The sequence below is a fragment of the Pseudopipra pipra genome, chromosome 1 (genome assembly GCF_036250125.1).
Source record: "Pseudopipra pipra isolate bDixPip1 chromosome 1, bDixPip1.hap1, whole genome shotgun sequence".
NCBI lineage: Eukaryota > Metazoa > Chordata > Aves > Passeriformes > Pipridae > Pseudopipra > Pseudopipra pipra.
In genome coordinates this window covers 85,360,752-85,432,840 of record NC_087549.1, presented here as the reverse complement: position 1 = coordinate 85,432,840, position 72,089 = coordinate 85,360,752, and the positions used below count along the sequence as shown (strand labels likewise).

The 72,089-nt window shown below is 44.1% G+C and overlaps 2 protein-coding genes across 2 annotated transcripts; both read left to right on the top strand.

The window, feature by feature from the left end:
• The first annotated feature begins 27,420 nt into the window (after positions 1-27,420).
• FOXQ1 (forkhead box Q1) lies at positions 27,421-30,385 on the top strand. Its single transcript, XM_064663015.1, has one exon. It carries the CDS (start codon positions 28,250-28,252, stop codon positions 29,462-29,464), a length of 1,215 nt encoding a protein of 404 aa, XP_064519085.1. The 5' UTR covers positions 27,421-28,249; the 3' UTR covers positions 29,465-30,385.
• A 34,465-nt stretch (positions 30,386-64,850) lies between these two features.
• On the top strand, positions 64,851-71,013 carry FOXF2 (forkhead box F2). Its single transcript, XM_064663000.1, has 2 exons — positions 64,851-66,137; positions 70,063-71,013. The coding sequence occupies exons 1-2, from the start codon at positions 65,126-65,128 to the stop codon at positions 70,227-70,229; spliced, it is 1,179 nt and encodes a 392-aa protein (XP_064519070.1). The 5' UTR covers positions 64,851-65,125; the 3' UTR covers positions 70,230-71,013.
• Positions 71,014-72,089: the final 1,076 nt, after the last annotated feature.

Sequence of the window (72,089 nt, the reverse complement as noted above, 5' to 3'; positions counted from 1 at the left end):
CAGGCTTCTCTGTCATATTTGTCATTTGAGCATCTAAATGCTTCCATACAAAAAAACCCACAACAACCTTTACAATTTTAACAGGGAGTTATGGATAACTGATAGCTGGTTGCTGCCCTCAGTATGGGCTGCTCTAGGCATCTCTCTGCAGGCACATTATACAGCTACTGAAGGACAACAGATGACTATTACAAGTTCAGCAGAGTCTAATTTTTAAGAACTTTTCTTTCCATTTCTTTCTCTTCAGGCTCTCTAACCTTAGCGTCCAACTGCAGATTGTCTTAATAACTTTTCATCTATCTAGTCTTCTTACAAGGTCAGTTAAAGGTATATATCTCAGCTCAGGCCAGCTTCCGAAATTAAGATTCAAGCCTTTGCTCAAAATCAGTGTATTTTCCTCCTTACTTCATTCTCAGAAAGAGTTGAATAATTTTTTAATAAACGTTCCTCAAAAATTACAACAAAAATTTCTCTTGGCCAAATAGCTGTCCGAGAAAATCTGAGTCCAAGTGGCTTAGACTTTGGCTGTGTTATCAGCAACCGCAACAAAAATCATATAATGAAAAAAGTTAGTCAGTCTTAATTGTCTGTGTCATTACCATGTCTGCCTGTAATAACATGGTAGCTCAGCCTCTTCTAGATGACACTTGACTTACAATTCTGTGGGAATTTTTAATGTGTTACTATATGTTTATGCATATCTGTCATCATTTCATTATGAGATTAAAATTATATCCCCATTTATATTTCCATCAAAAATAATGGTCTAAGAATACCCATTGTTATTGCTGCAAATTTTAAATCATACAATGAAAAGAAGGCCAATTATCAAACTTAAATTGCTCTAAAAGAAGGATCCCATTTTGTCACACAGGTGAGTAGAGTCTTTAAATATTTCCACTGTTTTGATATCTTTGTGCAATGCAGCAGATTCGGGGGACAAGTGAGATTTTCTAGTCATCACCCCTTGAAACACTCAGGTAATGATGATTGTGAGGCAACAAAGCTGTTATCCAATCTACAGATGGAGCACAGAGGCATGGGAAAATTAAATTTCCTGACAAGGCTCTCAGGTGAAGCCTGTGGCAGAGCAGAGGCTCTGCTTTGAGGCTGTGAAGTCCTATGCTTGCTCCTTAAGCATCCACTAGCCTTTTTTCCCCTCTACATGTAGGTCTCAGATTTTATTGAAAGATGTCCTATTTTGTAATTGATTTTCAAAAACTCTAGACAAAAGCTAATACATGCTGCACCTTCACAGAAAGGTTAGGAGAAGAAATGAAAGAAAAAAACACTTGAAATGCTCTGGTGTTTTACTGAAACCTCTCTTTTGGGGAAAATGTGGCTGTTTCTGCTGATTTTTGGCAAAATATGATAAACTGGTTCATGTCAGCCCAGTAATGAAGTTACTTTAGAGAGGCCAAAACAGGAACAAAACAGTAAATCCTTATATTTAGCACAATAATGCCTAATTATAGAGAATAACATTATGATATTGCTGGTGTTTGAGGCTGAGTACACCTCCATTCTGTCATTCGAGTGGAAACATTTACACATCACTTTTCCTGGAATGATTTTACTTCTCCTTGGACAATTGTATTTCATAATGTTCAGAGATAAAGCAATTTGAAAAGCTAGCAGTGTTGCTAGAGAAACTGAAGTTAAAACTAAGCTCCTTTCTCCTTTTACACAAAGACAATTGAAAGACAAATTGTTTCATTATTTAAAAAGAAAAAATCTCTGTATTTTAAAAAGTTATTCTAATCTCTGAAGAAAATAAGAGTGTTTCAATATCAATATCATTTCTCAGTTGTTTATTTAAAGGACAAGTGCTGCAGCAGGTTTTCTTTTGACTGCCATTTCATCACATTTAGAGCTTCCTGCAAATGAATTTTGTATACACAACTCTATGTGTAGATTTTTAGCATGCATTCAAGGCCTCTCCACTGACATCTTGTCAAAAAAAAAAAAAAAGAAAAGAAAAAGAAAGAGATAAAATTAAAAAGTATCAAACAACTGAAACAGTGATGCAAAGGAGCTATATAGACACAGAATCAGTGCCTCTTCTTACATTCTGGCTGGGATGGAGTCAACTTTCTTCACAGCTGCTCTCGTGGTGCCATGCTTTTGCATCTACACCAGCGTTTTGGCTGTGCTGGCACAGCATCAAAGCTTTTTCTCTTCCACACAAAGCAAGAAGGCTGGGGGCGGGCATAAGATTGGGAAGGGATCAAGACAGGACAGCTGACACCAAGTGAACAAAGGGATATTCCCTACACATGACATCGTGGTCAGCATATAAAAGCTCAGGGGAAAGGAGGAGGAAAGGGGTCATTCACTATTATGGTATTTGCCTTCTCAAGCAACTGTTACTCATGCTGAGGCCCTGCTTCCCAGGAAAATACCGGATGGGAAGTAGTGAATGAATTCCTTTCTCCTTTGACTACACACTCAGCTTTTGCTTTCCTTATCAAGCTGTCATTATCTCAATGTACAAGTCTTTTCACCTTCTTTCTTTTTTCTTCCTACAATACAGGAGAGAGGAGTGAGCAAGAGGCAGGGTGACTGTTGGGCTGCTGGCCAGGGTCGACCCACCACAGGATCCCATGTCATAGGTGTGATCCATCTAACATTTTCTCTTAGGCTAGTCAAATGCATCTCTTTAGGACAGCAAAGTAGACACCTAAAGGTGATATCTAGTTATTTCCCACTATCAGTAGTGCATGATACAGAATGAGTTAAAAACTTGAAAGAATTGAACAGCTCGCTCTCACCTCTGCATGGTTTTCAAGATAAACAAACCAGTGGAAAACTCTTGTGCAGCACTGTGTCCATTTTACTGTCTCCCAAAGAAAACTGGAGTTGGTTAGACATGTAGGAGGAGCCTTTTCTCCTACAAACCACTTTTTCTTTTCAAGTAGAGCTGATCAGAAAAATGTTTTCCTTAAAGGAAATAAGGTCTTTCAAAAACTTTCCAACTTGTGTCTGAATACTGAAGATTTTTACTTATTGACATTGATCTTTATGGCTATACTGCCTGTTACTTGTATGTGTTTCCCTTTATCAACCAGACTGTCTGGCCAGCCTCCCTCTCTTGTAACACCTGATGGTCTCACTTGCTGTTGAGCTACAGTAATTCATCATAGGAGAGAAACATTTGTCCAGAAACTTCAACTCTGATGTATAATAGGGCACATTGAGGTACCTGTCCTCACATTTCTTGAGGACTGTGACATAATATTTCCCATGTTCAGTCAATCTGCTGTTATTATCTGAAAATGAAAACTAATAGATTCCTAGTGATTTTTTTGAAACATTTTTTTTCTGAAATTTTTCAACTCTTTCTGTTTCAGTTAAAACCTAACTTTTATCACCTTCTTCTTCCTCGTTCTTGCAACAAAAAAGAAGAGAAGTTTCCAAATGACAATCTTAGCTAAATGCTGTCTGCCAAGAAGGCTGCTTAGTTTCAAGTTCTGCCTTTCCCTTATTTGCTGGCACTAAGCATTAAATTGATGGCTTCTATGTATTTAACACAAGTTCCCAGTAGCACTTACAAGTAGCATCTTAGGCACAACATAGGGCCACTATCTAGTCAATCTCTTCTCTACCAGTTTCACTTGAATCCTTATCTATTTTCTTACATGGAAAAAGTAAATCCCTTGAGTTATACCACATGGAGATGCTCTAGACAAAACTGGTTGAGCTACAACATTCTGTGATTAACCTAAACCACATCTTCTGTGCTGTGCCAGGTACCACCCTGCGATACTCCTCTTTACCCCATACAGACAGCTGGGTATATCAAGGAGATAGGTCTATGTGGACGGCCATTCATGATGATGAAGCTGTCTGTATACGTGGCACTGCATTAGAATTGCACCTTAACATTTGCACAAATCACTGCCTTTGGCAGTCTTGTTCTCTGTTTTTTCACTTTCCCATAAAATAACAGAAAAAATAGCAATAAAAACAACCTAATAAACTTCATTTTGGTGCCCCAAGGCAAAAGCATCTGCTCCTACATTCTTCTTCAAAGATATTTACCTACCTTTTCTAAAATAACTCCTTGCACTTATAGAAAAAGTCTGCTACTTCTCCAGGCAATCACTATTCTTATTACTACAAAGTATTCCTGAATATCTACTCAGTTGTTTAACATACTGCAATTAGAGACAGTTAGCCTGATATGAACAATAACAGTGTAGGATTATACTAGACATAATTATATTCTGATTAGTCCCCTCTTTGCCAGAGCTTTTTATGTATTTGAGGACCCTTATTAAACTCTCTCTCCCCTTGAAATCCTCCATTCTTTGGGCCAATCAATTAATTCAATCTCTTCTTACCATTAGGTTTTGCAGATTTTTGATCATTCCCTTGTTTACTTTGGATTCTCTCCAATAAGCTCACATCCTATTAATTAGGAAGGCACAGCCCAAAATCAGTTCCAGCGCTCCAGCTGATGCCTTATCAGCATTGAGTGAAGTAAGATTACTTCATGTGTCTTGTCAGCTGCATTCCTGTTTGTATGTCCCAGGTTGGCAATTATTTTTATTTTTCCTTTTTAAACAACATTCCCAACTCATGTTCACACATGTGATCCTCTGCAGGGCTTTTTTCTGAGGAAGTATTTCCCAGATACTTATTCACACCAGCTGATGATTTGATGATGTTCTTCATCAATCACTGACAAACACTACTAAAGTGACATAACTAAAGGGCAAACTAACCCTGGTCAAAACCTTGATGCAGAGATCTAACATGTTACTTCTGTATGTTCTGGGAAGTTTCTTTGCTTAGTTTTGTTTGTGCTTTGTTTTAGTTTTATTGGCTTTTTTGTTTGTTTGTTTTAAACAAGGCTGGTGGGCAGGGAGAAGATACATACAGAAGAGGAATCATGCCATTCAGTAAGTGTTCTTGCTGACTACAACATACCTGCATAGCTACTGTGTGGTCAGTCATTAATAATTTCATGAGGCCATGAGGACTGTGTCCCTCAGCTCGTCTTCAGTGGCAATGTGCCCTGTGCTCTGACAGAGCCATTCTTTGCTGACCATTTGCATACAAATTGCTCATCCTTTGTACAATTCATGTACTTGCACTGGGCATGACCATATGACTCAACAGAGTTATCATACATGGTTTTAAAGTAATAGTCCTGTGGTGACCAGCTTCCTAAATCTGAAGAGAAAGTCCTTTTTATTTAGACTGATCAACATAGTTTAGACTGACCAATGTGATCTGAAGTGATAGTCCCCCTCATTTATACTGACCAACATAGCTACTGTATATTTAGTACTACCACTAACAGACTCATTGTTTAAGAACTCCAGGGGTTGATGACCCAGAGATTTAAGATCAAATTTGGTTTCCATGGACATTCCTGAATTTCAATGCACAGGTCCACTGTGCAGGAGAGACAGAAGCCTAGGAGAGAGGCCTTATGCTTGCAAGCAGAAAGACATAACTACTTTAGAGAGCCAGATGTCATTCATAACCAAAGCTGCTGGACTGACTGAAGTTAACACACCATTCCACTCAAATCTGTAAGTTTCAGGCTGAGCCTCTGCTTGCTAAATGCACCTTCAGGGCTTCAGTTCTTCCTGTGGCTTTGACTCCTCTATAAGCCTTGCACTTCTTACTGGACACTTTAAACACCTGGGTCTTAGGTGGAGTCTTCGCAGCACTTTTCAGTTAGAGAAGTTTAAGATCTCTAGGATTTATGACACTGGTATTTGCACAGTGGATGCCTTTGGATGTTATTGAAGAGGCTTGAGACACAACAAATGGCTTCAAGAAATTTTCAGTGGCCCTGCTCCATAGCTGAGTTACAGAAGATGAAAGTACAGTTTATAAACATGAAGATGAGGGGAAAAAAGAACCTTTTTCATAACAGGAAAATCTTCTTAGTCTTAGGTGGCCTTCCTGGGTCAGAATGAATACCAAGAAGTTTTTTCTTTCCAAGAGAATTGTGCCATGAAACCAAAAGAATCCTCCCTGTTTATCAAGCAGCAAAAAATAACCAATGACTTCAAATAGTTCTTTAATCTCTACCATCCCTACAGAAGACTTTTCTTTTTACACATTTCAGCTGGTTTATTGCATAAATATTATGTTAGCAGTCATTCTTCAGCATGTAGGTGGGATCGCCAGTAGGCAGAGACAGTGATAAATGAGTCTCCAGGTGTTGCTGCTCTTTTTAGAAAATCCTTTAACAAGCATTTATGAAGATTGAGGTCATTTTGCAAACTTATAAGAGTTACAGTAAGTTGTTTCACACACAATTCTTTTTTTAAGAAGTGCTGTCAAAGTTGGCGAACGCAAAGTGGGTTGTATCTTTCTACTTAGCTCTGTTTACAAAACCTAGATAATTATTTATACACATTTAGTTTTGAGGATGCATTAAAGAGGTCAGAGATGGTGATTATTAGAGCAATGTTTTCATTAATTTCTTTCCTTACTGCAAGAAAGCAAATCTTGCAGTCCTGAATTTTCCAACGACCATTTTGCACACTTGATGACATCAAGCAGATGATGGACAATGGTTTCATAAAGGTAATTATTGTAAACACCAAGAAGCCAGGAGAGAAGCCAGGAGAGAAGCTGCAGAGCTCAAAAGATAAGAGTCTAAAGCCTTTCACCTTCAGACTGCAGGTCCTACCACCAACCAGGCTAAACAGGTTCATTCGAGTATCCAGCCTACACTAAAGTGTCCTCACCATCATCAGCATCCATCAAATCTAGTAACTGGTAACTGGCTCACTGACTGACAAGGCTCCACAGGGAAGTGGAGGACTAAGCCTAATCACCACACAGGGAAGGAGCAGTGGGATCCATCAGTACAGTAGGCACTGGGAACTGTACTGAACCGCAGCTCTTGCTGTGATGGTTCTTCAGACAAGATTGCTGGCAGCTTTCCTGCATATCAAATGGATGCAAACTATTTTGTGAAGCATACCAAAGAAAAAGGAAGAAAACTATTTCAAAGCCTGTTCAAAGCAACATGCCACTGTCCTTATCAACACAATCCCTTGGCATGGGGAAAGGCACTCAGATCAGGTAATTCCAGCCACACACCACCCAAAATACCATTCTGAATGCTCCTCTGGCAGCACTTGAAATTAGGTAGCAAAGAGAGGTGTGTTGCAGTCAGGATCAGCACTGAAGGCCTCAGCTCTCAGGATGGAATAAACACCATATTGAAGGCGCAGAGCTGTGGAAAACCGTTTGGCATTTCATAACCAAGTCCCTCACCTTCACACTTAAGTAATATTTTATCGTCTAGCATCGTGTCTTGGCACAGAATTCCACAGGCTGAGACTCTTTTGTAATTCTGTGCTCTACAATGTTGTCCCCCCCACCAGTAAGAGACCTCTGTCCAAAGGTGGAACACAAACAAGTTCCATTCTGAGTCATAAAAACATAACACATGAGTAAGTACATGCAATAATCTTGGTATAATTTGCCCCTTAGTCATTGTCTAGTCCTATTATGTAAATCTGAAACATGCATTTTTGAAAATAAAGGGCTTCAGTAAAATAATTACTGTTGTAATCCTGGAACCACACCCAATAAACAGTTTAGCAATCAACTGGCTCCAAATATTTGAAAGCTATAAACAGATTTGTATGAAATTAAACCAGTAAGGCCCAAAATCTCAGCTGCTGGTGTAAATTAGTACAGTTTGACTAAATCAAATTAGCAGGTTGATTGACTTCAATTAAGCTACACTAATTTACAGTAAGCCATCATCTTTTCTTTCTTTATGCATATTCATCTCAGAGTATGTGTACGTGTGTGTGATTTCTTTTGTATTCTATGGAGACAGTGATCTTTTGCACAATAATCTAATTTCTCTCTCTGCATATGTAGATTCATGAAATTTAGGTACAGTTTCAGGCACTGTGGGAGAGGAATTGAAGGACTACCAGAAAAGAAAGAACTGATGACTCCAATCTAATAATTTCAGTAAACCCCTATTCATTTTCCCAATAAGAAATTTGCTTGACAACAGAAGACAGCATGAGACTGCCCTTAGCAAGCTTCATTCCAAGGAAACCTAGAAATTATTATCTCTTTACAGTTTTTGGACAATTTGGAATAATAGCCAGGTTTTTCAAATAACAATTTTGCGAACTGCACAATATTCCAGGGCAACAACTCCACCTGATTTTTCATTTTCCCTACAATTCATGATGTGACTTTGGTCTCACAGTAAAAATCAACCTTATTTTAATAGTTTTTCAAGGCATAAGATTGGCCATTAGAAAGATCAGATGATTGGGACCTCGTTTTCATCTGGAAAAGGAGCCACCTATATTGTACTTCCATTCTAAGTCTTTTGAGACATGTGAATCCTTACCATTATCCTCAGGTTGCATGTTGGATAAATGGGGCACAGGGTTAAACGATGTGCTCAGCTCAAGGGCTGGGAGAAACAAGTCAGATTTGGGAAACAAATTTTTGGCCCTAGCCATGTTCTGAAGTCATGCTTTTCCCTTGTGTCATTTGTACTCCATCACATTGTCAAACTAAAAATAGTCCCTCCACTACAACTACTTTGTGGCGTTCTGTTAGGACAAATCTTTTATCACAGGGGCAGGAACACAAGGGGAGAGTGGAACTGTGGAAGAAGGTTGCGGTGTCTGAAACATATACTGGATCTGGGTGGCAGGAACGAGATCGTCCTTCAAAATATCTTTTAATCAAAAAGCAACAATATTGCTAATGGAGAAAACACATAAGGAGGAAAAACAAATCCCACGTGGCTTAAAAAAAGCAGAATGGAGGAGTGAGGAAATGAAACCTTAATCTAATTTACTTCTGAACCATTCAGAAAAAATACTTAAACAGATATAAGTTACAGGGAAAGAATGCAATGATATGTGGAGGAATTTTGGTATTGAGTGGACCCAAAAGGATGAAGGGGGACCTCCCCTCCAGGGCTTAGAACAAGGAGAACAGGGGGAGAAGTGGTAAAGCAGTCAATAAAACTGCCAGCATGGCCAGACCCTAACTGCTACTCTTCTATCAGACACAGCGTAAAATATCTGTCATTCTGCATTCCCGCTGCACGATCCCCTCTGGAACACACAGGAACATCATAGACAGAAGTAAAGGGAAACAGGGAAAGCAGCTGCTCTGAAGAGCAAACAGCCATCCTAGTGAAGAGATCCAGGCTTTCCCCTGCTCCCACTCTGGAGGCTGGTGCCTGTGGCCAGACAGATCCTGACAAGTGCTGTCTCTCAGGGATCCATATGGGGACCAGTACTGTTTAATATCCTGATTAATTACATAGACAGAGGGACTGAGTGCACCCTCAGCAAGTTTGCAGGTGACACCAAGCTGATGGTGTGGGGCTGCCATCCACAGGGACCTCGACAAGCTCAAGAAGTGGCCCACCGGAATCCCATGAGGTTTAACAAGACCAAGTGCAAGGTGCTGCAACTGGGCCAGGGCAATCCCCAGTAGAGGCTGGGGGATGAACTGATTGAGAGGAGGCCTGACGAGAAGGACCTGGGGGTGCTGGTGGATGAGAAACTGCATAAGCCAGCAATGTGCGCTTGCAGCCCAGAAAGCCAAATCCTAGGCTGCATTGAAGTGTGGCCAGCAGGTCTAGGAAGGTGATTCTGCCCCTCTGCTCTGGTGAGACCCCACCTGGAGTACTGCATCTAGGTCTGGGGTCCCCAGCATAGGAAGGACACCAACCTGTTGGAGTGAGTCCAGAGGAGGGCCACAAAGAAGATCAGAGGAATGGAGTACCTATCCTCTGAGAAAAGCCTGAGAGAACTGGGATTGTTCAACCTGAAGAAGAGAAGGTTTAGGGGTGACCTAATTGCAGCCTTCCAGTACTTGAAGGGACCCTACAAGACAGATGGAGAATGACTTTTTACAAGGGCATGTAGTGACAGGGTGAGGGGGAACAGCTCCAAAGTGAGAGTAGGTTTAGATTAGATATTAGGGGAAAAAATCTTTACTGAGAGGGTGGTGAGGCACTGAAACAGGTTGCCCAGAGAAGTGTGGATGCCCTGTCCCTAGAAGTGTTCAAGTACCGATTGGATGGGGCTTTGAGCAACCTGGTCTAGTGGAAGCTATTCCTGGGGGGGTTGGAACTAGGTGGTCCCTTCCAACCCTATGGTTCTATTATTCTTAACAAGATTCACAAGGCAGAAAGAAACAACCCCTCATATACTGACTAGTACCTGGAAACAGAAACTGAGTACAACAGCTACCATGTTGCTGCATTAGTATCGATCACACATTGCCGAGTACAAAGCCTGATAACATATGCAGCTAACATGCCAGCAGCAGGTAGGAATTTGGTCTAGCAGCCTTCATCTCTATGGCTCATTTCACCTCTTTGATCTGCTGTAAACACACTTGTTTGACCACAATGCCCCAATAATATCTGACACCTTGAAGCATGGGGAGGAACATGACTCTCATATTTTTTTTCTTTACAGAAATAAGCCTAAGGAGGGGTTTTCCTTACAATGTCTGTCATTTTCCAATTGAAGTTGAGTAACAAGTAACAAAAGGGAGAAGTTTTATTTAGGAGCACAGCATAAGGCTTGCACCCAGAGAGAGGATTATTCTGTATGTTCTTATTACTGCAATATTTCTTATATACCGAGATATTCCTGGCTGGGAAGGCAGGAAAAAGAAGCACATATTTAGCAGCATGTGGAAGGATAGCAAAGAAAATGCTGTCTGTGCTACTTTCCGTAAGCTTATCTTTCAAAGCTTGAGCTATACTACACTATTGACTAGCAGGCCCAAGTAAATGTGAACATTAAAATAAATTAAAATATTTTTATAAAAGCCTGGTTTTTATATGCTTTTACTCTTGTTTTATTCTATCTGACACAAATACTAACAAGTTGAAGGGCAGGAACATTTGCAGAAACAAGTAGTTCTTATGTAAAGCATAATAAATGTTCAAGGAATGAAAACTCCGAATTAATACACGACAACATGTTCCTGAATCTGTGAAGGGTTATTTCCATCTTTCAAGGAACACAGCTGAACCATAAGGCTACACATAACTGGTCAAACTGTGACTAGGTATGTTACATTTAGGTGACACTACAAAGCTATAGTAAAGGATTTCTATGATCCTTCAGCTTGAGGTTAAGATTTTTTCCTTCCTTTTCCTTTTTATTTCTCCACAGAACTTCAGGTTTTAAAAAGCAATATAAAAAACATGTTGCTGAATTTTGGAGTTTTCAGGAAAAGCTCAACCCACGTGTCTATCTAAGTTTTAACTCCCACATAGCACTGAAGTGTAGGGATAGGTTTTTAAAGTCATCTGGATGTCTCAATAGACTGAGAAATATATGTTGAGACTGCCAAAATAAGTGGCTACTTCTTCCAAACATCAATAGGTGATGCTTCCTTGCAAATATCTGACAAATCTCATAATTGTATAATCAATATTTTCAAACTCTTAAATTATTTTCCTAGAAAACAGAGCCCCCAAGAATCCAAGAGTCACCCCTGGGACTCGCTCACTGGGCGCTGAGCAAATCTCATCATTTTTGGTGCTTGTTTGTCCCCTATAGCCACAGTGAGGGTGCTGACTCCCAGGGCAGGTTTGCTTTTCATCAACCAATCTCAAAGGGTACCATACCAACGAGGTAATATTAGGAAGCTGGATTTTGCAGGGTAATTCAATAAGGCAGCAAGGGGAACCTTTGAGGTTCATTTCCCTTGGCTCCAGTGGATGCCAAATCAAGTCTAAAAAGTTGATAGACTTGTTGGACCTTGAAACAATATGTGCCTTTGAAATACCTATATATAAATATGCACAGGGACATAACTAGCCCATCTGTGTCTCAGTTTGCTCATCTCTGAAATATGGATAACGACAGCTATTTACCCATCTTTATAGAAGGCTGATAATATTTAAAGCAATTGGTGTGATGACTAATTAGCTAATATTTGAAATTTTAAAGCACCACATAACTGCTAAGTACTATTACTAAATTAAGCCAACTGTCAGTAAAGGCAGACAGCCTGATCTTCGCTGCTTGTTGACACAAGACTAATTATAAATAATGAGTTCCATAAAGTAGAAAATATGTCATATATGGAGAAATTAATGAAAATTAGGATGAATAAAATGGTACATCATCATCATAATTACCATTCAATATTATTTATTGGATTGCAGAATTTTAATCAGTAATGTCTACAGTAATTTCCCTTTCTATAGGCACTATATAGCTAAATAAAGCACACCTGCCTTTTTGATTGGAAATAAGGACTGAGTTAGCTTTGTGTCATTAGACTATCCCTTGATACTATTAACTTCCACATCCGGAGCCCTGTTCATTAGTTCATGAAGTTCCAGTTAGATTTGCTGCTCTTCCTACTCACACTGGAAGGTTATTAGAGAATCTCATTTTTAATAACCTTGCAAGTGCAAACCTAATCCATTAATGACCATTCTGTTTCCATTTGGCTTTTCCCATATTGCACCACAAGCTCACAGTTATTCTGTAGTCAATTATCACATCCAAATCTTTCTCTACCACTTTCTTTCCCACCTTGTGCTGCTTGTCTTCTAGGGACCAATAACTTCCATTAACAGGCAGAAGCCCTCAGCTACTAAACATTTAGTCTTTTTTCAACGTTCCTGCCCACACACTCCCAGTATGGGAAGAACTGGACATCATCTCTACCTTGATAAAGCCTCCTTGTCTTGGGTCAGCAGAGAATTTCATTAGTCAGTTCCAACCTTCGACACCCAAGGCATTAAGGAAAATGTTAAGTAAGATCAGTCACAGGCTGGTCTGTTAGGATTTCCACTAATAACCTTCCACCAAACTAGCAGAACCTGTGCCATCTCTCTGGTCCCTGCCCACCTTCCTACCACCTTCCTCGGTTTAAGAAGGAAGGTGAGTCTATCTTTGCTATCGTAGCATTTCACTCCTGCCAAAGCAGTTTTGCAGATGAAATCTGAACACGTAAAGTTAGCCTACTTTACGCAGACATTCTTTTTCATGATCAGGGAAAAAATCTAGTTTTTCAGATTCCAGAATCATATAAAACAAGTACAGTACTCTACACACAGTTTCAGAAATGCAGAGGTAAGTATAGGTTCTTCATACACATTCAGCCAAATCATTATCCACAGGGTTTTCAAAAATTGTGGAGAATTATTCCTTTTCAACTGACTAAACAATTACTGGTATTTATTATCTCTATTTTGACAGAACTAGTTTAACACATTCTTAAAAAAATACACAACTTATTCTTTTTGATCATCACAAGTGTCATCAGCCTACCACAAATATTGTAATAAATAACTCCGCACCACAAAGAAACACGATCCTCTAAATGCTGAATCAACGTGTTTGCTAAGGAGGTGTGTATCAAGTCAAGTCATCTCAACATATAACTGATCCCCCAGTGGGAAGCAAATAAACAAACAAGAAAACAGAATATCTAACCTTTGAAATGCCAGTTAATACAGCTCCATATTCTTCTCTAGCATATACTCCCCATGAGGCAGCTGATGGAGTCACAGAGCTGCTCTATCAAATAGCCTGGTCTACAGCTCTCAGCAAGGATGTTTGCTGGTCACACAGTGACCAGGGACCCTGCAACTCTCCCTATCAAGATAGGAACAACCAGGCACTTCCTTCTCCCCATTTCCTTCTTGGTTACAAGGCCACACACAACCCCTTTCTCTCCCTCTGGGAAGCTGGATTGTTTTGTGATGGCAACTGGTCATTCAGCCCCAGATCCCCCATGACATCAACAGCACACAGACTTCTGACTCCTGTGTCTCAGATGAACGCAGGTAAAATGCTCTGTTGGGGCTAATTCTCTCCCTTGTAATAAAAATATCTTCCCTTAAGAGAAAGAATGTCCCCCTCTACATATTTTGCCTGAAGGCAAAAATCAGCAACCTATTTTTCTAAGTCTTATCCTTTCCTTCCTAGAAGAACATTAAATCAGCCAAATGGCTCTTGCTGCCCCTCCACTGATAAGAAGGGGAGTAACAACTAGACGATAAAATACAGAAAGAAAATCATGACTGGCAAAAAAGAAGTGGTAGCACTGACCTCTTGGCTCAAGAGCAGTGTGGAAAGGAAAGCAGCTCAGAGTGGGAGGGAAGTGGCAGAGGAAAAATCGTATGCATATATGTGGACACACATGCAGATACAGATTTACCAAAGCCTAGTGAGGAGGCGTCAGCCTCCCTATCAGCACTAGGTTGTGTAGCATGTCTTCCTGCACTTTGTGGTAGAGCCACACAGCAGCAGAGCTCAGCAGCCTCCCACCCGACTCAGGAAAGGGCATCGCCAGTCCTGAACAAATCCATTGGCATCTACAGCTTCACATAGGAAGGGGTCAGTACTATTGGAGAACATTGTATTACATGTGCTATTTTCGATGAACATGAAACACTATTTATAAACTTATATAAGGAACACGATCTGATCTTGCATTAGTACCACGTCTGTAGTTCCTAGAGGCATGCATGCAGACCGATTTTAAAGCTGTAAGCCTGTTTTCTCTGCAGATAGGAAAAACAATTAGAAAACCTTTGTATTCTTTGCACTTACAAGGGTAGATCCCCTTACACCAGATACTGCTCTTTCAGCAGATCTTTGTGGGTGGAGATTTCATATCAGCATGTCTGCCAATTCCTGCCGGAGTTTCATCCAAGCCACAACATATAGAGTCAACATTAATTAGCATTAATTATTATTTATAAGAAGCAATATTATCTGCATTGCTATCATTCATACTTATTTTTATGCCTTGAATAGGACTCATATGCATGGTACCTCACTGCCCAAGCAGACAGGACAAGGTCCCGTGGAATCTGCAGACTAACACACAATATTGCCCTCCTTAAACCATTTTGAACAGGTCATTGTAAAAGCTAGGAGATCCCCTTTTCTGTGCTCCCATGAACGTGCCTTGTACTTTCTGTTTATAGCAAGGTCAGGATATTTCTTCTCTTTATTTTTTTTCCCCCTCACAGCCAGGAAAGAATAAAAAAAACCCCATTCTTATAGATCATAAAGTAATTTTCTAACTAGAAAAAACAGAAAAGAACCAACACAAGAGCAGCATTCCCCCACACTATTTGTAACCATCTAAACACAGTGTTTCCAACACAAAACTCTCAAGCGAGGCTTTTGCACTTGACTAGAATGAATTGGTTTCATACAAACAGAGAAAACATGCTCAATGTATTTATGTTGCATTTATTTCTCTATCAATTTTATTGGCACAAGCAGAAACTTTCCTCACCACCACCACTTCAGTCATTTCATTCTGCTTCAAATCTTGTCTCCAAAACCAGAATAGTTTTGTATGAGACAGAGTTTTATGTTAAGCAATGGGGCTGATTTTATTTAGTTCCCATAAAACTGAGAAAATTTGCAAATATTACAAAATTCTATTTAAAACAGTTAATTAGTCCAGATTGCTATTATTAGTACTATTGAAGTTATTAGTATTGTTGATAATAATTGCTCATAAATAATCATTTGCATACATTAAATTTAGCTGGAAGAACTTGTGAGCATTAGCAAATCCTATAATGAGCATGGTCCATATTCTCCTTTTAATGAATTCTGCCTCACTTCCAGTTTAAATAATATCTTTTACCACTTTGTTTCTTGCTTATTTTGTTGCTTGGTGCAATACACAGTATCGCAGGCACCAAGCTTAGTGCAGTGAATCCAATTTAGAAAGCCACTTTTGCATAGGCCAAGGTTAATGAAAACACTTCAACATGTTAAAGTGAATTCCCTTAGTCAATCCAGGCTAGTTGGAGAAACTGTTAATAAACAGCTTGATCTGCTGAGCCAAAATTATGAATGAGATGGAAACACCAAATACATTTTATGCTCCCATTGCTTGAATCCTATTTGAGATTGTTGCAATCACAAATTATGCATAGCTCTGAAATATTACATACTTTGACCAGTATGAATTGCAACATTTTGCTGAGGAGTGACAACATGTTGTGTCACACTGAATACACCTTTCAGTGAGAAGTGTGAACTAAATAGAGTAGGAAAACTTTGGATTACCATTTGCTGCTGAAAGCCAACTTCCATCTGAAAACATTTGTGAACAGTTTGATTTCTATCAATAAAAACATTTTATTTGCTTTGCTAAGAAATCAGACTAGACTTATTTAAATTTGCAGATACATAAGAAATGCAACTTTAAAACTAGATATTGTTGGCATATTTACAATTTTTCATATTATTCATATACATACCAGATTAATTTATTCCATAAGTTATCTAATCAGAAAAAAGAAATCATACCATTTTTCTTACACAAATAGCAAGTATGAGCATTGCAGGCATTATGAAGGGGTTCTCTTAGTTGATGTTGTGTTTTTGGCCAAAATATGTATGATTAATTTGTGTAATATGACACCAGAGAACACTGTTCACAGCTCATAGGCAATTAATACACACAAAAATACTTGCAGAAATAAATCATTACAACTTCTTTCACTCCGTTTTCTAACTCTGAAATGTCATATTCATTCTTTATGTGAAAAGATAGGGAGCATGCTTCCAGGATAATAAAAGTATTCTGAACTAAAAAAAAAAATTTGATCTTTATTGTATCTATAACCAGTAATTACCATGCCATTATATTTATAACAACAGTCAAGCACTTCACAGGCATAAACAGACACACCTCTTTCAGCAGCAGGGTTGCAATCAGTTATGCTGGTAGCTATCTTCATCCAAAATGCACAGACAGTTAAATATGAAGAATGTATAAATTATTGTCCAGATCTTTAGCTGGTTCATCACACAACACTTCACTGAAGTTAATAATTCCATACCATCTGATAACACATCCTATTATTCACAGCTTAATTAAATTGTACATGGAAAGTTAACAGAAAGAGGTAACCAACCAATGCAACGCAAACAACACAAAACTCAGTGTGGCAAGCTTAAGCTGGCTCTGTTAAGCAACATACCACTAACAGTGGAAAGAACACTTTTGGAAAGCACTCAGTGTCAATAAAGACATCCTTTCCAGTATTGATTAAGCAAGGCAACTATCAGGACTCACAAAACCACATATTAACTCATCTTTTCCTGGAGCAAGCACTAATGTTCTAGGATTTCACAGAAAGATGTTACAAAACAGCCTAATGTGAAATGTCCTTCTGCTCAAGTCATATCAGAAGGATGATAAACAAGCTGTAGCCAGGTAAAGGAAGACAGTAACTACAATGCTCAAGATAGAACACAGTGTGAAGCTTTTAACAGTAAATAAATTTTGGAGAGGCAATCCCTCTTACCTTACACAATGTTTTGGTCTAGCTCACTATGTTAACTTCAGGATGAAGTTTGATTAATGATGAAAGCAGGTTTTCTTTACACAATCAATTATCTTACATAACTAATCTCTTCATAAATAATCAAAGTGTCTTGAACACTAAAAACTGGGGCAACTGCATTTTAGGTGCTTCCTAAGAGAAGACAGTTGAATTCACCTTACTTTTAGAGCTCTATAATACATTCCAGGTGATCACCTAGGAAGCCTTAGGCTTATTTTCAGCTAACAGAAATGAACACTGCAAGGTGAAAACCACTTCACGTACTACAGGCATCTGTTTTGGGATGAGATTATAACAATTCCCTGGTGTGACAACATGTGCAGGCATTTAAAATTTCAGGCAGCAGCTCTCAGAACTCACTATCTGCAAAGCAGAATCTACATACTTTGCAATTTTTAAAGACAGAAGTTTTCAGTTCAAACTCCTTATTATGCCTTTGGTTCATACGTTTTATTTTCTTCTTGCTTTTGAAATTTTCAGTCTCCACTATTCAAAATAAAACCACTCTCCTTAGTGCTATACCTTTCCAATCCTTCAATGCCCTAGCCAATAGTTTCCTTGTGACAAATTGAAATGGTACTTATTAAAAAAAATATTATTTAGGCTGCATCAAATCTTACCTCTGAAAGGGAAGACTCACAACACACTGAGAAAGATAGATTCCCTGCAATATTCTTGGGCAAAACTCTTCAGCGTTAATGGGACAGAAATCCAGCCAACACATCCCCAGAAGTACACTGCTGAAGAGAACAACAGTGTTGCTCTTTCCTGTAAAGAACAGATGAGAGCAGTAATACCTTATTAAAGCTTCCAGATGTGAAATGAACACAAATATTCATGTAAGTTACATTTTGCACTTGTAAATTCAAAAGAGCCAGGACATGGACTCAGGCATGTGATTGTCCACAATGTTTAACTACCAACAAGCTTCCCAACATGGGCTTTCCCCTGTACCTAGTACTTTTTCATGCAACACAGATGCCTATATTCAGAATATAACATAGACAAGGGACAGTTGCCTCTAGACAGTACAGGTGAGGCCACTTCTTTCTAAGTAAGAGAATTTGGCCATGTGGACACAAGCCCTCAGGGGCAAGTACTGGGTGCTGGTCTGTTTTTACTAGGGCTAAGGTAGCCATAAAGACCGGATGGGACGTTGTGGGCATCTTTAAGTGTAAGGTCAAGATTGTATCTAGAACACATCACAATGTGATGTTTCAAATACTAATGAATACATTCATGCACAAGAGTAATTTTCTCAAATTAATTAGGATTACTCCTATGTATAAAAGAATGCCAGCGTAGGTGTGTGCAGAAGAGGTTTTGGAATGTCAGTCATCATATACACATCAGTTAAAGTACACTCATAAATGTTTTTGTTTGAAAGATTGTATTAACCTTAATATAAAAGACATGTTTTCTGGGTCTGATGACTCAGGAAGAACTTGCAAGTCTATACCTTAACTCATTCATCTTATATAAATAAACTCTCCCCTTGTGAAAGGGAGTCCCATGGCATTAATAAATAGGGATCTTTCTCAACCATAATCAGATCCTGTAAGAAATAATTTAGAAACATTCAGATTAATTATTTGTTGCGAATTATTCACTTAACTCCGTCTCTTCAATCAAGAAGCGTGGCTCTATTTCTTTCAGCAACACGAGCTAGTATAATAGAACACAGTTTCCACATTTAATGCTCATATCCAACACCATTTAATTAAAGTCTCAACTGGGAATAGTCATGAGTCTGGCCAAAGTTTTGAAGGTTTGAATGCAGGCCCACTGGAGTGAAAGCCCCACCTATTCAGTTTGCCTCTGCATCTGACTACACCTATCTTCCTCAAGGGGCCAACCTTTAATGACAGTACATTTAAAGGCTAAAGTAGGGGTAAGAGAGTACAAGGTGTCACATCCTGCCTTCAAAATAAAATCTGTCCAAATCACCAAGATTTACTTACAGAGAGATTACTGTTTTTTAAAGTAGAACTGAGGGAAGCCTTTTTTCCCACAACACTTTGATAACTCTTAAAAAAGCATTAATATATGTTGGGCTTTGCTAAGTTTCTCAGCATTGATTCCATGACAGCTAGAGAAATTAAAAATGGACTGTCTTTCAAAGCCTTATGGCATAAATAAATCAAGTTATGAATAAGGACTCTTCGTAAGCAATAAGTAAATATCTCTATTGTCTGATCCATCATTGTCAAGTGCCAGAGCTCACAATTCACAGAAACGGATACTGAAGTCTGCAAATCTTTGAATCCCTTTGTGCATAGTCATGCTCTGTTTCTGTTTCATAGTCTTCTATTCTTCACAGTTGCTAGAGATTTTCATTAGGAAAAAAAAATTATAGAAGGAAATATTTTGTACAGAAATTGCAAGGAGAAAGAGATATCAAACTGATGCACCCAGCCCCTTTCAGGAATTACACACAGATGTACAACCTTCACTTTTGCATTTTTTATAATTTTTATTCAATTTAAAACAAAACAAAAAACCACCACAAAAAAAACTCCCACTCCTCAACCACCCCTAGCCATGAAAGACAGGAAAAGTATACTCAAAGAGAGAAAATGCAGATGAAAGACAATTGCTTCCAAAAGAACCTGTGAAATGAAGAGCCAGAGAACTCCCTAGCCTGAGGAAAGCTGTAGAGGTGAGCAGTCCAAAAAATTCTACCAGTAGAAGCAGTCGAATTGGAGATCGTTGGGCATCCTGAAAATATTCTACAGTCTAAAAGGAACTGCTCTGTAATGTGTTCTCAGTTGGAGCTATTTACTTCAACTTTCTCCATATCTCCATCTCTTCATCTCAGCTTTGCTCCAGTCCTCTTTTCCGCTGCTACCTTTGCCCTGCTTGATTCCCTTCCCCATAGGCTTCCATGCAATTATTTTTTAACAGTAAAAAGGTTCTGAAATGTCATTACCACCACAAAAAGATGTCAAAAGATGTTTTTAAAAAGGAAAATGATCCATGTAAAAACAAACCCAAACAAGCAGCTGTGTGTCACAGCAGCAATTACAATCCCAGAGAAGTCAAGATACTGTTTGTGTTAGACTCCCTATGTACATGCATACTTACTCCCTCCTCACGGTCCTGACTGACTTAGAGGTAAGTAGCAATTGCATTAAAGCAGATTTGGAGATGTTTAGTAAGACCTGGTCATAAGCAAACAAATCAGGACTAGTGACAGGTTTACAGGGCAGAAGGTACTGGGTGTGACACACCAGAAAATCACTTACAGACATTAAACTGGCGCAAGTCTGTGGATTATGTTTTACTTACCAGTCTTGGGCTAACACCTAGGACTTTTCTTTCCTTGCAAAGGTATGATGTCAGGCACATGGCAGTTCTTGAGATTCTGTACAAGCCAGCATTGCCAGAGGCTCTGTGCAGGTGTGGTTAACAGTTATTTAATGATTCCTCACAATTGCATGTATCTGTCTGAACATAAACACAGTCTGATCATAATCTTTCTTTTCACACCATGAATTTGCCCTAGTGTTTCCACTCTTGCAGGTTCTCAAATGCCCAATGTCTGTTACTACAGACATGAGATTCACTGCATCATTTCAAACCATTCACGAGAACTTTGCTGTCCTGTTGGCTTGGTAAGGTGAAGAGACCGAAGGCAGTATATTTAATATAAATGCTCCAGCTCTTCACTTAAATTCTTTAAGTTTGGCTCCCTCATGACTCACAGGACTCTCCTCCCTTCCCCATGTTTACACAATGATGACAAGTACTGTTAAGTTTCTAAAAGCAAAATTATCAAAAAAACCACCAAAACAACAGCAATTTCTGGGAAAAGCTCTCTGTATTTCTCCTTTCCCAGCAGTTGCAAGAGCCTTTATTCAGCACAAATACTAGTACTGTTCAATTAGTTAAAATAATTTTGAGTGATAGTTCAACTGTTTCTTTTCCAAAAGGTAATAGTTTTCCTAATTAGTCACTTGCTTTGATAAGGCACTGACTTTTACTCTAATCTAAATTAACAAGACTTTATCTACCTGCATCATTTAAACACACCCTACTTGCAAATCTGGTATGACTAAAAACCATGACAAGTGTTTGGTTTCATTTTACATTTGCCTCAAAGTGCCCCACTTGGAGGTTAATTATTAATCTACTAAAGTATATGTAAAGGTTCAGAGAAAAAAACAGGGTTAGTGGGTAGAACAGTAGTGGAGGAATTTGGAAACCCATGTCCTATTCCCATCTTAGATCATTTAAGTTTGGCCAAGACATTCGGAACCTGCAAACCTTTACTTACAGAACCAAAATAGCAACACTGCACAAAGCACTTTGACATCTTTAGGGAAGAAATTTCATGGGTGTGAGGCAACAGGATGTTTATTCACACCTCCAAGAGATTGAAACTCGGCTAATCCCTTAAGAACTCACCTAGGAGCTGGAAATCAAATACACAATGCATGCAACTCCACAAACTAATGAATTTGTTAGATCTGCAGCAACTGAAGAATCAGCTCCCCCAGCTTTTACTGCATTTCTTTGCCATCCAAAAAATGGTGAAAACATATCCAATTTCTGGAACACAGTTTGGAGAATATAAATCCTCATCCCCCACCAGCTGAGGTATACTGTAGTGGATGTACCCTGTAACTATGTTACATTTTCCAGGAGCAAGCAAGCAGCAGCAGGGACCAGATTTTCAAACACACTAGTAGTGTTCTGGAGCTGTCCAGGGCGTCGCAGGGAAGGAAGACGGAACGCAGAAAATAGGGGACAGAAGACACACAAGAGAGATATAATTTGAAGGCAATACTGCAAAATCCTGCCTGCCACTGGAAGGTCTGCCTGTCAGCACCTTGCTCCCAAATAACTCCATTACAATGCAGTTGACTTGGTCTTGGGAAAAAAAAAATCAAGAAGATTTTAACACCATTATTTATTTATGGATTTGGCTAGTGCTTATATAAATCATGGGATTTCACCCATAAATAGCTTTTTGAAAACAAAGAAACAACAAAAGAAATCCAATCCAGAAGTAAGAACGGTAAATACTTATTGCTGTTGAACTGGAATATTATTGGCAATGTGATTAATTTGTTGATCCACAGTGCTAAAAATAGTTTTAGTTGAATTGAAACATATCCTTCATATCTCCAGTCACTGTTTACCCATGTAAAATATATGTGGTTTTTAGCTGGCTTAGGTGTACTCCAGGAAGGGCTAGCAAAGTTCAACGACTCTCCACCACATATTCAAAGCCCTTCATTTCTTGGTTAATTCTGCTGTTTCTCTTACGAAGTTGTTCACTCTACTCCATCGACGCATGGACTTGAAGGCAATAAGAGGCTATTGTAACAGCTCAGCTGGTGTTTCCTCATATCATGGGCCAGTGATAGCAAGCCTCTGGCATCAATACCAAGTTTGGCGCCAGCAGATATTTGGTCTGGCACCAACAATAACAAGCTATGATGGTTTCTTTTTAAGTTTGTTTGGCACCAGTAGCAAAAAATATTCACTATTCCTGGCAGAGAGCCACAGAGTTCACCAAATGGCTTCTGCATCATAACTTCACAACAAACATAACACAGCGTAACTTCTAATTGCAGAGGAGTCTGTCTCTTCACAAGCAATTCTGTCCTGACAATTACATCCAGACTCATCAATACATGTGCTGCCTTTCCAATACCGGTTCTTTCTTGCTGTAAGAAAAATCTCTTTGAAGAGATCCACAAGCCTGTAAGTCCAACACCATTTGGATTTCCTCTCTCTTGGTGCAGTTACATGAAAGTAGGCAATCAGCTATGAGAAGAGCCTACGGGGAAAGTTATTGAATTGTCATCACAAAATATGTTGTAAATACTATGTTAATTTAACCTCACCCTGCACTCTTTTATGTCATGTACTTTCTCAGACTGCAAATGAGCAATGTATTCCAGAGAGGTTCATCTTATGCTGGTGTGGAACTCCATTCAAGCTCCTGAGACTTAACATAGCACTAGTAAAAAGAGAGAATTAGCTATAAATTATCTGAGTCTCAGGACAGAACAATCTCCATTTTGACAGCTCCTTGCCAAATGGTACAATGCTTTCTGATGATGCCTTGTGATGGATACCTCAGTGGACATAGTGCAGGACAAGGGCTCCAAAGAGCTCAGTTCTACAGACGGGGTAGCAACCAACTTAGCAAATTACTTTCAACAGGACTCCCCTTCACTCTTCATTGCCTGTAAGATGGGAGAGCTCTGAGATCTCTGGATGAAAATGATGGTGTAGGAACCTGGAACTATTTCCCCAGCACTAAGCATTAGTAACAAGAGCAGTACTGTCACTGTCTTTACAGGAGAAAGTCTTCCCCTGCCCATTCTGTCACAATCCAGGACTCTGGTTAAAAAAAATTTGCTTAGATGCACTTTTTTATGGAACATGAAGTGTGCATAGGGAGGAAGTGATACTAAGCTCTCAGCATGGGAAAATTTTATTCTGAGCAACGGCTCCCAAGAAAATAAAGATTGCATGAAACAAAGTTGAAATGGAACTCCCCATTGTAAATTCAGCTCTTAGTACCTGCCAAAGACATGAGAAAATCTCTACCCACAGGGAATGGCTGTCCTTGTGAAAAAGTGCCAGTCTTTCCCAATGAGGGAATTCACACAGACATACATTCTGCTTCAGTGATCAAACTTTTCCTCACAAGGTCTAAAGGAATTTCCACTAACCTCCCTTCTTACAGCTCAGTCTCCAGCTGGATTTCCTTCAACTATAAAAATATACATAGTGCAATTAGCCAACCTTCACAGACTCTGTAGTTCATTTATGCATGCTAGGCACATCTCCTGCTGTGAGCAGCCCATCCAAAGCGAACTCTTTGAACTGGTCTATTGTTGCTCATGTAGAGTATTGCATTGTCCAATTTCATCATTCCTGGCAAGGCAGTGCCCTCCTGCAGCTTTGCCACAGGATGAGGAGAAGAGATGATGAAGCACTTTGTCCAGCTGGTGTGCCGGACATCTCAGATGCACAAATACGCACGCCTACCACTAACTATAGGACTTTCCCAGTCACCAGCACAACCTTATTTACCAGTTGTGCCCATAGGATCTTACTTGGAAAATCTCTCTAATCTAGTCAGTGGTCTGGAGAGACAGAAGGCAGAAAAGATGGTAAGAAAGGACTGCGTGAAAAGAATTAAAAGAAATAATTTTTAAAATATTTAAAAGCAAGACCATATTATGACACACCTTTGCATGATGTTTGCTGAACTGAAAAACCCATGTCTCCATGGTTTAAAATACCATGGAGACAACATAACTGGGTCAACCAAAAATATATCCACAACCACCAGAGAGTGTAGCATCTTGCTACATTTAGTAACAAACATTTTTATAATTTGTAGTTCAAACAAACTGCAAAGGACTACACTACCTTATCTCCAAATATCCATTGGAGTACTCTTACTGTTTCTGAAATAAATTAGTCAAATACTATAAAAATGGGAGGCAAAGCTGAGCACGTGATTTTCAAGCAACTATTTGCATTTTTTCATTTGTCTTTGAGTCGGTACTGTTTTGGGTAGGAAAAGAGGGGGTCATACATCAAAAAGTCCTGCTCTGCTGATCTAAAGAGGAAGAGACATTTCATTTTAGAACAAAGAATTAGATTTTTTTTTTTTTTTACATTGCTTCACTGGAGGTTTTTGGAGGTTTTTCGTGGGGTGATGGGGGTGGGGTGTTTGGCTTTGCTATAATACAGCACATCAAAGTGCTTTTGATGTGAAGTTTACTTAACAGAATCAGTTTTTCCGATGATTGTGTTAATCTTTATAAACCTGAAGGCGATACTGTGCCTTTTAAAAAACTATAGCAGGAAAAGGCTTGAGGTTACATATACTCTCAGTGGTGAGAGACAGGAGTAGTTGGACTATTTCACCACTTCTTACAACTTTTCTCTTTGTTTCATGGGCAGCAACAGCAATGAGCTTGACATCGCTCTCACTCGGGCCAAGAAGGCTCTACTTAAACCATGTATGGCCCTTTCGCAAGCACTTTTGTATGTTTTCTCAGCTAAGAGCCACCACAGATTTCAAGGTTCAGTTTACAGCATGCACTGGCTCGGAGATACCAAAGAGGCCTTGAGCCACAACAAGAAGCAATGCTGATCTTAGAAAGGTTCCCTCCTCTCAGCCATTAATAGCTATCTTAGTATTATTTTGAGTACAAGCTTCTGTCCCTTCTTAAATCTTGCAAAACCAGCTTTGCCATCCACTCCTAGTCTTGAAGTACGGCTGTGAAAAAGCTTCTGTTATGTCTGACGTGTTTACCTACAGCATTTGAATGACTTTTTAAGTTCTTTGAATAAAGATAAGAGACAATGTGTACATTTTCCACACAAATAGTGGAACGGTAATAAAATAAACATCAAAGGCAAGCTAGCAAATCATCACTACTTCAGTGCTATTTACAACAAAAGCAGGAAGAGGAAAAAAACCTACCCTTGCCATTGGCATCATCTTAGAAAATATGAGTTTTGGAAGGAATGATACCTTTTTCCCATACCCTTAAACACAAACATTGGCACCTACAGCTAAGGCAACACTTTACTGAAAGATTTTGGTTTACATTACATGGAGACAACAACAACAACAAGGAACCAAGAGAGGTCTCCCTCCTCTTATTTTTGTCTTTCAAATCACTGAATTGCCTGTTTTCCTGAACTGGTAGAGTTTTAGTGAGAACGGCAAGACATCAAATGTACTATTATTAATAAAGTTGTCAAAAGTGCAACCAGAAGGAGAGAAGAACCTGTCACTGTTCAATATTTACCATATAAGACTCATGCAGACTGAAAAAATGGCAACACTTTGAAACAAAATGCAGGTGTGTGTGGAAACATATATTCCATTCAAGAGAGATTGAGATAGAAAGTAGCACAGTTTGTTTCTCCTCTTAGTCTTCTAAATCTGCCTTTTTTCATCTTCAACTCCAACACTTCGTGAAAGCCAGACCACAACAGCATTGTCCTAACCAGAGTGACTCTGCATTATGTATTTAGGCTAAAATAAGGTTGGATTTGGAAAGACTGCTTTTGGAAAATATGGAGCAATCCAACTCTTACTCCAGGACACAAAATTCAAAGTGTACATACGAGAAATAAAACATAAGCACCACAGTAGATTTCTGCTGATGTTTTTGTTACTGTTTTGCAGATGCTAGTGCTACTGCCCTATGAACTCAAACGGCATTTTGCAATTGACTTTGAACAGTGAGCAGAACAGGGAGTTTTCAGAGGAGCTACTGCCATATAGCTCTCTTCATTGAGTTGTTTTCTCTAGCGTAATGTTGAGGGCAAGACCCTGACAACTTAAACCTAAAAACAAACACAAAACCAATAAATAATTTTTCTAGAAACAAAAGTGTCTGGGTCAAATTACAGAATACTTTTTCTCTCAGGTTTTACGGAAAATTTATAGATCCACCAGTGTTTAAAAAATTGTTAAAGTTATGGTTTTTTTAAAAAGAAAACCAACAAAAACAAAAAAACACACACACACAAAAGATTTTACTGGAGAGTGACAGTTGTAAGAGAGATGTTACAAACATATCATCCAGAAGAGATCAAGCAACACTACTATATGCAGAATAACACACCTAAAACTAAGGTTAAGGTTTTGACTAAATCCCTTGTAGCAAAATCCCAAATCATTGCCTACCTGTTCCCATTCTACCTCTGCACCAGGTGTGCTTATGACAGAAAGAAAGAGGGACCAGGACTGAAACTATTTTGTCAGACTACATAAATCATTAGGAATTCACAATTGCGAAGCCATGTATTATTTTCCAACAGGTTGTTGAGCTGTCATATTACAACTTGTTGCTTTATACGGCGCTATTAAAATAAATCACTGCACGTAACAGGTTCAGCTCTGCCACCTATAAGTCATTTTGCATTTTACACCTGGGAGGCGGGCCGGCTCTGAGAAGTCGCGCGGAACTGCGGCTTCGTTCGAAATACCCGGGAAGGGGAGGGACCTGGCAGGAGAAAATACAAACAAGTTGCGTAAAATAACTTTCCAACAAGACCGCGCTGTCATCTTGGCTAATTACGGCTCTGATACGGCTTATTAGGGCATACCCACCTTTGCTACCTTGCTTCTCCACCCACCACCCTTTCAGATCTTTGTCCTGGCTCCGCCTCTCGCCGGCGTTATAATGCGCTGGTCTGAAAGTGGTGGAGAGACACAGAACCACAGGGGAATGGAGAGATAATGACAATAACACTAATAACCCTAATAACCCGGCTGCTGCCCGCGTCGCAGCGAGGAGCCAGCCCGGCGTCCCGGCACTGACGGGAGTCGAAGCCGGAGAGAGCGGAGTAACGCCGACGGCCCGAGAGAGCTTCTCCCCGCGCCGGGGGAGCGCCGAACGGTAACAGCGGCAGCGCCCCCGAGAAGAACCGGGCTCGGGCGGACGCGGAGAAGAGCCGGCTCCAGCAGCCGCCCGCCCGTCGTCTCGCACCGGCTCCAGTGGGACCACCTCGCCCCTCTCCTTCAGCCCCATGGAGCAGCGAGAGTAAAGAGCGAGAAGGATAAAAAGGGGGGCGAAAAGAGAGCGAGCGCCCCAGTAGAGGAGAAGGAGGTGGAAGCCGGAGGAATCGGGCGGCAGGGCACCGCCGCCCGTCCTCGGGCGCCCTCCGAGCGGAAAGGGGCAGCCCCCTGCCAGCGACCCCGGGCCGGCTGGCTGAGGCGGGCGCAGAGCTCCGCTGCCCTGCCGTGCCCTGCCCGCCTTGCCAGCCGCCGCGGAGCTGTCCAAGCCGGCGCGGGGGCAGAAAGCCCCTGGGTCACCTCGCCGCCTCCCGTGAGGCCGCGCCGAGGGGCGGGGGTCGCGCCCACCCAGCGGAGCCGCGGGGTGCGGGGGGGCCGCCGGCGCCGCCGCCATGAAGCTGGAGGTGTTCTCGCAGCACTATGAGGACAAGCTGAGCGCCGGCAGCGACCAGGAAGGCAGCGGCTCGCTCTCCCCGGCTCCGGCTGACAGCGAGCTGGGCTCCGACGGTGACTGCGCGGCCAACAGCCCGGGCGGCGGGGCCGGGCGATCGGGGCACCCCCCGCCGCCGCCCCGGACCCCGCAGCCGCCACCACCGCCGGCCGAGAGCGCCAAGGGGAAACCCTACACGCGGCGGCCGAAGCCTCCCTACTCCTACATCGCGCTGATTGCTATGGCCATCCGCGACTCGGCCGGCGGCCGCCTGACCCTGGCCGAGATAAACGACTACCTGATGAGCCGCTTCCCCTTTTTCCGCGGCGCCTACACCGGCTGGCGCAACTCGGTGCGCCACAACCTCTCCCTCAATGACTGCTTCGTCAAGGTGCTGCGCGACCCGGCGCGGCCCTGGGGCAAGGACAACTACTGGATGCTCAACCCCAGCAGCGAGTACACCTTCGCCGACGGCGTCTTCCGCCGCCGCCGCAAGCGCCTCAGCCGCGCCGCCCCGCCGCCGCAGCCTGCCCGCTCCGCCGCCGCCTCCTCGCCGCAAGCGCCGCAGGAGGCGGCCAGAGCGGGAGCCGCGTCCCCCGGCGGTTCCCCGCGGTGCTGCTGCGCCTCCTCGCCCTGCAACTGCGCGCCGGGTGCCAAGGAGGCAGCGGTGGGGGGCGGCGGGGCGAGGGCGCCGGGCGGCAGCGCCAAGTTCTCCAGCTCCTTCGCCATCGAGAGCCTGCTCCAGCGGCCGGCAGGACCCCGCGCCGCCCCGCAGCCGCCACCGACACCGCACGCCCGCCTCCTCTGGCCGGCGCCGCCCGCGCCCCCGCACCTGCTGCCCGGCCACTACCCGCTGCTTCCCTACCCGCCTGCCGCGCAGCCCCCGCCCGCCACCGCCCTCTACGGCGGCGGCCTCCTGCAGCTCTGCGCCTACGGGCTGGGGGAGCCGTCGCCGCTGCTGCTGGGGGGCGGGCGGCAGGCGCTGTCCCCGGGGGAGCCGCCGCCGGCAGAGCGACCGCGGGTGCCGCTCTTCCCCGCCGCCCTCGCCAAGGGCGGGCGGGGGCCGCCGCCCGGCTCCCCGCTGTACGGGCCCCTCCGGCTGGCCGGGCCGCTGCCGCCGGCGGCGGGGGGCTCGGCCTCATTCCAGCCGTACGCCGTGGAGACCCCCCTGGCTTAATGGAGCCCCCCTCCTCCCCTGCGAGGGACCTGCCCGGGGAGGCGTGGAGGGGGGAAGGAGGAGGCTCTGAATCCCGCACTTTAACTCCAGAGGCGACCAAAGCCTCCAAGCAAAAGCCTCGGTGACTGTGCCTTAGTGAAAAGACAGTGGGTTTAACTTAAACCAAAAAAAAAAAAAAAAAAAAAAAAAAGGAAAAAAAAAAGAAAAAAATCAAACAACTGTCAGTTTGGACATAGCCATGAGCCTCAAGTGCTTCTTACTGTTCGTTGAGACTACTTGACTTAAGCCAGTCCCTCGCCACCTCCTTTCTATCCCCCCCGTCTTGTTCCCACATCTCCTGCTACCCTTGGGCAGCACAACGGGGAGTGCCCCGCGGAGGCGTGTGGTGGCGGCCGCAGGGAATGCGCTGTGCGCTTGGGGGGGTGGAGGAACGGGGCCGGGGGAGCCTGCCGGGAAGAGCAGGGAGAGAGGAAGGGAGGGGGCCGGGGGCTGCTGTGGAGCCGTAGGTCTGTACTGCAAAGCAATGCATCACTGTGCCAAAAGCAAATCTTTTCTCCTGTCCAGCAACTAGCATTTCGTGGGAAGGCAGGACATTAAATTATTTATAAAAGTAGTGTTTTTAACAAAAAGAGTGCAGCTTTTTTAATTATTGGGGGGGTGGGCGGGGCGAGACAGGGGAAAGGGCTTAAGGAAACGTCAGGCGTTGTCTCCTGTACTGGCTGGCGTTCTACACGTTTATGGCCAAGACCACTGCTACTGGAAAAAGAAAAGTAATTTTTTTCGTATTTTATTTCTGTGTTTGTATATAATACATGTGCGTATGCATTTTATTGACACTCGGCCACCATGTTTTTTCCATTTTTTTCCTTTCTCCCTTTCCCCCGAATAAAAGCTGCCCACTAAATAAAGTAGTAAGGAGAAGAGCGTGATGTCTGTGCTGGCGTGGAGGGAGGGAAGCCTGTCGTGAGACAACCTTGGCCGAGAAGCTTGGCTCTGGCTGCAGGGGCAGCCGGGCTGCCCGCCCTTTCATCCCCATCCCTGCCAGGGGGTAGAGATGCCTCCTACGGACCCGCCTTATTTCGGTCACGGAAGATGAGAGAGGTTCTCCTCTTGAGCTGCCGCCAGGTTTAGAAGTCCTCTGCAATTCCTCGAGTCAGTTCAGATTTTCGCGCCAGAGCTCAACCCTCCAGAAAGGCTGGCGATTTGCAGGCAGGTAGATTTGTGCGGCGGGCTTCCCGACTTGGGGGCAGCCTGCAGAAATCCTGATCATCTGCCTGCCTTCTTTTTCTTCCCTGCCTTTTCTTTTTTTTTTTTTTTTTTTTTTTCTTTTTTTTTTTTTTTTTTTTTTTTCTTTTTTTTTTTTTTTTTTCCCCCTACGAAGGACAGCAGACGACATGTAATCCTGTTGACATCTTTCAGTCCAAAGAAAACTCGCTTCAGGAAGGTCATTGGCACTACCGGGCTCCTACTGCTTCTAGTGGAGGCACCTTGAAGCGGGTGAAACCTCAGCGGGGTGAAGACTGTGGAGTATTTGCTGGCAATAAGCAGCTTGCACGCGTTGCCTTCTCCCGACAGGCGTTATGTTAAGGCTGATTCGTATTGTCAGAAGTGATCAGGAAAGCCTCAGAAAGGCTAAGTCTGAAAAAGAAAAGTGAGGGCTCTAACTGCCCGTGGTACTGAATTACAAATTAGTGGCGTCCCCGCACTCCTAGAGTTTATACAAGTGCCGAAATGATAATTCAGGGCTCGTTTGTTTGTTAGTTTGGTTTAATTAAACCTTTAAAAGGTATGAAAATCGGCAGGCTTTTTCCCCTTCAAGTCTTCTGTAAGCACAGATCACCTAAAACGATGACAAGAAGAATTTTGGGTGCTGATTGTTCTTTTTTTCTAATTACACTAGTTTCGGACCCTGGACTTTCTCTCCCTCCTCTTCTTCCCTTAGCACCGAGGTTCAGCCGCTGAATGGCTTCTACTCTATTCTCAAAAATTATTCAGAATAGCGAAGGTGTGTTGTGAAAGAAAAGCTTCAAACAGAACAATCTGAGGCCGAAAAACCGACTTGTTTCAATACAGCTCAAGCAGATTTCACGGTGTGTTTAGCTCAGACCATAACATTCAGCAGAACATTGCGAGAGATTAGTGACTAATGTATGAAGTAATCCAACCCTTGAAGGAATTGGTTTTTATGTACACACACGCATGCACACATACACATACACTATTTCGACATCATTCTGCCTTCAAGGCTCTCTGCAAATATCAGTCTAGCCTTCTATAACCTACTCTTTCCTCTGGCTTGTATTTTACCATCTTTTTTTTTTATATAGGAGTCCGCATGACCTGTCAGTATACAACTGCTAATATTTTTTGATTTTGTCGATCTGTAAAGGTCATATTTCAGGGTATGCTAAAAGCACCTTGGCGGAAAGTGGAATTTGTTATTACAGCCACAAGTGTGTATTTTAATCGGATGTGTTTAAGTGTGAGTAGGGCTGAATTTGTGTGTAAATGTATGCTCCATAGGATGACACTGGACTTTTTAATTTTAGAAAAGTCCATTTTTCATTAAAAAAATAAGAGCATTTAAAAAAAAAATAAAAAGAAAAGCCCACAGAATTCGAGATATGCCTTGTTAATAAGTATTCTATATTTATCTTCTATGAAACTCGATTTTTTTATATATCGAGAAACGCACATCAAGAGTACAGTATCAGGTATATCTGTGTCCTCGCAGTCCTTTCTTAGTACTTGTTTGGATTTCCCCAGAAGGTCGACATGAGGACTCGAGAGGGCCCCGAGGAGGGGCGATGGGAGGGCGGGCAGGTACCGCCCGCTGTCGGGAGCCCGCTCGGCGGCGGTGCTGGGGGGAGGCCTTTCGCTTGCTGAAAGGTAGGGTCTTCTCTGCCTCCTCCTGTTTGAGCATCGTCCTCCAAAGAGGAGGCAAGGGACGAATTTCTTCCTTTGAGTGAAATCGCCCCATTCGCGATACTGCTCTGACCATACCCGCGCTTCCACACGCAAGTGAACGTACGGGAAGGAAGAATCCGTCGGTGTCTCTGCTGTCACCCCGCCCCGCGAACATGGCAGAGGCAGCCGCACGCAGCTCCCGAGCGGGCAGAGCGGCGGGAGGGACCGGCCTGCAGCCGCCGCCTGGCACCCGGAGTGGAGCCGGCGGAGAGGGATGGCAGGCCCTGGTGTACAGCCATAAATCCGAGCTGTCAGCTGTGACAGACGGCTGGTGAAACACAGCACCTGTCCAAACACTTTCCAGCAGTAGGTAATCAGAGAACTGACACTTTACATTTTTGTGTAGAACAAGCGCATTAACCATTTCGCAAACCTTCCCGAAACAGCAATGTTTGTGTGTTTGGGTGCTTTGTCTTTCTTAATGTCTAATAAATCAGGATGACAGAAGAGAGACAAAGCCTTGCTCTTTGTGATATTTGACACATCAGCAGCAAGCCAGTACTTTGGCATGCTGCTCTTTCAGCCCTACTACTGTCTGCATCTGTTTGTTGAATGGGTGCAGTTTGTGGTACTTGAGAGATTTTTACATGCTGCATAGGCAAAAATTAGGTCAGAGGCACAGAAAGCCTGGCTGGAACAGGGAACAAAATAGTCTCTTCAGCAGCATATGAGAGGACCTGAAAACATCCCAGGCTGGCTGCTCAACCCCTCTGCAGTTTCTTTGTGCACTTGGTGGAAACCCCAGCCTGAGCAGGATTGCACGTGAATTCAGAGTCAGATTGGACCCTAGTTTTAAGTGCATTTTTGAAAAGATATTTGACTTTCCAAATAAATATGTTTTGTTCCTGAAACTTTTCTTCCCCCATATCTGTTTCATTTCTTTCAGGCTTGGAATGCTTTAACTTGCTTTAAAGAGAAAAATTATTCATACCTGACAATCAAAAGATTTTCATCAAATACTTTGGGCAGCTTCTCCCTATCCTGCCCCCCCGATGTACACACATATACACCCCATGGCAGATAGTGATAAAAATGGTTACCCTGAATAACTTTAGTCCTAACCACTCTCCTAAATCTTTTCAAATTTTAATGTACTGAGCAAAAGAAGTGCATAAACTTCTCCTTTGTGGATTAAGACCAAATTAATACAAAAGAGATGTCTAAGGAGAAGTTTGTGCACTTCAGGAATTAATAGCTGCCAAGCATGAACTCACAGAAGAAATAAGCTTGCAGAAGTGATTAGTAGATAACTGCGTGCCTATATTACATAGAGTCCATGCGACAGGATGATGCAGTAATACTGTGCCTACTCTCCTCTGTAATCAAGTGTTTTATGCTTGTATCTCAATGGAGCAAGGCCAGCAGGGAAGCATTTTGATTGTATTATTTTCCCATCACATTAATTAACCTGATTTTTCACCAAACAGATCTGATGAAGCCTGAAACTTGCTTTCACCTTACCCTCCCAATGACCCATAAGATGACATACGTACCCCATCAGTATCCCTAACCGTTACTCAGGAAGAAATCCACTGAAATCTGTCATTTTATTCAAGAGTCACCTCAGCACAGCAGTGCTAGCTACGGGACTCAGTTCAACACAGATCTTCAGTGAAAGCTTCTAAGCAAAAAAGTGCAGCCCCCGGTGTCACACTAGATGCTGAGAGGACTGAAAGAGGTTGGATGGAATTTAATCTTGGGACCTTGTCAGCTTTTTCTACCCCAAAATCTTTTGAAAAGGTGATTCTTAAAGGCAAGATGTATCAGACACAGAAGACCCTTAGCAAAAAGAAATTTCACCCCAGAAAAAGGTACATACAAAGGACTCAGATTCATAGGCCCTTCGACCTTTCACACTATGCCTTAAGTAGCCCAAAGTGAAATTTCCTACACAAGAGCAAGGAGGACAACCACAGCACTGCATACAAGGGTGTAGTGCCTCTGAACCAAAGTCCAGATTTTGCACAACTTTTGATTGAGCTGGGGAGGTGTTTCATTTAATAACAGGCAAGAGAGTCAGTCCCTTTGTTGTGCCAGGATTTTTGCCTTTTAAGTCTGAAGAAGACATAAAAACAAAGTTGAAATCCACCTCCAGCCAAATTCAAGGCACTAAGTTGTGATTTTGGCAAGGGTGCTTGTATCCTATTGCAACTTTCCTGAACAGTACACTAGCTCTTTAATGATGGGGTGAATATGGTTCCATCTTTCATTTACATCCTGGAGAGGAAATATTTCCTCCTGGATAAATTCTCCTGTCCTCATTGACACTCTCCAAAGTTTCAAAACCAGCTCCAGGGAAGACATCTATGAAGCCCAAATACCCCATAATAAAATCAGAGAAATAGCTACAGAGCACCAAGTCCTTCCTAAACATTCAAACCTGTATTACTGCATCATTGTTTAGGTTATATATTGCCAGTTTCAGAAAGCCAGTAATTTGCATAGTTTCCAGCCCTGCATAGTAGCCAAATATTGCTATTGCCTTCAGAAAGTTATACCTCCATAGATCTGGATGGACTAGGCTTTTGTCCTCTTTTCCAGAGCCAGAGGGGGAGAGTATGAGGAAGAATTGAGAGAACACACTGTTATTATATTTGTCCTCTTGCACCATGGTATTGTTTTCTTTGTTATGACCTGTTTCAAAATTTCAGAGCTCTTTTAAGCAGCATGGCCTACTAATAGCCTCCTTTGCTATGGGGAAAAGCAATGCTTTTGTGGGTTCTTTCCTCTCCTTAATAGCAGAGAATATTCAAGATGGAGCAATACAACTCTACTCTTCAATACAATGTTTTGAGCAGCGTATGTGGGACCAAGGACCACAAGGTAAAAAAACATGTGAGAGGGAAAAAATAAGAAAAATAGGCCAACACCTAATTTTCCAAATTCCACCGTAGTTGCTTCCTGATCATAACTATTCATGGAGTACATGTTTATAAGCAGTATGTATGTGTTCATAAATGTTTTAATAAGTATAATTTAGCTGGTTTAGGGTCCAATGGGTTTATTTCAGCTGTTCGAATTGTTGTTATTTTAAGTAATAATTTGGTACTGGAGTATAACTCCAATAATATCTGACAGCTAGTAACCCTTCACATAAATAGTGTACTTCATGTTTATTCTTACTATTACTAAAGTATTTTTAGTCCACTATAGAGAAACAATGTTAATGAGTACCATACTAGAGTCAAACTGAGCTTAACTACTGGCGTTGCGTGGCTCCATGAGGTATACAGGTTACCTCACTGGACAGAAGACTCTTAAGTAAGACTGTGTCTAGGAAATTAATTTTTTTTTTGTAGATCTCTTAGTTACCTGTCTAAGATATTTTAAAATTTCAGCGGAAGCCTGGGACTCAAATTTCCTAACCTGGTATTTTTATTGGTAGCTCTTACAAAGAGGCAGATAAACTTCAATATTCCAAGCAGAAGTTGTCAATCTTACTTGAGGGTTTTGAAAAAACAATTTTCTGTAAAACCTCAGAGATTACCTATGGCCTTTCAAACCAGACATATGACACCAAACTGTTTATTTCAATTCCTTCCGTAGCATTTACTGTTGAAAATCTTTCTACTACTTACTTCTGTAGCATCTTACTACAGAAATAGTTTCACAAGGTTTCTAGTAAAGATCTGTGAAATGTGGACATGAAAGTCTTCTAAAATTGCCCAATTTACTTTCCCTTCAGTGCAGTTTCTTCCAGTTTATTTTTAATAACTTATGAAGAAGGCACTACCTAGTAGATTTCTTTAAAAAAATCTCAAGCAATGAAGAAGAAATCCCACAAAGATATGGTTTTCTTTGTGAGAAGACTAAAGTTGCATAACCAGGTAATAGATTTTTAGCATTATTCCTGAAACAAGTGTCAGGCAACTGCTGTTGCTCTTGGTACTTCTCAGAGCCATCTTCAATACAGTGGTATGTGCTCATTACTCATCCTCGTACAACACCGCAGTAATTCCCCTCGTTTTGGCATGTACAAGCCTCAATTAGTTGCTTGTTATCATCACATTCCCCATTAATCATTTAGCAGAACTGTACAGAAGTACAGCAGCAACTTTCTCAATTTATTCCTTGTCAGTCAGTCCAGGAAGCCCCCTAGTCATTTCTGTGTTTCCCTGAACTTCTCTGGAGCACCTCTTTCTGACTAATCATAAGAACACAGTGAAGGCATAGCTTTCTGTGTCACAATAACTGGAGTCATGTCAGGTTCTTCCCACGCCCCCCCAGCTCCAGAAGAAGCAGGTTAAGAAGGAAAAAGAAGTTATAAATTATATTCCAAGTGGCCAGGCTAACACGTGACAACAAAGTACAGATTGCAGTTACTCAACCTTCTCAATAATAACCACCAAAAAAAACCCTTCAGTATAACTTTTCAACAGTCTTGCTCAGTTAGAGAAACAGCCTTCCCCTTTCACCTGCCTCTACTCCCTGATCTTACTCGCCATTATCCAAGCCTATCCTTAAGGAAGCAGAAGCAATATTGCCCTTGAATCTAGCCCACAAAACATTGAGCAGAAAAAGAGAGGACTTGCCATAGACTCTTCTGATGCCTTAGCATCATTTGCTAAGATGACTTTGTCCCATGTCTCTTATAGAGAGCATCTCTCCTTCCAGACCCTGAATTGGGAAGATAAGGCATATAAACTGTATTTTGCCTGGTTAGATCTCCTAAACCAAAGCCCACCCATCCTGTAGCAAAGTCGCTGCTGAGACCGTGACCAAAACAAAATTAAAGTATGCCACTGATTGTGACAGTTCCCAAGGAAACGTGAGTTACTGACTCTGCTACAGCTAGGAAGGTAAAATGATAGTCAGAGCTCTGCAGAAACAGTCAGGTTAGAATTTTTCTATTCCACAGGAACTCAGCATTGCTTCTCATTTCTTTACTCTATACAAATGAGTTTGGTTTTATACTTTGCTGGGGATAAGTTTCCCCCACCCTGTACTGTTCCTGGTAGCTGCAAGGGAGAATTTCCTCTGTGCATTAGTGTTTCTATCACCACAGATGGGAGATTCAAATCTGAACAGGTGACCTGACAGGCTCAGCATATCCTGTCATCTTGTTATCATAATTTCTTCCTTTCCACTGAAAACAACCAGAAAAAGAACTGTAAGACTACCCAAACTATGTAAAACCCGAACTTTAAATAATGTTTGTACCAGTAAAATTTTGTTCTTTGTACAGCTGAAATCTCAAGACCAAAAGTTCATCTAATTAGCCTGAAAAGAAGTGAAAAGTGTACCTTTTCCTAGCTTGATTTAAATGTCGGGGAATTATTCTGGGTTTTCCTATGGGGTGGAGATGAGTCTTCAGACTGGGAAACAGCTGAAGAAGCTAGAAATCAATCAGGTCACCTACAAGTTTGTGAATACTGGAATGGTGCCAAAAGCCTGTTAGTTGGATGAGAGAGTCTATGTAACAGAGAAGAGTTCTAGATCTAGTGTTTGCACTAATTAACAGAAGTTGCAGTTTTTTACTGCCTTACTCTGAGGTACTATCAAAATCTTTTTCTTTTCAGGTCATGGTGTGGTATCAGCAATTAGTAACTATTTTAGTTTCATATATATGTGTGTTACATTAAAAAAAGCCCCTACAATAAAACATCTTAAAGCTAGTAATTCAAAAACTGGACAGCTGTACACCATTGTTATAGTACCTTTTAATTCAGTGCACATATCATTGTAGTGCACTTTTTAAATTAAAGGATCACACTCTTCTTCTTCCTATAGGATTCCTGCATTGTCCAATATAACTAGTTGTTGTGGAAAAGAAAGAGTCTTGTGCAATTGAAAGGAATATTGTTTTCAGGGACCTGACTTAATGGAAGTCAGGAGGTTTATTCCAAGTGAGAAAATGAACCTCTGGAAAAGAATGGGTGATTTAAATATTTAAGTCAGTGTTATAGATGTGCATGTACATAGGAGAACTAAAGTCATTAAATCTTTTCAGCAAGCCTGGTATCAGGATATATTGTAAACTGTTGTAAACTAAGCCATACTGGTTTTTTGCAGTTGGAGTACTTCTGGTAGTTAGCTTTATTAGGACCAAAGGCAGTTGTTACTTTACCAGAATCTATTCTAGTCCAGGGGACACTGCAATCAAAAAGCCAGACTGCTTGTGATGTCTTGCACACCCTGTCAGAGTATCCTTTAAGAAATGAGGTTTTGCAATTTCTGAGCAGTCACATGCACCCAGACTTGAATCTAACTCAGATAATAATCTAAGCTGTTGGACCCTTCCCTTTGGCATGGTTCTGATCTTCCTAACCAGAACAAGAAGCCTGGCTTAGCAGGCTGGTGCCTACAGGTCTCCCAAATGTGATGAAGTCTGAGTATTGTCATACTCACTTAATTGCTTGCAAAACAGGACTGAACACTGCTTGAGTTCAATTTATTTTGGTTGGCTGCTCTTGTAAGCACCATCTATCCATATCCTCTGACATAAGGCCAACAAATAGCATCCTGCGATCAGAGATTGTGTCTGTAGCCTGTATCTATCAGCCATCACTACACAAAGTGCAGCACAGGAATATCACAGGGATCTGCAACACAGAAGGTTGGTATTGTAAACTTATTACTAGAGTACATTCCTCAAAATGGCACATACAGTGCTCAGACCATGCCTGCTGTATGTACACAGCTTCTACTGATACATCAGAGCCCATATACACACACCACAAAAGCTGGCAAGCAATTATGAACTTCACGAATGAATCATTGTATTTCATCACTTCATAACAAGTGTAAAACACACGAATTGTATGGATATTTCCCCTCAAAAGGACTGTTAAGAATGGATGCACATAATGAACTCCCTTCTACTTATTTGATACGTTTCCCATTCAATGGCAAGAACAGACTGAGAAAACCTGAAAACGTATTTCCATATATTGACTGAGAATGATGTTCTGTTTGACTTCAGCCTCAAAATTTCATTTCACAATGGGGAAAAGAAAAGTTGATGCTACAAAAAGAAGAATCCATTTGTTTTCAAGATATGCGCACATCTACATGACAGATAGTTCCAGCTGATTTCAGCGGGAGTTCTCATGGACACTAAATATCTCAGTCATTAAGCTCTTGTTGGGAGTGGCTCAAAACCCAGCTGAGCCAGGAACTAAATGTGAGCAGCTATACATTAATCTTAATTGCTATTCTATAAATAGTGCAGGAAACGACAGCCAAACTGAGCAACCAGTGTCAGAAAGGGGTATTTTTGTGTCCCCTGAGTTATTAAAAGGCTACATAAGTGTTCACATTAGAAGGCTCAAACACTAACATCAAATTTTATTTTGAGCAAGAGACTCATTTTGGCATAAAGCCAAAAAATCATAAAACTCATTTTCATTTGTTATATGTTGTCATATTCCTCCACTGCGCTTCTTTAAACTTGCATTATAAGAGCCAAATTTGAGATCCTAAGATGCTGAACAGGCTGATTACTTACATTGTAACTCTTTTCCTGGATCTTCAGCTTATTTCAATGAACCTTAAGGTCACAACTGCAGTAGGTTGTGAGGAATCAGTGGGATTTCAGAGTACATCCAGTTCTTCTGAGGTTCTCAGCATGCAACAAAGAATAGGTTAAACAACCAAGCATGCCTACTTTTGTGCATTAACAGCCCATCCCTCAGATTCTGCAAAGTTTTGACCCAAACAGGCAAGAAAAAGTCTCCATCTCATACAATGCCAATCAGAAGTCCATGCAATGTCATCCTTACTATAAATAAAAGAAGTACTTTGACTCAACTGGGAGGTGAATTCAATGAGGAACACCTAGAAGATCTAACAGACCAGGTCTTCCAAAGGCACATGCCCTTAAAAGGCAGAACAACCCCCCCTAATCCTTCAAAATACATACTCATTCTTCAGGTACAGTCACCATAAGCAGGAGTTAGTCAGATAACAATGGACAGGGACTCATCATTCTTTAGCAAAATAGGGGAAAGTTGCTCCCTCATATATGAAACCCCTCTCCTGAAACCTTGGGGACAATCCTGAGGTCAAGAGTCATGGATTTCTGTTCTTCTAACCAAAGCTACTCCACAAGATGTCTGCAGAGGTACCAGCTTTGCCCAAGCCCTACCAACCAGTCCTGCCTCTCAGGACGATCAATCACCAAACACAGCAGCAGCCGGAAGAAGTCAGAGAAAGGGGGATGAAACCACCTAGTCACAGCTCTGCCTAACACCTTATCACTCACAAGTCAAGAGGTTTGTAAGTTTCCAACCCAAATACTCTTATCACCATATGCAGCTTTGAGTGTACTGCCCGAGGGTTCCCTTCTGCCTGTCAATACAAGATATGTCATCATAATTTTCTATCATGTAAACGCAACTACTGTTCAAGCTACACTGATATGTGATAACTATACAGTGTTGATCATCGATATCAGGTTGAAACATACCTGAACTCAGATGTTTATATGTACAGGCTAGTAGAGAAGTTTGACTGATGGCCCTATTTGCATAAGGCTCTGTCTTCTTACTCTATTAGTTCTACAGACTGAACATACAGAAAAACTTAATATTTAAATAGAATTCAAGGGTTTTTTTTCATTAAGGTAGAATAATAGGGAGAACAGACCCAGAATCTTATTTTCAGTTTGGAGGGGGGAAAATCCTATTTGAAATTATTTACATTTCAGCTTTCATTTGGTTTATTTTTCAGAGACCTGAGCAACACTGACAAACATAGTGCTTTTCATTTGCTTTATAAACTCAAATACCTGCTTTACTTAGCAACACCCCACAAAATAAGGAGAAAAAAAGCACCAGAAAGTTTTACAAATACGATCTGATGAAAGTAATAGCGAAGGGCCCATCAACACACACAATCTGAGTAATACATCAAAATTTTATCTACAAATGAAAGGCTCAATTGTTTGGCAATTCATAAAACCATTTACGCTTACATGACAAAAAAGCATGAATACCATGTTTTCATGGCTGCACAAATAAATACATATTTACATTAACTAAAAAAACAAGTTTGCCTTGTTAAAAGCCACATAATATGACAGAGTAGAAATATGGGTTAAATTTGGTCACATTTGAACTATGAACACAGGGCTCATAGCTACAAAAACATTAGATCTTAAACCTCCAAGTTTCACTGACGTAAATGGGATCATGAAAAACAAAGGTTTTGTATGAAAAAAGACTTGTAGAGCCAGTTTCTCATTCTGCAATCAGAGAAAGGCCCACATGCTACGAAGAAGGAATCCATCCTTTTGATGTGGGAAAGCAAGGGAATGTCTCTTTCTGGACAGCAGCGTGCACCTGTACCATGAGTGGCGCAGGTCACTATGCTGTTCATCACCCCAGGGTCCCATATGTTTCACTTCAGCCTGTGAGCTCTGGCAATATCTCCCAGCCTGTACCTGTACGGGATGCTGAAAGACCCAAGCAGGGCAAGCAGGTTTGCTAGACTATGACAGCATGTCCTGCCAGGTGAATTACCTCTTGCCCGGCAGCTCTGTACAAGAGAACTCCTGCAGATGTCATGCAGTTCAAATACATCTTGCTTAAAGGCCAAATTTGCATCCAACTTATATAGATCTTTCCAACTGACCTGTAAGGTGGAAAATGTCATGTGAAACACCAAGATAGATTGTTAGAATTGTTATGCATCTTTTCATAGGAAGCCATGGGATTCCCAAATCCCTTCAGATATGTCCAATATAAAAATCCACCTGATCTATGTCAAACCAAAGGTTTAGTTAGCCCAAGCTCCTCTCTCCAGTACAGCTATTCTCCATAACTTAGGAAATGGTCAACAGCAGTTAAACATAGTCCCAAAGTATTTCCTAATCCTGCATGAAGATTAGGATATTCCTGAGTCAAAACAGGATCCTTGTGCTTAATAGCCCTGAAGAACTTTTCCTTCACAAATTTGTCCTGTCACTTTTTTGAGTCCATGCCAACTTTTTCAGTTCAATTTCACAGTCAGATTGTTTCATGTAAAGAAGTATCTCTTGCTATTTTGCTCTGAAAGTGCCACGTGATAACAGACCACAGGATCAACAGTTGCCATCTGAGAGAGATTTGCAACCATTCCCCTGAGCTTTTCTCTCACAACTTGAGATTGCATTAAATCCCCTTATGAGAAGTCTCTTGAAGAGCTGTAATCAATTCATTCCTTATCTTGATCGTACTTGTGAACCTGTTCTGTCTTTACTGTACCTTGTTTCACAAAATCACAGAATATGATGAGTTGGAAGGGATCCACAAGGATCATCGAGTCCAGCTCTTGGCCCTGCACGGGTCCATCCCCAAGAGTCACACCATATACCTGAGGGTATCATCCAAATGTTTCTTGAACTCTGTCAGTCTTGGTGCTGTGACCACTTCCCTGGGGAGCCTGTTCCAGAACCCAACCACCCTCTGGGTGAAGAACCTTTTTCTAATATCCAACCTAAACCTCCCCTGGCACAACTTCAGACCATTTCCTCGTGTCCAGTCACTGGTCACCACAAAGAAGAGATCAGTGCCTGCCCCTCCTCTTCCCCTCACAAGGAAGTTGTAGACTGCAATGAGATCTCCCCTCAGTCTCCTCCAGGCTGAACAGACCAAGTGACCTCAGCTGCTCTTCATTCAGCTTCCTCTAAAGGCCCTTCCCCATTTTTGTTGCTCTCCTTTGACACTCTCTAAGAGCTTAATATCTTTCTTATATTGTGGTGCCCCAAACTGCCACAATATTCAAGGTGAGGCCACACCAGTGCAGAGCAGAGTGGGACAAACACCTCCCTCGATGGGCTGGTGGTGCTTTACCTGATGCTCCCCGGGACACAGGTAAAGGTGGTAGCAATTGTACAGGGGTGTACAAACACATACAGGAATTCAGAGATGAGTGTGCCATGGACCCATATTATCCAAATAGAAGTGAACTGGTAGTCATGAACAAATTATCTTTACTTGTTGCTACTCTTTTCTCCAATTGCAACTCAATATGGACTTTTGGTTTTCATTAGAAAAATCAAAGCAGTAAGTGTGGTAAGTTTTGTTTCAGAGCCTACCTGAAGTTTTTTTTTACTATTAAAGTTGCTATATATCAAAAAAACAGACATACTCCAGCTTTGGTGGGTAAGCTTGGACCTGTGTATGTGATCAGTATTAGGTGCATAGCTCTGTCCCTTTGTCTTTAAGTAAGCAGGATGGGATTTTGTAGATCTTGCAGCACACACTGTTCTCAGGGTGATGTTAACAATAAGTCATGCTTGAAACCCCTCCAAGTGATCTTCCACCATATCATCCATACCAGGATCATTCATAGTTGCACATTCTATTCTTGAAGCCTCACCTACCACCTCTGTAAGCAGAAGCACTGGCCTGCTGAAGACTAACTCCAATTTTACACAAAAATTCTCTGGTTTTGACCTCTTCTACTGACCCTGAAGACAGAACAAGGATGTCTTGATTATATAACTGGAAAATTCTTATTTTTTAATGAGAGCAGGTAAAGAAAGATTTCATGGTTTAGCAGAATGGGACACAATCATCAGGAACAAGAGATATCTTGTCCACCTTTTTCACAGCAAAGGTTGGCCAAATTCTTTGGGTCCTTTCTGTGGGCCTGGATGTTTTCTGTAGACAGAAGACCTTCTCTATTTTAATAGGCTTTGGCTAGAGCTTTAGTCTTAGTAGGCAGAACCACCATCTTTAGGAGTGACCTGTATTTTACAGAGTATTCTTCATGGCAAACCTACATGCCCACCACTGCCCAATCTGCTGAGAAGAACAGTTCTGTATGTTCCTGATTAGGTAGAGAAGCACAAAAGGAAGGCTTTGGAGGAGATCTCTATTCCATATCTGTATTTGTGAATCAGCCAAAAGATATTAAAACAAGGAAAAGCACTTTCAGAAGAACAAAACATCCATCACGCCTTTCCCTCTTTCCCCCAACAACTACTTTTGTTTAATATTACCTTCAGTAACAAAAAAAAAAAGAAAATAAAGAAAAAAAAAACCTCATTACAAATTACCCAAGCTACAAGATAGCTTAAATATTAACAAGCATGTAAAGCCACTGGGGGTAAGAGCCTGAAGCTGTATAATAATAAAGCAAGACTCAGCGAGATTCCATAATTATTTGTTACACAACCCAAGAAACTAGCTAGAGCATTTCTAAGATTACACACCTTGCATGTGATGTCTAATGCCAGAAATTACATAAGGCTTTTTATAACATAATAATTTATCATTAAAAAGGCAGAACAAAGGGTCATTATGACCAGAGGTGACAATACAAGAATTAGTTTACTTAGGATCTGATCCAAAGCCCATGATAGTGATTTACATACATTTCAACATGCTTTGGATCTGGCACTCAGTATTTTCCCTTTTGGATTTTTTTTTGTTTTGTTTTTTGGGGTTTTTTTGTGGAACTAAAGGACTGGAGCTGTGGAGGAAATAAAAGCAGGCATGTGTTCCTGTCAGAGCTGAGAAATCAAAGCTGGCACTGATTTTGGTGCTAGTAGCATCTGTTTTACATCTTCTCAGGAAAAAAAAAAAGCTGGCCACCAATTCAGATTCCCAAATATGGATTCAAATGCTTTCTAGGTATTTCAGTTCTGGAAACATTGACCTATGCAGACAGCCCAAGCAAGAGTTGCAGGCAGTATCTGAAGCAGTTCAGATCCAACGGGATATATGTATCCTAATGCACTTTTATGTCAAGAAAAATGCAAAACACGTGACCAGCTGTACTGTTATAACAGGAAAATGACATCTGCAGCATGGAAATAGAGTCCTTAGCTTTAGGTCCAGCTCTATCCAGCAGGAAGTCCTTTTGGATAAGAGTGGACACCCTAGTGAGACAGTTAATCTGTAGGCTTGCAGGCAAGGACTCTACTTCTTCCCTTCCTTCAGGCGTGTTAAGAGCTGTGGAGAACACAAAACTCAGTGGGGATGTACTATGAGCAGAAAGAAAAAATGTTACCCTCAATATGGTCATATATATATTGACCTAGAAAACACAAGACTCCTGCATAAGAAGCAAAACAAAGACTTCAAACTGACTTACCTGGTAACCATCTGCAGGATCAGGTTCAAAAATATCTCACTGTGGAAGCACTGTTCTGCAGCAGCTAACCATAGTACAGCCAGAGTCAACACACTGGGGTTGGAGGAGAAAAATCACCTCAGAATACAAGAGAAATCTACAGAATCTTGAATATTGGGGTCAATGTAGACAGGGCCCAGGTGTTAATTTTGTTCCAGAAAAAAAAGTTTTATAGTTCCAGAGAAGTCTCCTTGCATGTGAGCAGGACAGCCTCACTGGGCAGACTAAAATGGGATTTTACTTGGTTTCTGGACCTCTAACTTGGTTGGAACATCCACATCTCCAGACCCCCATCTGACAGTAACACCATGCAGGACTAATAGAGCACCCTTGAACTCCGCAGATGTGTAACTTCTCCTTTAGCCCACAATTCACTCAATGTAATTTGAAAGACCTAAGCCTAGCTTCAACTGAGGGCTGCACAATGCTTCTCCAACATATGCTCTGTCTTTCCAAACACAGACATACTGTCTGGAGAATTGATCAGGTCAACAGTAACAGGGGGCACCTCTCAGTAAAGCACAATTCCTTTCTATTCAGCTGCTTTCCAGATAGAAGGATTCATGGTGCTGAGCAGCCTAGGGTCTTGCCAAATCATCCAAACTCCATTTCTAAATCCTTTTGGTTCACATTCAGCTGAGCAGAGGCCAGAAGCATGGTGAGGTACTGGTCTGCATGCCTTGATTTATGCCTGCACTAGGTCTGGGGACAGAATCTACCAAGGACTTGCCCAGGAGCTCACCTCCATAGAGACACTGGAGATGCCCCATCTTCTGGTCCTGTGATTTCCAAATCTGACCCAGCAAGTGTGATACTTGTGCCATGCACAAGGCAAAGTCACACTGCAATCAAGGATTGGAACAATAAACTTCATACCCACATTCACACCAATTAAGAGGGGATTCTTCTCTTCCCCCTACCCAAATTATTAGTGCGTCAATTTGCCTTTCCTTTCCCTCATTGCTAAGGAAGGCCTAAAAAGTCCAAAAGCCAACCCACTACACTCAGTCTTCCATGTTCTTCAGCAACAGTCTCTGGACATGCTAACACTTTTCTACACAGACTGGGAATCTCAGATTTAAAACTGTCTCTTATATCATCTACCCTTACAAAAGGAGGAACTATTCCTGCAGAACATATTTGGCCCTCGTTCCATTCTTCAGACACATGCTTCCAAATGAAAGGATAAGACAGAATTTGATATTACTTCTTGGATATAAAGCTAAACATCTTTCAGTCAAAGGAAATTTGTAGATGTTTGTAGGAAAAGACACTTTCTAAGCCAAGATGGGTTTACCTTTCAATAGGAAAATCACCAGCCCTTACAAACCTTGTGTTCTTAGATCTACTTGGTAAGAACAAACACATTACTATTAGAACTGACATTATTCTTTCTCCCCCTTAGCCTGAGTGACACTGATCAAAGTGTGTGTTATCTTAGCTTGAAGCCAGTTTGCTGGCTTTCTCTTGACTCCAGTTTCTTCAACTGGTGATCAGCATGCCCATTAAGAACAAAAATGAAGCAGAGCATTTGTAGTGTTGTGCAGATAATCAAGGCAACACTGCAGCCTGCAGGTGTCTTTTAAGATAACACCACAACACACCTGGATACTCCTCTGTTCTCCACTCCCAGAGGACAGACAGCGCACTGGCAGTGACAGACTACAGAATCTTCTGAAGTCACTTTAATGGACTATGTATTAAGTGGACCAAAATAAATTATTCAGGCTATGTTCATAAGAAGAATGAAATTATGATTTACCTTTCCTGTCCCCTCCCCCCCAGTCTCAATAATTGAATAACTTTGTGAAGGTTATTTGTAGAATTCCTTATTTAACCTTGGATGTTTTTGTGTATGGGAAATGCTAAAAACCTCAAGATGATGAACAATAAAAACAATTGCATGCAGAAATGGAAACATAAGAGAGAAATAGACTTAGAACCAAAAAGGAACACACAAGTGGGGACTGAATCAGCTAACACTCTCATTGCCTTCTTTGATTTAGAAGCAAGACACCTTCTAAACGTCCCACTCAGCAGCCTGTTGAGGCAACTTTTTTCAAGTCTATTGTCCCTTTCCATTGCTTTAACATATTCCTTTCCTTGGAGTTCAGATGCTTTACCACCACCATTTTCAAGCTATTTCAGATGATCCTCTTCACTTAAATTACCTCAGAATTTCAGATCCTTTGTCAGTTTCTCTAAAAAAGATTCAGAAATAGCATTTTATTTTACCGCTTTCTCCACATTCATACAGTTAAATATTCTCAGCATACTCCAAGATTTTATTTAGTTTTGTCCTCTTATATCTTTCATTAAAACTCTTCCATGACCCGCTTTTTAAATCCTTCTAGTAGTTACTCAAAAACAGATTCTGCTCTAACTCCTCCACTCAGTTTTGTGACCTCAGAAGGCTTCTGAATCTTTACTTTTATTTCCCAGAAGCATCCTGTAAACTAGCTGCTCATCCCTTCTTCTCTGGAGAAAGTATATGCATTCTTGGCACATGGTGCAGTCCTTCCCTTCTGTTTCCCTGTCTCCCTTCCAAGGCAACTTATTCTGATATAGCAGTCATACGATCCATCTGCCAGGTTTCTGCAGTAACTCTTATAACATAGCTTTGGCTGTGTTCTAAGGCTTTGAATACTTCTTGTTTGTTGCCATACCCTTGGCATTAGTGTAGAGAGATGTCAAGTGCTCAGCTCACTGTCCTATTATTCTCAGTCCTGTTTCTCTGATGGCTTTTGTACAGCTCCCCATTCTCCCTTCAACAGGTGTCAGGATACTCATTATCTGTGGACTCTTATCACTTGTCTCTTCAAGTCTAGTTCAATCTTCTGTCTAGAAATCCTTTTCTCCTGCTTAACAAACTGGACGTCACCTTTTATTTTTTTTTTCTTTCTCAAAGCACAAAAAGTTCATGACCAGCAGACACAGAGCAATTCTATCAGGTCCCTTTGCTCAGCTACACATTCCCTTCTGGCACCTACCTGTCCCTGTCTGAATCTCTCCTTAGGGCAATGACAGGAGCTGTGACTCCCCCAAGTTCCAGACTTATTTCCAGTCTCAGCAGGGTCACACCTGGCTGTGGAGCCTCTGCATTGACATAAGAAAAAGCAGTCAGAGAGTCGCTGTCACAGTTCATCTTCCCATGATATCTCCACCTGTGGCTTAAACACATCCTACTACACAGAACAACAGGGGAAGCAGCCTGAGGACCATTTCTGTGCCCTTCAGAAGTCAGCCACTGATTACCAACAATCTCTCTGACCACCAGTGACTCCTTTTCTACAAAAGCCAAAAAACAATGATGTTCAAACATATATTAGACCACTTTCTGCTAAAGATGACAACTCCTTTTCTTCTGTCAATCCCAGATTACCCAAAGGGGATTGAAACAACTCACACTACATCTGCTAATCAGACCTTGCATCGTTCTAAAACACACGCATAATTGCTACAGCAATCTTCCTGTTTGCAAACCACAGAGAACACCCAGTTATGATCGTAGCCACAGCCTGTGAGCCATCCTCATTTTTATGGCTGCCTTAATCAGCAGTATATGGAAAAGAACTGTGCTGCTCAAACTCAGAAAATTTGCATGCAGTCACCCTGGCCTTACGTTCCCTCAGACCAGCCTCTTCAGCACAGCAGGCAGATGGTGGTCGTCCTTCAAGTGGTCTTTCACGGTTATACAAGCATGAGTTTGGGGTGGATGTTAGGTCCTTTGTGCCCAGTGTAGCTCCTAATGTCATAATATCTCTCCTGCACCTGTCTCACACAGGCACAATTAGAAGTGATGTGGTGGGCATTAGCTATTGGAATGGTTTCTACTTTGCCTTTTGGTCTACTTTTCCATATGTAGATGGATCCTTTGCAATACTTACTGCTCACCACAGTGCCCCTGAATGGTTCCCAGGTGGGTGCCAGGCATGCACAGAAGGAGGGAAAGAATATGAAGCCACGACAAAAAGACAGAATGGTGTGAACCTCAGAAGTTCAATTTACTATATATGTTTCAATATTCCAGGAGGAGTTCTTTAACTTTCTGTACCCTTGAGGTAGACATAGAAGTTTTGAAAATTCCTGTGATTTTTCACCATCTCCAAAACTGTCCTCTTCTGTCCCAATATTTCACCATGCACCTAAGGCCTTAGCTCAAACATATAATGTTTGAGCCTCAATCTGTAAGTGATGTGTGATTTCTAATGTTATCCCTATGATACCAATGGGCAAGAAAACGTAGTAGGAGTATTAAGTGTTCGTGCTGTGCTGTATTCTCAAGGAACAGGAGGCAAATTTAAGATATAGTTCGAATGCTGAGTTTAAGAAGAGCAAAAAGCCATAGAAATGTCACTCCCTGCAACTAGGACTTTTTTATGATTATTAATACTTCAAAACTCAAAAATTATTTTTGGAGGTTCTTTCTTGTTTCTCATACTCAGTCCAAAGCTGTTGACATTAGTGGAAACTTTCCAGTTCAGAATATGGATTGGGTAAATCTTTTAGAAGTATATTTTTATTGAAAAACCACAGAAAGTAAAAGAATTATGAAACCAGTGGAATTATCTCAGTGAAGTACGCTGGGGTAAATAAGAATAAAGTAGTTCTTAATTAAGTCCCAGAAGGACCCTCAGTAATTCAAGTGAGCTCTTGTAAAGAAGCTTTTTTGCTGGTCTAGGAAGAAGAACAGAATGTAACACACACTCCTGCACTTCATAATAAAATCCTCTTGAACCCCAAAATAGCAGAAGAGGACAGAGATATTGCCTGGCTTTTGACAATGTAATGCTGGTACCTTAAACAGCTATCCAAACTAATACTGATAGTATTAGTTAGAGACAGGTTCTGTGCAGAAGGACTCACAGTCCAAATAGGTAAGATAAAATGCAATAAAATAAAAGCAATCTTCTTATCCCTGTTTATTGGGTAAGAAACAGAGCCCTGAAGAAATTAAGTGCCTTGCTCAAAGCCATACAGGAAATCAGTGTCAGAGGAAACAAATGTAAACCTGAGTGCCATGGTAGTTCCTTCCTCTTGATACCATTTTGACCATCAGGGCTTCTTTCAATTAAGTCTTTTATTGAGGACATCTCTTTCTAGCTATGCAATTTTTTTATTGCATAACCTACATGGTGGACTTGTAGAATTACGAGTGTCTCCAGCCAGTTTTTTTACTGTGTTTTATGAACCTTAATGACAGCCCCCCCCTCCAAAAGCTGAAATACCTGCATTGAGGGGAAAGGGAGCAGAGAAGCAGAAATAGCAGCATTGTATGCAGCTTTTAGTGTGCGGTCCAGGTTCACGGAGTGGTGTGTAAACAATCCAATTTGAAACGTTTAAGGACACGCACAATTTTAGGAAATCCAAACACCCTGTTAGCCTACTGACCTCTAGATAACCTACTTCAACAACAATGAAACTTACAGTGTGCTGGAGAGGTGGAGGGGCAACGCCGGGAAGATGCTTTGCTGCCATAGGAAATGGGCCAAGGAAAACTCTGTCATCATTTTGATGTTTGTTTGATGAGTCTGTAAAAGGAGAAGAGTATCAGCTTGCTAGAAAAACTGTTTCCTGACAGAGATTTGCAGTGAATTTTGCTGCCCCATAGGAATCCAGGCACCGAGACGTGGTGCTGCCTACACTTGCCTTGATCCTCTTGCCCGAGAATTCTGCTTTTCCACAGACCAGGGTGAAATGGAATCCAAAGAGAAAGTAGCTCCACATTGTCCAACCTTTTCAACCTGAAGACACAGAGAGGGTGTGCAAATCGAGCTCTTTTGCCTTAGATATATATTCTCGGTATGGAATGTGGTAATTCATACAAACGGAGACCCAGGAACACAAGTACAGACACAGAATTGAAAATGAAGGGTAAATTCGGGTCAAAAACTGGAATGAGGGCTGTTCATATGGCTATTTAATAGCATCACACATTCAGTAAGCAGCTATCTCTATAAATACCTTCAATTCACCTTGCCTAGGTTTCTTTTTCCGGTGCACAGTCAGGTGTTGGTCACACCGTCACTAAATCCTTCCTGTACGGGAAGAGCTGTGAGGGGAGGTTACACAGTGAGGATGAGACACCATTTGCATTTTTCACCTAGGCATGTCTGCCAGTGTCTTTTGAAGTGCTTTCTTGACTAATTCAAGGGTCCCCATCACCTTAGCTAGTCTACTGCCCAGAAATCTATATTGCAATTACTTGCTCAGTGACAATGTAGAGGACAGAAGCGATATCTCTTCACCTTCTCTGATCAGGATCACTTTTAGCTGCTGGGAATGGCTCTAGTGATCATAAGGAAATCACACATGCATCGGTATTTTATCTAGTTCAATACGTTTGTGTTCTGAAAGCCTGGACTTACTGTGGGAAAGCTGAAGAGAAAGACCTTTACAGCTGCATTGACTTTGTGGTGGAATACATAGGAACCTAGAACAGCACTGTTAGGTGGGCTAGCCACAGCAGTGGGCAAAAAGAAACATAAGCAGGCGACAAGCAATAGTCTCATTGCAAGCCTATCTCTGCCCATCTCTATTCAATCTTTTGAAAAAATCATTTGACTCTTTCTCCTCCCAGTCCTTGGTTGTGACATACTGCAGCTTCACTCCACCCAGTACTTAGATAAATAAAATCACCACACATGCACCACGCAGGAATAGCAACAGCAGTGATCACAGTATTGTAAGAGCAAGAGATTTTATTCTTTATCACCTTGTTGCATTGGTCCTGCAAGCCTAGCCATAAAAAACACCTTGTAACAATACCTAATATCCAATATGTCTGCAGCAAAACACATTTTTCATGTAATCTGACTGTATTGAATCCATATACAGCATAGAAAGAATGACTTGGAACGGGAAAAAAGACAGAACATTGAGCTCTAGGAAAACTCAAAGGAACATTTTATTGTAACATTTGTAATAGAAGTTGGGGGGTTTAGTTTTGCCTCAAGGTGTAACTTACTCATAAAAGTTCTGGAAAACCTGCTGTGTATAAGAGCCCTGGCCTATGATGTCAGAATTCATTATGCACACAGGGGCTATTTACAGCCTTGTAAAGTTGTAGACGAGGAAATTGTTGCTGAAATATTGTTTCAAAAGTTTAAAGGTAATCATTCTACTGATGTATACACCTCAGCTATTGAACAGATCTTTTAAACAGTTCCGTGTAAACTGAAAAAGTCATGTGGCTTGACTTGTAAACATCCACTCCTGTTTCTTCATATGTGTTGGGTATAGAATTATATATATGTATGGGGGTAAATGTGGGGTCTTTATTTTTATTCAAAAGTTATCTGTATAAACCTATAAATTAAGTACATGTATAAGGTGTTCAGAAATAAGACAAACTGAAAGCAATTTTCACTGCCCTCTTTTCACTTCCCATTCAGATACTTAAAAAAAAAAAAAGAGGAAGAAAATCAAGAAAAGAGAGAGACAGCAAAGAACTAAATCCAGAAATGAAAAAATGTATTTTCAGCTTTCTAAATCCAAAGGTTTTTTACCAAAAAGACTGAAGCATTAGTGAAAATGTGTATTTTTTGTCAGAACAGCTGTGGATTCATGAAGGCTCATCAAGGATCAAGCAAAATTTGATGCAAAAGTGTTGCTTAGTTTTATGGGTCAGGAGAGTCTGCAAGAACCAGTTGAGAAAGCAGTTACTTTGGGTCTGTTACAACCCAGACTGGCAGTGCTCTATTTAAAATTAGGGGAGAAAAACTGTTGACTGTAGAGTATGCTCTGTTTCACTTGATTGCTGCATACTGTTTTATTTTTTGGCTCTAAGCATTTTAATTGCTACTACAGTGATTTTTCTGTCACCCTGAAAGGGTTTGTGACCAGATGTTATTTGTCAATTGTCCCACAGTAGCTGGCAATAATATAATTACAGAAATATAGAAAAATGTGCTCAGCACTGGGGATTAATAGGCAATCTAAGCATTTTCCTACTGAATCTTTTTTTTCCAAATATTCCTTCTCACAGCAGTCCAAATGATTTTCTAGCTCTGGATGAGCTAACTTCACAAGCATTCCAGTTATATTTATTTTTTCTAATGCACTTGTCAGCTACTTCATACTCCACCCCAACTCCTGACAGCAAGGCCAATCAAATACCCTCTCATTGTGGTTTCATGGGGAACCAGCTCACAGCCTCAGAAGTGGACTTCACCCAATGGCACAAGCCCAAAAATAACGACACCACTTCCACTTTTTTCAGTGTGCCTGCATTGTTCCAATAGCATTGAGATATTAGTACTGATTAATGGTGCTATACAAATAACATGCAAAATGGAGGAAAGCTTTAAATTGTTGGGATTTTTTTCTTGTTTTTACTCATGTTCACAGTAAAATTTCCATGGAGTTCAATAAACTCTGTATACCAGACTAGCACTGACACAGTTTCATTAACTTTCCTAAATTAGTCCTTGTTTATCGCAGCTGAAATGAATGGAAAATCAAGACCAAAGGGATAAGAAATAATACTATTATCCTGTCCAGCAAGATTGCTCTGGTTTTAAAGCTGAGGTTTAGTTTTAGCATTGGCTTCTTTGGTCACATAAGCTTTTACACCTTTCCTTGATCTCCGCAGCCATTTTGGTGAGTTCATTTTTCTCTCGGTCTTTCATCTCTCCTTCCTCTTTCTGCTGCTGGGCTTGCTTCTTCACCAGATCTAGCCAGGCACAGCAGACAATTTGTCAGCAATTCATGGTACTTAGTGACCTACTCAGATGAGAACTGATAACAAATGTCAAGAAGAAAAAAGTCCTTCAAATCCGAGAATTTCTCTGTGACATCACAACATGCAAGTCCTAAAAGGTATGTATGGAGAAGGTGATCAAGGCACAAATCAGGCAAATTTCTCTCACGTCCCTCCAGCTCTGTAAACCAAAGGCATCACCCATTCACTTACATGGAAAATAGTTACCTTGCTGCATCTTTTTCACCTACAGCAGAGATCACCCAAGCATCCAGTCTGCCAAGACAAATGCAGTTACATCAGACCTACCTCACGAACAAATATGATTTTCAAAATGGGATGCCTGAGATTTCACCTCAGTGTTGGTCCCCCTGACATTACTCAGTAGCTCTGTTGGAACTGAAGCAAACCTCAGCTGAAGAAAACACCAGAGAAGGAAAAATAATTGTACATGGCACTTGTTCCTTTAACACATAGCTAGCCAGTCTGGACTGCACTTGCTAGTGAGTTTATATAAATGTTTTATGTATGTGCTATATGTATGACTATACAAATATACGAAGGTGAAGGTTGTATGTGTGTGTAAACATGTATGTTTATACCAACATATAGAAAATCTTTTATGGTTTTCCATTTAAGAGCTAAGTAATTGATAACAATCTTGTTGCTCCTAACTTTCAGCCAGGAATGTGCCACTTTGCAGGGCTAGGTCCAGTCTCTGAGGAGGAATAACTTTAAAATAAAATTAGAGATGGGTTGAAAAGACAGCCAGCCATTGAGATGTAATCTGAATGTGCACAAATGTCACTGCTAGTTATTTTTACACCCAGATGTCCTGGCGAGATGAATGGTTCAGAGAGCTACAAGTGCTCAAACTTTTAAAGAAAATGACATGTCTTCATCCCCAGTGCAAGAATTGTATTTCTACATGAAGCTCAGAAAATTGAATGTGCTACCTCCTGTGAGCCAAATTTCCCCTTGGATCCACACTGTGGATTTCAGGAGTTGGAATAAGTTATGCTTTGTAGAATGAATTCATTACTGGCAGGACAATTTTGGCAACAGATTAATCTTCCAATCAGTTGCTTCACTAGCATTCTTCTAGCCTGAAGAAAAGGGCATGTCCTCTTGGATCTGGTGTTTCTTGGAGTGAGTTTGTAGTAAGATTCTATTTGGAGGGCAAAAGATGTGATGTTTTCTGTTAAACAGATGCGCTCCTGCTCTGTTATGGCCCACAGGCACTTTTTTTTTTCTCTGTATTTTTTTGTGGGAATGAGAGGAGTAGAAGAGATAGGAGAAGGAAAAGGAAAGGGAAAAAAAAGCCTAATTAAAATAACAGGATTTGAATAAATACAGGACCTTGTATCATCTGTACCATGTGAAGCAGCAGAGCTGCACTACCTTCCCTGTGGGAAGGCTCTACCTCTCATCCTGTTCACAGCTGTTGTTTCATTTCTTTTTTGGCTCTCTCTTAGGTGTCCACAGCCTCCAAGCCACTATGTATGATCTGTTGAAATAATCATATGCATGGTTAGCCATAAGAGTTGTAGGCTACCTGTAGGCTCTGAGTCTTTAACTAGTGCCTTTCCAGAACGCAGGAAATGAAGCCTCTATCCCGCTGTTATTGCCATGCAGAGCTTCTGGTAAAGGAGGAGACAGAACAGAGATCTGTTTTCATGTGCAGACTGAATCAGAGATTCCACACAATTTTCCCCATGGTGTATTTGTTGTACCACAAGAGCATCTGTCAATCCCTGCTGCACACCGTAGCCACATTGCCCAGTGACTGGACATACAACTAGGAGAGGAATCCCCTGCACAGTGATTATAGAATGCATTTCCTTGGATGCAGCTTGGGAAGTGCTGGGATAAGGTCCAGAAAACTGTAAGCTCCCAGGGCAGTAATTTGCTATCCTAGCATCTTTCATGCATGATACTGGATTTCTGTTCTGAGAGCTTGAGATAGAGCCAGGTTCTGACCATGAGAACAATTCCTCCAGCCTGGGATCTGCTGGCCAGATCTCCTTCTCACACCTCTGGCCACCTCCTTGTGTCACTCAGCCTGACACATTCCCTCAGTCAGCATGCCTGTGAGTGCATGCCTTATTGTCTTTGACTGCACAGCAGCTCCCTTCTAATACACACCCTGCTTTGCATCTGGGAAGGTCTATCTTCATGCCCTGCAGTCTCCCTCATCAGCAACCCTCAACCAGTAATCAAGAGAGGCACCTGCAGAGAAGAGCCCACTTCTAGCCCAGCTCCACGCACTGGGAACTCACTGTTTCACCCATACAGCTTCAGTCTCTTTCCCAGAACTGTATTCTGCCTGTGCAGGGCTCCCCTCCTCCTTCATGAACTCCTTTTTTGTCTAGTAGTCTAAAAGCTGAGCTTACAGACAGGTCTCAGAAAGAGTGTTTAAAGCATCTCACCTGCTAACAACGAGCTACTACAGCAGTCAGGTACACCATTATTGCATGTAGTGGCACCAGGAAAGATGTACATCTTCACACACACTGGCAAACAAAGGACAGTGTTCTCTGAGTGGGAGGACGAAAATATTTTCTTTTCATGGAGAAGAATGCGGACAAGGGAAAGGAAAAAAAATAAAGGGTAAAGAAAATTTCTCCCTCAAATCCATTTTATTCTATTTTTATTTGCATTTTTGTTTTCCTGGGGGCTGAAGGCAAGGAAGAAAGGGGGATTTAACTATATCTAGTGCTGGAAGAGATCCATTGCTTTGCGTGTCACATACAACCTTAAAGGCTGTTTGGGTTTGCAGAAGAGGAGGAGTAAAACGACTTCGCGACTGCGTCGACTTGGACATTTTTCTATCTCTTCTCTGGTGCCGTTCAAATGGCTTTTCACACCCAAATGGTCGGAAGCACTTTCCCCTCCAGCCAGAGCCGGTACCAGGCTGGCTCGGAGAGACCACGGGGGAGAAGCAGCCTGCACCCGGGCCGTGCACCGCCCCGGAGCGTCTGGCTCCCAAGTTCCCCCTTTGGCGACCTCAGAAGGAGCGCCTGGCTCCCTTTTTACAGCCCAGGCCCAGAGCAAGGGGTTTGTGTCCACGTAACCCTCACCATCCCCCACAACAAATCTCACCCTCTCTCCCTTCCGTCCCAAACAATAAAAACCTCTCCTCGAAGTTTTAATAAAGACGAACATATAACGTAAGTGTGATGTCAGCCTCGTGTTTAAAAGGCATCGCAGGTCTTTATAAGCAGAGGATATTACTCTGCTCTGGGACAAATTCGAGGTGAGAGTTTTCGCTTCTGGAGTGATGTTTAAACCCAGCCTTGCGGCGGGGAAGACCGGGAATGGGGCCGGGGCCGCCCCTCTCCGCCTGTCAGCCTGGGAATTTATTTTCGTGGCAAGAAGCAGACATAGCTGGCGTTATCGGTAGGGATGACACGAGAGCCAAACAAGGGGGCCTTTGAAATCGGAGGGGTCTCCCCTCATCCTCTCAAGCAGTGGCATAGTTCATCTGAATAGGGCGCGAAAAATATCGATACGGAAGTATCCTTAAAACTGTCCGTCTCCGGAACTGTTGGAGAAAGGCATACAGTGAGGGTGAAGATGGGTGTAGGGGGTGGCGGGGGTCCCGGCAGGTGAGGCGCCGCCGGAGCCCCCATTCCCAGGATCCCAGCGCCACCAAGCGGAGAGGCCGGGCCGGCGCCGCGGGGGCCAGGAGTCCCCCGCCAGGGCGGATAGGGAGCCCCGGCAGCACCCCGGGTCTCCCCTCCTCGCCCGGAGACACTGCGGGAAGGAGGTAGACAGCTTGCAAGGGGCATCGTTTTGAAACCCGCACTTTTTTTTCTTTTCCACTTTTTGCACCTCTGCTGCGCTGGAAGAGCTGGACCTACCATGCCGCAGAGTCCTAATGAGTTTTAGAAAGCAAGCAATAACGGTGTATGTGCTGTGGCAGTGAAAGTTAAAAAAAAAAAAAAAAAAGGGGAAAAAAAGGAAAAAAAGAGAAAAAATAAATCATGAGGAGGGCTTTTTGGCCCGGACTCCATGATTCCGAAAGGTCAGTGGTATCACTTTGACGTTGATTATGTAGCGGTTCTGGTCTCAAGTCTGTTCCCCTCCCCTCCCAGCGTGGTGTGCGAGGATTGTATTTGAAAGGGAGGAAGCAGATACCGAAAGTGATGGCTGATGAATTGTCTAAACCCTTCAGGGTCGTTTCTTGCGGGGGCTCGGAGGCAGCTCATCCATAAAAGCCTCCCGGATGGAGGAGGGAAAGAGAGAAAGGGTGATGGGAATGGGGGTACGTGGACCCCGGAGGCACCACTGTTCCCCCCTTCCCTTTTGATCTGGTGGGGGATCGTAGCAGACACAAGGCTTTGGAGGTACCGGTGTAAAAAGGTGTGTACAGAGCAGGGAGAGGCGGGGAGATGCAGCCTGTAAAACCACACACACACACCAGGGGGGAAAAAAAAAAAAAAAAAAAAAAAAAAAGATTTAAAATAGGCTTTACGGTTTCCTGCCCCTCGAACCGGCCCTACTGAGGGTCGCCGAGGCGGGAGGTGGCGAGGCCGCGGCCGCAGCAGCCGTGCCCGGCCCTGGCAGGCTCGCTACTGAGGTGCGATCTTGGATTATTACTTTTTTCCAAACTATGTTCGTAAATCATGTAATAATCCGGCACTCAGTAACTCGGCCCTACCTTTCACTGGGTCGTTATGTTTTATGGGCTTTACTTAAAAATTAATGCAAACCTCTCACGAAAAGAGAGGGGGATACGGAGGGGGGAGGCGGGGAGGAGGAAAGGAGCGAGCGGGGAAACCTGCTCTTGATTAGTGCCTTCTCCGGCAGCGGGGCTGGAGCTGCGGGAGATCCCCGCTCCGCGGCCCGTGGGTGAGAGGCGAGCAGGGTCTCCCGGCGGGGCCGCGCTGGTAGCTGCGCGCATCTCTACGAATCCTTCTTCCTCCGAAATTCAAACAAGCCCACACACCCTCCGATGCTACCGATGTGCCTGTCGTCCCAGTCAGCCCTTGCGAGGGCTCCCCCCTCGCTGCCCACCCGACGAGCCCCGTTGTCTGGCGCGAGGGCGTCCCGCGGAGCTTTCCACGCAGGTTTCTGCGGGAAGGGGATGCTGCCCCGCCGGAGGTGGCGGCGGCCGGAGGGGTCGAGGTGTATTCCTGGAGGGGCAGCTGGGAGCAGGGAGAAAAGCGCAGCCCTCCACCACAGCCGAGGGCACCGCTGGCTCTCTCACCCCACTGAAACTATTTGTCTGCTCCAAATGGTATGGAAAGTAATTAAGGTCGGCGCACGTATGAAAATTATTGACAATGTGTAAAGTCAGAAATCTCATTTGATTGGAATGTAAGCTTGGGCGGGGGAGAAGCCAGTCAAAAAGGTACCGTGTGTTCAGATCTCGGGCCAAACCGTTTGCCCTTATTCGCGGCTGTCAATGGGGTATGCAGAGCAGGACTGGAGACAGGGGGCTTTTCCTACAGCGTTGCAGAGACACGATGAATTCCTACAAGGGCTGCCGCTATTATTTTTGCACTGGCGCTGCTGGCATTTGCGCGACCTTTTACACTAAGATGTGTAAAAGGACGTACAGAGGTCGGCATGTGCAGGGGCGGAGGGTATCGGCTCCGAAACCCATCTCTTTTGCAACCTCCCCTCGGAGGTCTGCCTGAGCCCTCAGCCTGTCTCCTTCCCGGGAGCGCGACAGAACCTCCACCTGCCCGGAGCCGCCTGCTCGACTGCCGTCGCCCGGCTGCCCGCACTGCGCCGGGACCTCGCCTCTGCTCTGATCTCGAAACATCCCGCTTCTTATTTTACCCCGCGCTTGTCACGTTTTATTTACACCGACAGAGGATGCTCGGAGACAAAGGAGTATTTTTTTTTCTCTACGTCAGAGATGTTTTATATTTTTGGAAGGGTTGTGTTTCCTTTTAAAGGGGTGACCTATATCCTGACCGCTGTAGGGGGTTTATTTTGATGCTCCGGGAAGTTCAGTTGGAGCTGTGCAGAGCTGGGAGGGGATAAAATCTTTAACATTGTCATCTGGTATAGGAAACGCAAAGTCTACCCACAAAAACACTTGGTGGAAGTACTCGGGGGCTGAGCTGACACTTAAAAAACCGACACTATCACACGCGCAGCGTGTCTTCGTGAAGGTTTAATCGCCGCGATATCCGCGCAGGTCTGGCGGGCTGTTGCAACACCCATATTATCTGCAGGGCATCCAGGTAGTCTATCAGTAGGAGCCCCTGCTTTATCCCATCCCACATCTGGGGATCCCCTTTCTCCTCTATCCCATCAGCCCGAGATCGCGGGGAAAGCACAGAAGGGCGCTCGGGACGGGCTGCCCACTGGGTCCCGGCAAACCATCGTCGGTACCCCCAGCACAGCCCCGCGGCTGGGTGGATATCAACTCTGCGTTTAGGGAACTCAGGCGGAGCGCGGGCACCTCAGGCTCGCAGGGTGTCTGCCTGTCATGGTTCCCGTGCAATGATGAGGCTGGGGTGGGACGCAGGGGATGCAGGCATCCTTGGGGGCGGAGGGCGGGGAGGGCTGAGGGGTTAACATTGAGACAAAACCTTGGGCGTAGGTGTTCCCCGGAAAGTCTAAACGCTGAGAAACTCTTTTGCAGACGGTTGAAGAGACCAAACGGCTGTGAAAGCTGGACTTGTCCGGAGAAAGGGGGTGGGGGGCGGCGGGGGGCGGATATGTTCGCGTCCCCGGTGTTCAGTGCTCGCATTTCCCCTCCGCGGGGTCCTCCGGTCCTTGAGGCCCACGGAGTACCGGCTCCCTGCGGGACGCCCCCAGGAGCCAAGGTTCTGCGTGTCCAGCGTGGGAGAGTTGAGTGGAGACTCCCCACCTGCTGAGGCCGATTTTCGCCCGGCAAACACTTCCCTAAAGGCAAGTAGAGTTTGCCCTTCGGCTGGCTTCTCGCCCAAACTTTGTTTTTCGCCTGGTCTTTCTCTCCGTCCTCGGGCAATGAACAAAGCTCTCCCGGCCGTGAGAGTCGTGTAGCAGAGAGGAAAGGGAAAGGTGCGGCCCTGCTAGTTTACGATCACCACGTTCATGGAGGTGTCCTGACCCGGAGTTAGCTTCCCCCCACATCCAGACATTGATGAAAAATTTCTTAAAATATCCTCGTGGAAAGTCATCCAAACCCGTGGCGATACTCCAGGTAACTCCCTCGAAAATGTCACGAGAGGTCCCTGTTATGTGCACAGGGAGCGTGTTTGGTGATGCTTTTGGGGTCAGGCTGGGGTTTTTTCCCACAAGGCAAGGTAGACCCCTACGTTTGCCCTGAATGTCCTTGTCTGCCCTTGAGATGGGAGGTGTCTCAACCCCTCACATTGCCATGATCATCTCCCCTTTTCCTCTGCCTCGGGAAAAGAGGGAAAGACCAACTCTTCAACGGGAGCTGGGAAGAAGGGTCCTGCTGGTAGCCGTTGGGAAGATGTCTATTAAAAGAGTCACTCCTGCTGCCCATTAAGTACGCAAAGAAAAAAAGAAAAGGGGGGGCGTAAAAAAAAAGCGGAAAAACCTCTCCAAACAAACATCGGGATCGCACGGCTACTGCCAGAGGTCCCAAGAAGTCAAGAGGTCCCGGGAGCAGTACAAAGGACGGGACAAGAACGCCGCGAGTCCCTTCCCATCCCGGCCTTTCTGCTCCCGCCGCCGCAGCGGGACTGCCACCCTCCCAGCCCCCAGGGTGGTCGCTCTGAGCCGCCGGGGACGGGTGCCGGGCGTTCCTCTGCGGCCGCTCGACTCCTTCCAGCTCGTTAAAATGCCCGCATGCCCTTCATGCGGAAAGGGATCTCTGTCAGTCGCTGTGGATGGAGATCTAAATCCAGGCACCCTGAAACTGACAGTTGGAGGAAAATCCTCCAGGGCTTAAGGAAACGCACTTTTACAATACTGAAGGGATTTGTTTAAGTTTCAGTCTCGGCTTTAATTGAAAAAACGCTTCTCATCTGCAGGACCTCAGAGGAGAGGAAAGAGCCTGAAGCACGCAGTTAAAAAAGAGAGGAAAGCAACAGAAAAAGAACAAAAAGAGGGGCGAAAAAAGGACTCAAAGATAACCGTAAACATTTATCTTTCGTATTTGCCTCCCATTTTCTTAACTGGTTTAGTTTAACTTATTTCATTTAGCCCACGAAGCAGAGGGGACTGTGTTATGAACATGAAACTGAAACCGCAATAATGAAGAGATTTCCTAGAATAAAAACTATGATTATAGAACAACATCTGAGTAACCAAATCTGCCAAAAAGTTTAATTTCCGTATACTCTGGTAAAACAAACCAGTTGTGCTCCGAAACTGGGATCAGCTCAGAAATGGATACACCAACTAAAATAAACATCTCCACCAAACAGCAAATGCACTTCTGTTTAATCATAGGCAATTTAAACCATCTTTTAAACTCTCAGGATCATGTTTAGGAGACTTCCTAATGCTATATTTCAAACAAGCATCTGCTGCTGAGAAGAAGACGTTGCTTGCAGGTAGAAGGCGGCTGATCGAATGTGTTACCCCACTGTTCTCGTATCAGGACTCCGTCAAGTCGCGATTGAAGCAGCACTCGTCTCTCTGCCACAGGGCTGCCCTTCTCGGTTTTGTCTCATTGTGTGTCCATCTCGCACCGCTGAGAAACCAACGACACCCTAGTGTATCGTGACATCTTGTGCTGGGAGTAAATGATTCTTCCTGCTCGGCTAACATTAATGATTGAAACGAACTGTCTGAAACGGGGGCAGGTTAGAGTGATTTACAAGCAACGACCTTCCCCCTTGTCTTTAATGCCTTCGGTCTGCCAAACATCGCAGAAATTACTTGGACATGTCATCCAAAGGTGACATTTAGACAGACATCCCGCCGAGGAAGGCGAAAAAGCACCCTCACTTGCCGATCGAGAGCGAGGAAAGATGTTTGTATTTAAAAACACGGATATTAAAAAAAAAAAATCAGAATAGGTCCTTACAATGAGATCAGGAATTGCATGTTGGCCTCCCTGACCTTCGAGACAACAACAGGGGAAAAAAAGATAAAAGAGATAGATAGATAGATAGATAGATAGATAGATAGATAGATAGATAGTCAGACAGATATTCTTCTGCTTTTTTTTGTTTTATTTCTTTTTTTCTTCCAGTGGAAACAATTTAAATCGATGCCTCAAGGAAGGTAAACATGGTCTATCGACCAGGCGATTATTTTTTCTATTAAAAATGTGTCGTAAACATTGCCAGGCTTGGTAGTGTTTTTCTTAGCTGATCCTCAGATACAATCAAGCCATTTTCGGACACATTCCCATGTATGTAGCAGTGGTGATCTGGAGGAAGCTGTCGACGCCTGTTCAGTTAATTTAGGTTTTCTTTGTCTAATTACTGTGGAGCTTAGGGAAAAGGAGCCGGGCTCAGGGCAGTAAACTGACACTTGGACTCTGTGTGTGGTATCCAGGCAAAGTTTGATGGAAAAAGCCTGCTTCCACTCAACTGCAGGTCACTGTCTGGGACCAGCCCCACCCCCTCCCTGCCCGTACCCACCAGCGAGCTCTCAGCACGGAGCTGCGCTAGAGACAAACGGACACACAGACACACACACACAGCACTGCAGGCACGCTGACACGTCGTCCCGCTCTGTCCACGTCCTTCCCACCCCCGTGCCTTTGGTCCAGCATCCCTGTCTGCTCTGCCTCTTTTCCTGCCGCCGTCCTCCTTGCGTCTCCAGTTTGATCCTGGAGCCTCCTCCATCATCCGAGAGCAGGCCTGTGCCTCCGCCGGCCCCTCTCCTCCCTGCCCCCTCCGGCGCCCCGTTTCCTTCGGCAACCGGCGTTTGCCAGCACGCGTGACCCACCCGTTGCACCGGGCGGGCGTCCCCGGGGGGCGGAGGGAGGTCGCATCTCTGATCCTCGGACTCTGCCCCCGTTGCTCTGTAAAATGAATGGAGTTTTATAGGGCTGTGGGGGTGGCAGAGGGTACTGAAAAGTCTTTAAAAACAGATGTATAGCAGGCTTGAGAAGCAACAAACACTGCTGCCTCGGGCTCCGGAGGGTGGGCGACCCCCTCATATGCATCTACGCCCGCACACGGCTGCGTCAGCGCCCGTGTGACCCGGGGTGCACCGGCAGAGCTTCGGGCTTGCAGCCGCTCGACTCGCCCCGGGGCGGTGCCGGGGATCAGCGGGCAAAGAGGTGCCTGTGGGGCCACGGGAAATCCGGAGAGGCAGTAAGCGGGACCGGTGCGGGGCCGGCATCGGCAGCGAGCCGGGGATGGTGCCGCAGCAGCAGCGGCAGCCGCAGCGGCAGCAGCGCCTCCTGTCCAGATGACGGGTGGACAGACGCCAGCTGGAAAGGGGGTGGTCTCTTTCTCCCCCCTCTCGCTCCCCCTCTCTCTCTCTCTATCTCTGCTGATTTCTCGGCCGGATTCAGGGGGGTTGTGGGGAAAGAGAAAAAAATAATAGCAATATTGAAGGAACTGATAGGCGGTCGCGCTGTGACTTTTACGCAAGAAAACAGTATATATTAAAGAATAACAGTGCGGAAGAGATTGGAGAGGGGGGCTCTTGCGCTTCCTCTCCTTGCCGGATTAGGCAGCGGGATGGTCCCCAGGTGGGGGTCAGAGAAGGAAGCGGAGCGGCACTGAGCGGAGCCTCCGCGGGCGGCGCGGCGCAGGGAGGGAGGGGGCCGGACCAGGGCCGGGGCCGGGCCGGTCCATCCCGCCCAGTGCCTGGCTCCGGCGGAAAGCAGAGGAGCCATTGCGCAAGGGACCGTGGGGAGGGATGCGCAGGGCGCTGCCACCGCCCCACCGCCGCCCGCCGCGCTGAGGAGGTGCCCGGAGGACAGCGGCTCCCACCGCCCCCCCTTTCTCCCCCTGCGGGGCACCCCCGCCCCGGTACCCACCCCACTCGGCTCCCCCCCTTCCCTCCCAGCCTCACCCCACCCTGCCCCATTCCCCTCCCTCCGCCAGATGACCACCGAGAGCGGGCAGCAGCGGCTGGAGCCCCCCGTCCCTCTCCGCTCCTGCAGCCCGGCTCCCGGAGCTCTCCAGATGAGCCGGCCGCCCTCCTCCGCCCTGGAGACCTCCACCTCCTCTTCCTCCACCTCCACCTCCTCCTCCTCCTCCTCGGCGGCGGCGGCGTCCTCCAAGAGCAAGAAGGCCAGCTCAGGGCTGCGGCGGCCCGAAAAGCCCCCCTACTCCTACATCGCCCTCATCGTCATGGCCATCCAGAGCTCACCCTCCAAGCGCCTGACTCTCAGCGAGATCTACCAGTTCCTGCAGGCCCGCTTCCCCTTCTTCCGCGGCTCCTACCAGGGCTGGAAGAATTCCGTGCGCCACAACCTCTCCCTCAACGAGTGCTTCATCAAGCTGCCCAAGGGCCTTGGCCGCCCGGGCAAGGGCCACTACTGGACCATCGACCCGGCCAGCGAGTTCATGTTTGAGGAGGGCTCCTTCCGACGGCGGCCTCGCGGCTTCAGGAGGAAATGCCAGGCGCTGAAGCCCATGTACCGCATGATGAACGGGCTGGGCTTCGGCGCCTCCATCCTCCCACAGGGCTTCGACTTCCAGGCGCCCCCCGCCTCCCTCGCCTGCCACTCCAACGGCTACAACCTCGACATGATGCCCAACGCCATGGCCAGTGGCTACGAGGGACTCAGTGGCGGCCACCACGTCCCGCACATGTCTCCCAACCCCGGCTCGACCTACATGGCCAGCTGCCCGGTGACTGCCAACGGGGACTACGGCCCTGACAGCAGCAGCAGCCCCGTGCCCTCCTCGCCGGCCATGGCGAGCGCCATCGAGTGCCACTCTCCCTACACGAGCCCTTCGGCTCACTGGACAGCCTCGGGGGCCTCGCCCTACATAAAGCAGCAGGGCCTCCCCGCCGCCAACGCCGCTTCCTCCGGCATCCACTCCAGCGTGCCCTCCTACTCCCTGGAGCAGGGATACCTGCACCAGAGCCCCCGCGACGACCTCTCAGGTAGGGACCCGGAGGGGCGACGGGGGCGGTGGGGAGTGCGGCGCCGGCGGGAGTTTTCGCTGGCGACAAAGGTTTCGCGCGGGGAACCCCAGACCACCACGGTGTTGGAAAAAGAGGTGCATTGTCTGCAAGAAGGAAAAAAATACGCGTGGGTTGGAGCTGTTCTGCTTCGGGACAGGGGGGCTGTCGGGGGGTTGGCGGTGGGTACGGCTGCGAGCATCCCTCCTTCTTGCCCAGAGCCAAAAAGGAGCAGTTCGAGGAAAGCCAGGCTCGTGCCGGCTTAGTGCCGGCTCGGACGCGGCTCACACGGCCCCGTCCGGGTGTCTGCGACATGTGCGCGGCGGTGGGAGCGGGGTTCGCCCAGCCGTCCCGGGCTGCGGCTTCACTTCGCGGAGAGCGCCGCCGGGCATCGCCGCCGCCTCGGTAAACCGCGCTCCGCGGAGACGCGTCGCGAGAGTAATCAAATAAAGGCGTCAAATATTACCCTCTAAACCCTGCGGGTGAAAAAAAAAAGTAAGAAGAAACACCACCCAAACCACCCGCTTATCTTAAAAAATGCTAGAGAGATTAAAGCGGATCGAGTATATTTCTGCAACTGGAGGGAAAGAGTTTTCTGGTCTCTGTCTCCCACCCCTTCATTCCTCCCCCCACCACCCCTGCCGGTGATTACAGACAAAGTCTGTTCAGAAATATCTGAGCACAAAAATGGGTAAAAGATGTTGGGCTCTTACGGGGAATTTTTCCAAATAGCCCTTTTAAACGTAGGTCCCAGAGGTTAAGCAAACAAAGACAGTCTGGGCTGGACCACACCGAAGAGGATTTTAGCCTGACTTAACCCCTATGAGAGCGGGGTCTTGTTCAATTTTATGGGAATTTCAACAAGTAACAAATACAGGCGACCCTCAGCTCTGGGTCCCCTCCCGCCCCCTCCCTGGACTCCTGTCAATCACTTTCCTGTCCTGCGAGAGAGAGCCGGAGTCTGCCCTGGCCTCCTCAGTCTGCTGTCGCCGTGGGGAGGGCGAGCCGCTGGGCAAGTCCCTTTGCCATCATCGCAGAAGGGATATGGGCTGACAGGGGAGACCAAGCGATTGCAAATTTTTCTCCCTTAAAAAATAATAATTAAAAAAGACCCAAACCCCTAAATAGCCCTGATGTGTCTTCTGGGGAGAGGCGGTTGCCAAGCGGATCACCGTCCTACCAGCGTTTTGGCATAGAGTAGTGTGGGGACCAGGGGCGTCCCCAGGTGGGCTCCTCCGTGCCTACAGCGCTCTCCTGCTGAGGTTTAAACCAACTTTTCTGAGATATAGGCCATCCTTCCACGTGCTTTTTAGGGCCAAGGCGAGAGGCCAGTGAGTTCACAAGGGCATCCCACAGAACTACGTACTTTCACCGTTAGGAATTTCTGCTTTGGTTTGTTGTTTTTGCTTGGATTTCTGTTTTCTTTTCCTTTCTTTGGGTCTGTTTCCCTCTGTTTGCTTTACTCTTTGCGGCCGCACAGTCCGCCACGCAGTGCCCATGGGGCCCACGCGTGGAGCGGGAGTGGGACTGGCACGGGAGCAGAGCTGGGAGGCAGCTGCCTCCTCCTCCTGCCAGACACCTGAGGTAAGAAAGCCGATTCCTAGAAGAGAAATTTTCATCCAGAAGCTGCCCAAGAATACGCTTCTGAAACGAAATGCAGAGGGAGAGAGAGCAAGGGTTCTGGTCCCCCGGACCTTCCACTGTGGTTTCCGAGGTCGGGGTGGTTTAAATCCCAATTGTTCCTGTTTAAGGAATAGACTCAGACGGACCACTGGACACTTTCTTAACACCGGCGAGGAGCGTCCGTTTCCAGTAGCTCAGATTTAATGCCACCACTATGCAAAACGGGGTTTCTCTGGTTATTTTCTACATCTTCATCATCTGGGCCTAGGAATTTAGTGTAAGCCATCCCCAGTTCTTGATTCACTAAAAACCCCAAACCAACTCTTTATTTTTTTACGGGGATCCAATTCTTATTAGTGCGTGATACGTAAAATGTCTGTGGCGTAAACATTTTAGAAGAGCGAAAGGAGATGCGGAAAAAAGAATCCGAGTTCTTTCATTTGTAATTATAACCAGCAATAATCTTTCTCCCTCTCTGCACAAAAGCAGCATCAAGTGAATTTCACCTTTCCCTTTCTCTTAGTGAAATGCAAAGCAAATTCGGTGGCAATCGCTGTTGATCGGTCAATAATCCTCTACCCGTGACAGCGTCAGGGCGGACTTATAACCTCGAATTTACATCAGACCCAAGTATAAGAGAGGAAAAAATTGGAAACAGGAGGCTTGGTTCTGCTAAAAGGATTTTGAAGCTGGGGGGTGGGGGGAGCTGGATTTTTTTCGCACACTATTAAATCCTGCTAAATTATTGAATCAGGATTGTAATAAAGTGCCCCAGTTTATGGTGAGCATACCAGCAGGGTTATTAGAAAGCCGAGGAAATCCAGCGAAATAATCACTTTTATAAAGTGAGCTCTGCGGGGTGAAGGAAGGGACAATGCCGGAGGAGACGGACTGTGCGCGCCACCGGCCGTCGCCGCCAAAGGGTTCGGCTCCGCCATCCTGAGGAAAACCGGGGACGTCTCCCTCCTGGTTTTTTTCTTTTTTTTTTTTCTTTCCTTCTTTCTTCCTTTTTTTCTTTTTTTTTTTTTTTCCCTTTTTTCCCCCCCTCCTCCTGCCCCCTCCTTCTTCTTCTCTTTTGCTGCTTTTTTTTTTTTCTTCCCTTGACCCTCGGTCATATTTGACAGGATGCCGCTAGCCGAGTTTGACATCCATACGCCAAACCAAACCCCTCTCTGGCTCTACCCTGCGGGCCTTGCTCAGGCCGGATCCAGTAGGAACCCTGCCAGACTAAAGATCCCAGCATGGTCCTACGGCGCGGAGTGTTGGGGGTGGGGTGCTGTTTCCCATGCCGTCCCATAAAGGCTGCCTTAGGCTGTGGGAAATTAAAATGAGAATTTGCAAGGTCATTTACATGTCGGTGCCACGGATGTATTTTGCTTGTTGTTATTGATGAACCGTAGGGTGTATCTTATGTTTATGAAAACACGCAGGCGAAAAGGCGTGCACGGTCTTACACACACATACATAAATAAATACATACTGTATCAATACACGAATGGATCGTGATTGGAACTCAATCTCCAACCGTTAAAGTCAAAAGCAAAAACCTCCTAGGAACGGGATAGGGAGGGGGGGAGAGCGAGGAAAGATGGGAATCAGGTTTAAATGGCTGCGACGCGTGCAGGAAAACACGCAGGTGACATTATCTCCTCGGGCGCACACATACAGACACAGACACAGACACAGACACAGACACAGACACAGACACAGACACAGACACTCCCTCACCTACCCCACATGCAGAGGGTGTACTAACCCTACACGCTGGTAACTACGCGGGTAGAAGGGCAGACAGATAGCAGTGCGTGTGTGTCCACGCAGGAGGGATTCTCTGAGATACGCGTGCGCCTGGGACGCGGCCGGGCACGTGTCCGTGGACATCCACCTCCGCATGCCTTCCTCTCCTCAGCCTGCGTGCCACACGGTTGTGTAGTTTAGAACCTCCCCGTAGAGCAGGCACGCGGGCTCGTACCTGCACGGGTGCAGCCCCGAGCCCCGCGGGCGATGGGGGACTTCGGGCAACTCACGTCCCCTCCTCGGTCGGGGCTCTCTGCCCTGCAAACGGGGCAGGCTCTGCCCCGGAGGAGCGTCCAAGTCAACTGCCAGGAAAGCCAAAGAGGAGTTACCAAACCTTGCAGGGGGGAGCCGAGACCCGGGGTAAGGAAGCGGTGTGCCAGCCCTATGCAGGCAGCCTCTCCTCTCTGCGGGTGTGGGAGGAAGGGCTCTCCGCCCGGGCAGAGCTCTCCGACTTCTGAGCAGCTCTTGTTATTTCCTTCTCTTGCAGTGGGACTGCCTCGCTACCAGCATCATCCCTCCCCAGTGTGTGACAGGAAAGATTTTGTCCTCAATTTTAATGGCATTTCTTCTTTTCACCCATCCGCTAGTGGATCTTACTACCACCATCACCACCATCAAAGCGTCTGTCAAGACATCAAGCCCTGCGTGATGTGAAGGCAGCGCTCCAACAGAGACAATCAGGTGGTGTTGAACAGAGCCGAGATATAGACGGACCACCGAAGATTAAATATATTGTGCACTCTGATAGCATTGATAGTACACGAGTCACTTAGCAAAATTACCAAAGGAAGCAGTGTTTTCGGTCCCACTCCATCCCTTGCAGGACACGTGCAGCCGATATAATGCTCCAAAGCTCTTACTAAAAGAAAAATGCCTTGTGTGATATTTTGCCTTAGGGGAGACGTAAGTATCCTTATGCCGCCTTAATCATATATCGCCTTTCTGTGATCTAAAGTATCGAGCATTGGGAAAAGGAACAATTAATTATATTTTTATACCTGAAAGTGTATTTGAATAGGAAAAATAAATCTCTCGGCTCAACACCTGCGAGGACTCCCCCTTCCGTTACTGCGTTAGCAGGAAATTCGCTTCTTTATTTTGTTTTCTCCCCGAGCCCCCACCAAGGACACTTTGTATGGACTTCAGCACCGACCAGTTGATATTATTAAAACAGTGTTGTTTAGCCATTTCGTGTATAGACTTTAAGAAAAGTTCATTTTTTTTCCAGTATTGCAGCAATACAATGTTTCGTTTTTTATTTTTACAGAAGTTGTTTTCTACCACAATATTTTTAAAAAATTATTTTAAATAAATCTCGTGTATACTCACACACTATTGCTTTAAAAGGAGAATATATTTGCACTTATGTATTCTTTTTACAGTTTGCCAAAATATTTTGATGTAAAATTTTTTTTCCAATAAAATGTATATAAACGACTATCACTGGACAGGCACTTATGTTCCCTCGTCTCCCTCTGAGAAAACTCTTCCACCCCAGCATCCGAGGTCGTTAAAGATGCAAGCCCACATCCCCCAGCCGCTGGAAGTGGAGGAGGAGAGCGAGTGGCTGACCCGAGGTGTCATGGTTTCTGGACTGCACCTCCTGCCCTCAGCCACTTCCCACCCTGCTTTGCCCCGCTGCTGGATAGACTTTGAATTAACCGGGGTGGAGGACACAGAAGCAGGAGGGTCCAAACTGCACACTCCTCTATTCGAGGACCCGTCCATGTCCGAAACACCCTCTCTGCTGTTTAGGGATGCCTCCAGGTGTCCCCGTGTCCCCGTCCCACATAGCCACCTCGAAGTTCCTCTGTGCCCGATGGGACTTTGCTAGGTGCGGGGGCAAGAGCCCCTGTGCAATGTGGTGTTGGACCCGGAAAGGCATGTCACGGGTGGGCGGCGAGAGGGATCCGCGATAAAATCGTGGCTTGATGAGGGCTCGGTGAAGCACCCAGAAACGGTGTGGCCAGCGAACCGGGCCGGAGGGGAGAGAGAGGGAAAAAAGTAACAAAAGAAAATTTAAAAAAGGCCCCCGAAGCACCCTAGGCAAAGCAACCCTTGTCCCCACGATGCCGACGTGCCCCGTGGACGGCAAGCGGCCAAGACCCGGAGCCGGGAGCTGCTGGCCCGTGCATCCTGTAGACGCCCATAGCCGCGCCGACCCCACGGCTGGGGAATGCCCACGGAACCCACCCCGCTTCGACCCGGCAAGTGACCAGGAGCACAGCCCTGCGCGGCCCCACCGTCGGGTGCGGCCCACCGCCTGCCCCCCGAGCAGCCCGTCCCGTCCTACGGCGGGGACAGAGCCCCGACGTGCCCCGCCGCCCGACTCTCTCCGGCCCCGCGCCCGGACGCTGAAAAGCGGGAGAGTTTCAGTAAAATGCTACATGCATATGTGCACACGTGCATATATATATATGTGTATATATATATATATATATGCGTACACACACATACACACATATATAAAATTATATCTTTGTAATTATACATAGAGATAAGACTCGTCATCTC

What these genes read in the sequence shown, in the direction of transcription:
- FOXF2 (XM_064663000.1), top strand. Translation starts at nt 65,126, where the DNA reads ATGACCACCGAGAGCGGGCAGCAGCGGCTGGAGCCCCCCGTCCCTCTC. An exon ending in CCCCCGCGACGACCTCTCAG is followed by an intron (nt 66,138 to 70,062) that starts GTAGGGACCCGG and finishes CTTCTCTTGCAG; the next exon opens with TGGGACTGCCTCGCTACCAG.
- FOXQ1 (XM_064663015.1), top strand. Translation starts at nt 28,250, where the DNA reads ATGAAGCTGGAGGTGTTCTCGCAGCACTATGAGGACAAGCTGAGCGCC.